Consider the following 60,948-nt stretch of genomic DNA (forward strand, 5'->3'; position numbering starts at 1 on the left):
GAACTTTATATAAAATATCAGTATGTCATTTTGATGTACAATCTTTTGTCTCAAAAATGTGTATGACTGTGCCTTTGACTTCTAACAGCTTTCAGAGAATCTGTTCCCCTGGCTATAATCCTCAGTTTAGCTCAAATAAAATTTCCTTTTTTTTCTTCTTAACTGGATAGTTAATTGAAGTTTTGTTGACAAACTACATGTCCAGGATTCTAAATAACTCTTTTTATATTATCCACAAACAAACATTGTTCAGCAATAATCTGAAATATTTCACTTTATGAAGTCAAATGATTGCTATTTTGTTTGTACAAAAACTATTTTTAAAAAAATCATTTGACAAAGTCAGATTTTCAAATGAGTTTACTGGTGGGATTTTTAAAGCAATTTTTGATGGATTGCTAATTTTCTCATAGTGCTTAGTTTCAAACACAACTAACAAAAACAGAAATAAAAATAACACAAGAAGTATTTGTGTATAAGCATTGCAGATGACAAAGTAACAAAAAGAGAAACAAATTACAATTCATTTGTAAGGCCATAAATTGAGATGTTGATATTATCATCTACAATTTATGTCTACCAAGGCATTTTCAGAACTTAAACTTGTTGAATAAATATTACAGAATATTTAAAGGGAAAAAGACAAGATTCTAAAATTAGTCTTCTCTGAATTAAAAATATTCTTAAGATGGATAAGAAAAATCTCAACCAGATACCTATAATAACAAGAATAACATTCATTCACTGGGAATTCCCTGGTGGTCCAGTGGTTAGGACTCCATGCTCTCACTACCAAGAGCAGGTTCAATCCCTGGTCAGACAACTAAGATCTCACAAGCTGTATGGTGCAGGGAAATTTAAAAAATAATAACATTCACCTTCTTTAGAACTTGCTTTTACTTTATGATACTAGGAGAATCATTTTAGATGAAATCATCTTGGAAACCACAATTTTAAATTAAAGCCTTTAAATTTTCAGAACTTATTAGAATATGACACTAATTCTTCTTCCAGTTGGTTATAGAAAAATAAAACCACAAAACTCTTCCTATTACCTAATCTAAGGTAACTGCTTAAGAAATAAGCAGTACAATATATAATATAAAATAGATTCTTTGGAAGGAATGACGCTAAAGCTGAAACTCCAGTACTTTGGCCACCTCATGTGAAGAGTTGACTCACTGGAAAAGACTCTGATGCTGGGAAGGATTGGGGGCAGGAGGAGAAGGGGACAGCAGAGGATGAGATGGCTGGATGGCATCACTGACTCGATGGACATGAATCTGAGTGAACTCCGGGAGTTGGTGATGGACAGGGAGGCCTGTTGTGCTGCGATTCATGGGGACACAAAGAGTCGGACATGACTGAGCAGCTGAACTGAAGGACCTACTTATAGCACAGGGAACTCTACTCAGTACTCTGTAATTACCTATACGAGAAAAGAATCTTAAAAAGAGTGGATATATGTATATGCATAACTGATTCACTTTGTTGTACACCTGAAACTAACACAACTTCGTAAATCAACTATACTCCAATAAAATTTAAAAAGAGAAATCAGTATAGGAAGCTTAAAGTAGTATCTACTTTCCTTATGTAAGTATGAATATATTTTAACACCATCTGATTGAGCATTTCAGTGTTTGAACTGCAGATATCCATGGAAAGGAGGCAATATTTCATCTGCTATGAGGGATATTAAAGGAGAAACACATTTTACCCCTAGAAGTGAGAAAAGAGTGTCAAACAGAAGTAACACATGAAAAAGACTAGTTCCTGAAATAAAGGCATGATATAAGGAGAAAAATAATGTTACTCATTTATTGATACCTCAAACTATTATCACCCATTGTCAGGAATAATGCAGTATCTCTTCATTCTTATGTGTCATAATCATCACATATAAAAATACAGACACTGCATGGTATTAAGCGTTTTTTTGGAACTGATCAAGAATCTATGTCACAGCATGCATAAGTTATTTCTATCAAAACTGTTAATTTATACTGGCACAAATTTTCATTAAGCATACTAATACTTTTTAAATGAAGCAATTTAAAAAAATCAAGTTTCAAGAAGGGAGAAACTTCTAGAATGGCTAAATGACAAGCTTGGCAAATCCTCTCCCCAAAAAGCAATTACAAAAGTGGAAAAAAATAGTCAAAAGACGACAAGTTAAAGACTCTGGACATTGACCAAAATTATACAACAAATTGAAAAGTGCTTATTCAAGAAAATCTACTTGAATCTCAATAAGAATGATGAGAGTCTGTAGTGTTTTAACCTGGAACTGTTCCTGCCCCTTCTAGGTCCGAGACACAGAAGTATCATTAGGAACAAAGAGTCCCCAAGGACAAGCAGCTAAACTGCAGGAGGAGAATGAGGAAAATTCCAGGCCCAAAGGCAATATCAAAACACATCAGTGATCTTAGTGATTTACAATTAGGAAGGGTCAACATCATAGCTAGCTCAATACTGATTGGGGCAAGCAATAAACCAGCATGTCTGTCATAAATTTAACAGAAAGATCCAGGGAATGACACAGACACATCATCCCCTGATAAAAACTTTAATTATCAAGAGATCTAGAAGTACTGTACACACGAGCAAATAGGCGTGCATCTTCAAGAGAAACTGGAGCTAGCTCTAGCAAGTTGAACATAAAACACTGTAACTGTAGAGAGTAAAAGCCAGGAGATACTTAGAAAATAGATGCACTTTTAATGTGTTCTCCCAAGTTACATAACAGATCCATCAGCAAAAGGTAGCTGCTGCCTTAGTGCCTCAAGGTGTCTAAGTATAATCTTTGACCAATCATTGACTGACAAATAATCTGTGCTGACCCAGGGACTACCCTAACAAGGTTAGACTTAAGTACATGGAAACAATGTTTATAAACACTGAGCAGAAATAAAAGCATCTAGACACTGAGGAAAACACTTTTCAGAATTACTCTGAGCAAGTCACAAAACAAACAAAATCATTCTGTAGAGGATAAGAGGATCAGAATACAGAGTTGCTACAATATATTATCTAAAATATCCTGTTTTCACATCTCCTCCAAAAAACAAGAAAAATTATGAGACATGCGAGAAAACAGAGAAGTATGACTTGTATACAGGAAAAAAATTATTCGATAGAAGCTGTTTATAAAGAGGTCCAAAGCATCATTATGAACAAAGCTAGTGGAGGTGATGGAATTCCAGATGAGCTATTTCACACTTTAAAAGATGATGCTGTGAAAGTGCTGCACTCAATATGCCAGCACATTTGGAAAACTCAGCAGTGGCCACAGGACTGGAAAAGGTCAGTTTTCACTCCAATCCCAAAGAAAGGCAATGCCAAAGAATGCTCGAACTACCACACAATTGCACTCATCTCACATGCTAGTAAAGTAATGCTCAAAATTCTCCAAGCCAGGCTTCAGCAATACGTGAACCATGAACTTTCAGATGTTCAAGCTGGTTTTAGAAAAGGCAGAGGAACCAGAGATCAAATTGCCAACATCTGCTGGATCATTGAAAAAGCAAGAGAGTTCCAGAAAAACATCTATTTCTGCTTTATTGACTATGCCAAAGCCTTTGACTGTGTGGATCACAACAAACTGTGGGAAATTCTGAAAGAGATGGGAATACCAGACCACCTGACCTGCCTTTTGAGAAATCTGTATGCAGGTCAGGAAGCAACAGTTAGAACTGGACATGGAACAACAGACTGGTTCCAAATAAGAAAAGGAGTACGTCAAGGCTGCATATTGTCACCCTGCATATTTAACTTACATGCAGAGTACATCATGAGAAACACTGGGCTGGAGGAAGCACAAGCTGGAATCAAGATTGCCGGGAGAAATACCAATAACCTCAGATTTGCAGATGACACCACCATTATGGCAGAAAGTGAAGAGGAACTAAAAAGACTCTTGATGAAAGTGAAAGAGGAGAGTGAAAAAGTTGGCTTAAAGCTCAACATTCAGAAAACGAACATCATGGCATCTGGCCCCATCAATTCATGGGAAATAGATGGGGAAACAGTGGAAACAGTGTCATACTTTATTTTTCTGGGCTCCAAAATCACTGCAGATGGTGATTACAGCCATGAAATTAAAAGACGCTTACTCCTTGGAAGAAAAGTGATGACCAACCTAGATAGCATATTCAAAAGCAGAGGCATTACTTTGCTAGCAAATGTCCATCTAGTCAAGGCTATGGTTTTTCCGGTGGTCATGTATGGATGTGAGAGTTGGACTGTGAAGAAAGCTGAGTGCCGAAGAATGGATGCTTTTGAACTGTGGTGTTGGAGAAGACTCTTGAGAGTCCCTTGGATTGCAAAGAGATCCAACCAATCCATCCTAAAGGAGACCAGTCCTGGGTGTTCTTTGGAAGGACTGATGCTGAAGCTGAAACTTCAATACTTTGGCCATCTCATGCAAAGAGCTGACTCATTGGAAAAGACTCTGATGCTGGGAGGGATTGGGGGCAAGAGGAGAAGTGGACGACAGAAGATGAGATGGCTGGATGGCATCACCGACTTGATGGAGGTGAGTTTGAGTGAACTCTGGGAGTTGGTGATGGACAGGGAGGCCTGACATGCTGCGATTCATGGGGTCACAAAGAGTCAGACATGACTGAGCAACTGAACTGAACTGAACTGATATTTGCACTTAGTAGACAAAGACTTCAAAACAGCTATTATAAATGAAAGAAACTATGTTTAGAGAATTAAAGGTAAGTTTGATGGCAACAATTTATTAAATAAAGAATATCCATGAGGAAAGATAGCTATTTTTTAAAGTATTAAATGAAAATTTTGGAGCTAAAATGTACAACTGAAATGAAAATTTCACTGTAGGATCTCAACAGCAGACTTGACCTGGTACAAAAATGAGTCAGTGAATTTGAAGATAGACCAAAGAAGAATGAAGAAAAATGAAGACAGCACCAGAGACCTATAGGACAACATCAAATGTACCAATATACATACAACAGGAGTCTCAGAAAGAGAAGAGAATGAATAAGGAAGAAAAAATATTTGGAAAATTATGTCCACTAACTTTCTAAATTGGATGAAAAACATTAACCTACTCATCCAAGAAGCTCAACAAACTCTGAGAAGGGAACACCCAAGCAGACCCACACCTTTTAAATACACCATAGTTAAATTGCTGAAAGAGAAAAACCAGGAAACTGTAAAGAAAAAAAAAACAACAGCACAGAAAAAATGAACCACAATGAAATTAAAGCTAACGTCATCAGAAACAATACAGGGCAGAAGGCAATGGAGTAATATTAAAAGTGATGAAAGAAAAACACTGTCAATCAATAACTATATCAAGTTTTGTGCTTCAAAACAAAGGCAAAACTGTAGTTTCAGGGAAAGTTGTATGGGAAGCCAGGATTTTCATGCCTGCCCTGAAGTAATGAGACTGCATCTCCTTATAATGCCAGCAGACACCTAGACACTCTGCCAAGGAACCTGGACTTCCACACCCAGCAGTAACAAAGATCTTACCCACGGGTGTCAGTGGAGGCCACATGGGAAGCAGCAATGAGACCCTGACCTCTTCCTAGCCAGGACAGTGTCTGCAGAGGCTTAGTGGTTAGTATTAACTCCCATCTCTACCCAGCAGTGATGAGGTACCCCCATCCAGAGTATCAACAGAGGCTATGGGGTAACTGGGACTTTGACCACAACCTGGTCGTAATGAAGTAATACTCCCTTTTTGCTATCTGCATAGTGTCTCACACCATAATACCAGAAAGTGAAGGGTGAAATGGAAAATCACTAGGAATACTAGCAAAGAGGAAAATCTTAAGTTGAATGAAGAAAAATAATCAACAGATGCCAACATCAAGATGATATAGATGTTAAAACTATCTGACAAAAATTTTAAAGCATCCACCATAAAAATGCTTCAATTATGAACACACTTGAAACAAGTGAAAAAAATAGAGAATCTAAGCATAGGCAAAGAAACAAAAGATATAGATAAAAACCAAAAAATTTTATAACTGAAAAATACAGATTGTGGAGAAATTGAACCTCTTCTGGGTATTTATCCACATTAAATGTGTAAATTGTACCTCACTAAAACTATGACCAAAAAAGAAAAATACAATAACTGACTTAAAAAAGAAAAAAAAAAAAACTCAAGGGGCTCCCACCATCGCTGCTGCGGAGCAGAGCTGAGCCCATCAGATCAAGGAGCATGGTAACCGGGCGGGCTGGGTCTATGGTCGCTCTGTGGGCTGCTCAGCCGGCTAGTGCTTTCTTATCAGGGCAAGCTGAGTACCATGGCAGGGAAATTTAGGCAGAGCTCACACTATTTGCAATGGATTTTGGATGAACAAGATCTGCTGAAGGAACATCAAAAGGATTTAAAGTTTCTCTCAGTAGAAGAGTTAAAAATTACAGATATTTTTTACAAATGTTATCCAAGCATTAGGTGAACATCTTAAATTAAGACAAGTTATTGCCACTGCTATGGTCTATTTCAAGAGATTCTATGTAAGGTATTCTCTGAAAACTATGGATCCTATATTAATGGTTCCTACCTATGTGCTTTTGGCATCCAAAGTAGAGGAATTTGGAGTAGACTCAAATACAAGATTGATTTCTGCTGCTACTTCTGTTTTGAAAACTAGATTTTCATATGCTTTTCCAAAGGAATTTCCTTATAAGATGAACCATATATTAGAATGTGAATTCTGTCTTTTAGAATTAATGGATTGTTGTTTGATAGTGTATCATCTTTATAGACCTTTGCTCCCGTATGTGCAGGACATGGGCAAGAAGACCAGAAAGATGCCAGACAGTGGTTTGCTAAGCTTTCTGTGGATATAGATAAGATTTTGGAAATAATCAGGGTTATTTTAAAACTGAGCAGTGGAAAAATTTTGATGAGAGAAAAGAGATGGCGACTATTCTTAGTAAGATACTGAAACCAAAAACTCCCCCAAACAGTGAAGGAGAACAGGGTCCAAATGGAAGTCAGAACTCTAGCTACAGCCAATCTTAAAACATTCTGAAGAATTTCATAGCGGACCAGGTGGAAATAAACCACTGGACAGATTTCAGTGTTTTCAATGGAACACAAATGAATAGCTTGTTTCTGTCAAGCATGTTGGGAAGTTATTTTATTTTGGCAAAATGTTTTTCTTACCTAATTTGATTCTAGTACATAATTGATTAAAATCTATTGTTTATGAAAGTTTGGAAAGGTTCTAAGGGGACCTACAGAGAGACATACATAGACTTTTGAAAATTAATAGCTTCTGATTAGTAAAATTTTTCTTAATTTGGGTAATAGAGATCATAGCTTTTTGTTAAGCCAGAAAATATGAAGCATAATTTGTTTAAATTTTGAAATGCTGGGCAAACATTTTTAAAAATTACACTTAATTCAGTTAATCAGGCATTTTGAAAGCTAACTGGAGAAAAACTGTAATATTGTTGAAATTTGATAACATTTTAATGTTATTTTTACTGTGGAGTTTTTTTATGTGATATACAAACCCTAGTTTATTTTTGTGTCTTCGTGTGGACATACAAGGCTTACCTGATAGTTCAGTTGGTAAAGAATCTGCCTGCAATGCAGGAGACACCAGTTTGATTCCTGGGTTGGGAACAGATTTACTACAAGAATCCTGAGCCAGGAACACAATCAGGTTTCAGGCCAGTTAGATACTGGCTGTTTTTAATTCTCATCTGAGTATAGGACTTCAGACTAAATGTTACATCAGTGGGACCTTGCTGTCTGTAGAAGTTATTAAATTACATGATTGTTTTCTTCAGACTTGAAGGAGAGTGACAAATAAAATTTGGAGTCATAGGATATTGATGTACAATTTTAAGGATTAAAATTTTTCATAAATCAACTGTGAAAATGGATTATTAAATTAAATGTTGACTTCCTAGTATAAAACTGCAAGAATAAAAAAAAAACCTGCAAGAATAACAGTAAATTCTCCAGCTTAAAAAAGAAAAAACAATGGATGGGGTAAAAAAAAAAAACAGAATAGAGAAGACAGAAGAATCAGTGAACCCAAAAATAGAACAATAGAAAATACCCAGTCTGAAAATAGGGTAAAAATAGATTAAAAACAATGAGTAGAGCCTCAGGAACTAGTAGAACTCCAACATTTGTGTCATCAAAGTCCTGGAAGGAGAGGTGAAAGAGGGAAGGTCTGAAAAACTAAACACAAAAATTATTGAAAGCACAGAGAGAAAAACAATACTTTATATACATGGGGAAACAATTTGAATGACAGTGAATTTCATCAGAAAACATGGAGACCAGAATGAATTGGCATAGCATATTTAAAGTGATGAAGTAAAAGAAATGTCAACCAACAAGTCTTTAACCAGCAAAAATATCCTTTAGGAATAAAAGGGAAATTGAGACATTCTCAAATGAAAAAAATCTAAGAAAATTTGTCACCAGCAGACCTGTTTTGAAAATATGGCTAAAGGTAATCCTTATAACACAAAAGTAATGATTAAATCATGTTTGAAGCAAAAATTATAACATCGTTTGATGTGGTTTTCTATATGTGTAGAGGAAACACTTAATATTGTAAAAGGAGTAGTATAAAGAAACAAACGGAGATAAAGACTTTACATTTTACTCTACTGGCAAAGTAGGGAAAAAGCATGGTACATACACACAATGGAATATTTTTAGCCATAAAAAGGAATAAAATACAAATAAATATTAAAACACGGATGAATGAACCTTGGAAACATGATAAGTGAAAGAAACTAGATACAAAAGGTCACATATCACATGTTTCCATTTACATGAACTGTCTAGAATATGCATCTCTATAGAAGCAGGAAATAAATTTGTGCTTGCTTAGGGCTGGAGTGGACTGAAGACTGGGCGCAACAGTTCAATTTGGGGTGTTGAAAATGTTTTAAAATTAGATTGTAGTGATGTTGCACAACTCTATGAATATACTAAAAACCATTGAATTGTACACTTCAAATGTATGGATTTTATGGCATATGAATTATATCTCAGAAAGGCTGTTTCTAAAAACATTGTGAACTTCAGTATAAAACATAACACTACACAACTTTTAGAATAAAACACAAGAAAAATCCTTTGGGAGCTAGGCTTGTGAAGACGTAACATCAAAAGCATAATCCAAAAAGAAAAATAATCAATAACTTGAACTTCAAAAATTAAAAACTTTTGCTCTGTGGAAGACTCCATTAAGAGCACAAAAAGAGAGATGGAGAAAATATTTGCGAACCATACAAATTACAAAGGATTTGTATCAAGAATGTCTAAAGAACTCTGAAAACTGAAAAGTTTAAAAAAAAATCTAATTAGAAAATGAGCAAAGGATGTGAAAAGACATTTCACCAGAGAGGATATACGAATGAGAAACAAGCACTGGACAAAATGCCCCACATCTTCAGCTATCAGGGAAATGCAAACCAAAGCCACAATGAGATATTAACACACAACTATTAGAATGGCTAAAAATTTTTTTAAATAGTGACAACACCAAATGCTGGCTTCCTTGCTAGCTCAGATGGTAAAGAGTCTGCTTGCAATGCAGGAGGCCCAGGTTTGATGCCTGGGTCTGGAAGATCCCCTGGAGAAGGAAATGGCAACCCACTCCAGTATTCGTGCTTGGAAAATTCCATGGACAGAGGGGCCTGACGGGCTTGGCGGGCTACAATCCATGGGGTCGCAAAGAGTCGGACACAACTGAGCAACTAACACTTTCACTTCCAGCACCAAATGCTAGAGAGGGTGCAGATAAACTGGGTCATTCATATATTGCTGGTGGGACTATGAAATGATACAGCCACTCTGGAAACACAGTTTGGCAGTTTCTTAAATAAGCTGAATATATACTACCATGCAATCCAACAATTGTATCCCTGGACATTTATCCTAGAGTCATAAAAACTTAAATCTACAGAAAAACCTGTATGCAATTGCTCACAGAAGCTTTATTGGTTATAGACAAAAATAGGAAACAACCTAAATGTCCCTCAATAGGTGAATGAATGTTGTTTTTGTTGTCCAGTTACTAGGTCATGTCTGACTCTTTGCTACCCCATGGACTGCAGCACACCAGGCTCCTCTGTCCTCACGATCTCCCTGAGTTTGCTCAGATTCATGTCCATTGAGTCAGTGATGCTATCTAACCATCTCATCCTCTGCCACCCACTTCTGCTTTTGCCTTCAATCTTTCCTAGCATCAGAGTTTTTTCCAATGAGTTGACCCTTCCCATCAGGTGGCCAAAGTACTAGATCTTCAATTTCAGCAACAGTCCTCCCAATGAATATTCAAGGTTAATTTCCTTTAGGATTGACTGGTTTGATCTCCTTGTTGTCCAAGGGACTCTATGAGTCTTCTCCATCACCACAGTTCGAAAGCATCAATTCTTCAGTGCTCAGCCTTCTTTAGGGTCCAACTCACACATCCATACATGACTACTGGGAAAACCATAGCCTTGACTAGATGGACCTTTGTCAACAAGTGGTGTCTCTAGTTTTTAATATGCTGTCTAGGTTTGTCATAGCTTTTCTTCCAAGGAGCAAGTGTCTTAATTTCATGGCTGCAGTCACCATCTGCAGTGATTTTGGAGCCCAAGAAAATAAAATCTGTCACTGCTTCCACTTTTCCCCCTTCTATTTTCCATGAAATGATGGGACCAGATGCCATGATCTTAGTTTTCTGAAAACTTTTTTTCTGAAAAAGTGAAGGGTTAACACACTGTAATACATCCAGACCAGAGACTATTACTCAACAACAAAAGAAAGGAAGTATTGATACCAGCAACAACTTGGATGGATCTCAAGGACATTACATTGAGTATATAATTCCATTTATAAGACATTCTCAAAATGAAAAAAAATTATAGAGATGGAAAACAGTTTAGTGGTTGCCAGGAGTTAACAGATACTAGGGAGAGAGGTGGGTGCAACTGGGAAAGTGTGACATGAGGCAGATAATTTCAACAAGAGGATATTTCTGTATCCTGATTGTAGCAGAGGTTATTGAATCTGCACATGTAATAAAATAGCATAGAACTATATACACACATCATACTGATGTCAATTTCCTCTGTTTGATATCATACTATAGTTACATAAGGTTTAACTACTGCAGGAAACTGGGTGAATGTGCACAAGACCTCTCTGTGCTATTTTTGCAAATTCTAGTAAATCTACAATTGTTTTAAAATTTAAAAAATTTAACAAAGACAAAATACATTTCTAGAGAAAGAGAGACTAAGAGAATTCTTTGCTGGGTGATCTGGCTTACAAGAAATCATAAAAGAAGTTTTAGAATTTTATTTTTATACTTTATTATTTTGAGGCCATGTTGTTGAGTACATATAGGCCCTGGATTATAATTTTCTGGTTAATTGTTCATGTTCTGTTATATAGATGTACCTTAATTAGACCCATTCTCCATTGATGGGCATTTAGGTTGTTTCTAATATTTCTCTAATACACACAATGCTGCTATGCATGTTTTGACTATATTTAAATACATAATAGTGCTAATATATCTGTGAGATAAATTCCTAGAATTGGAATTGCTGGGTCAAAGAGTTACATGTGCTTTAAAGTTGTTAAAGATGTTCTAAATGAAAAAGTTCTGGAGATGGATAGTGGTGATGGTTGTAGAACAATGTGAATGTACTTAATGCCACTGAAGTACATTTTAAAATAGTTAAAATGGTAAATTTTATGTATATTTTACCTCAATAAACAAAATAAAATGTTAACATTAAATATATATATCCTGGACTTCCCTGGTGGCTCAGTGATAAAAGAATCCGCCTGCCAATGCAGAAAACAAGGGTACTATCCCTGGCTGGGAAAGATCCCACATGCCGCAGAGCAACTAAGCCTGTTCACAACAACTACTGAAGAAGAACTAAAGAGTTCTTGATGAAAGTGAAAGAGGAGAGTGAAAAAGTTGGTTTAAAGCTCAACATTCAGAAAACGAAGATCATGGATGGCATCCGGTCTCATCACTTCATGGCAAATAGATGGGGAAACAGTGTCAGGCTTTATTCTTTTGGGCTCCACAATCACTGCAGATGGTGATTGCAGCCATGAAATTAAAAGACGCTTACTCCTTGGAAGAAAAGTTATGACCAACCTAGACATCGTATTAAAAAGCAGAGACATTACTTTGCCAACAAAGGTCTGTCTAGTCAAGGCGATGGTTTTTCCAGTGGTCATGTATGGATGTGAGAGTTGGACTATAAAGAAAGCTGAGTGCTGAAGAATTGATGCTTTTGAACTGTGGTGTTGGAGAAGACTCTTGAAGAGTCCCTTGGACTGCAAGGAGATCCAACCAGTCCATCCTAAAGGCGATCAGTCCTGGGTTTTCATTGGAAGGACTGATGTTGAGGCTGAAACTCCAATACTCTGGCCACCTGATGTGAAGAACTGACTCATTGGAAAAGACCCTGATACTGGGAAAGATAGAGGGCAGGAGAAGAAGGGGGCGACAGAGGATGAGATGGCTGGATGGCATCACTGACCCAATGGGCATGAGTTTGGGTGGACTCCGGGAGCTGGTGAAGGACAGGGAGATCTGGCGTGCTGCGGTTCATGGGGTCACAAAGAGTCGGACACGAGTGAGCGATTGAACTGAACTGCATATGTTAATTTTATGTACACAATGTACCAATATATTCTCTCATGACTGGATAATTTTGTTATGATTAGAAAGGACTTCACTCTAAGAAAATAATAAAAGAAAGATTCTTTCATTTTTTTCTTTTAGCATGCTCATAGTTTTATTTTTACATTTAAATCTTTAACCCATCTGGAATTCATTTTAGTGTAGGAAGTGAAGCAGAGTTTTCTTTTTATAGTTTCCTGCTGAGTGCCATGAAATATTTGCTTCTGATAAATTGGTATGATTTCCCTTTATAAACAATACAAATCACACAACCAGTGAAAGAATCTTTCACATAGTGAGGTATAGAGAAGTCATTCTAGTTTATACATAAGTTAACTTGAATTTTATGCTAACTAATACAGCTTGTTTGTGGACTATCAAACTTACATTGTACATCTGCTTCAATTATTAAAGAAAAGGGCACATTGACCAGAATAAAGAATATCCAGATAAGATAAAGACTAAATGCCTCCCTTCCTGGGATGCCAGTGCTGGTACTCCTTCAATGATAAGACTCCCTTCCCAGGTGCCAAGAACATACAGACTTGCTGGATACATGCTGATCTGTTTATTTTTTACAAACTTTGAAGAAAGTATCCCTGACTTGTTTGATGTTCTTTGTTCTGACAAGATATAAAACTGGGCTGAAAACCATGCTGCTCCAGAGCAGTTCCTCAGAGCTATCTGAGAGAGATTGTCTTCCAGGCTATCATCCTCAATTTGGCTCAAATAAAACTCTTTTCTATTCCTGTTATAGATTGTTTATTGATTATTTTCATCAACATAACTGACCTTTTTTGCTACAGCTGTAAGAAAATCAGAGACAAATTCAGAGCTACACATAGATGTGAATTTCATGCCTACGTCCCAGTCTTCTCTGATGTTAATATTTTGCTTGCTTTGTGTTTTCTGTGACCCTACCTTTACTTTTCAATTTAATGGGATGCATTTTTGTCAGGTTCCAAATATCCAGTGGAAAATAAAGTAGATGGTGAATGAACAACTGCACTATAACTCATCTGGGTTTCAGTCACTTCTTGCTCTTCTTGGGTAAAGGCAAAGGCAGAGATCTCTAAGTCAGACCTGTGGGAGGTTACAGCATAGAAGGTTGGATGGGAGGAAGAGAAAATAGAGATATGAGAGCCTCATATCTCCCAGAAGCCTGAAAACATCCACCCGTAGGCTAGGTAACAGGTTGCAATGCAAGTTAAAGCCAAGGAGACCCACGTTGCTTATAGCTCCAACCTATGTATTGATATGATTGATATAATTGATATGATTGTGTAAAGCTAGGGATGGAAATTTTTTTCTGGAATGAGTCAGATAGTAAATACTTTAGAATTTTCAGGCCATGTGGTTTCTTTGGCAACTACTCAACTCTGCCATTGTGGTGACGACAAATTGAAGTTATAATGAAATAATCACAGTTTGCACGCTAAGTCACTTCAGTTGTGTCTGACTCTTTGCTACCCTATGGGCTGTAGCCTGCCAGGCTCCTCTGTCCATGGGATTCTCCAGGCAAGTATACTGGATTGGGTTGCCATTTCCTCCTCCAGGGGACCTTCCCAACCTAGACGTAGAACCTGAGTCTCTTATGTCTCCTGCATTAGTAGGCAGGTTCTTACCAGTAGAGCCACCTGGGAAGCCCATGAATAGGAATAGAAAAGAGTAAAACTGAGCCAAACTGAGCACTGCAGCCCAGAAGACAGCCTCTTAGATAACTGCGAGGAACTGCTCTGGAGAAGCTTGATTTTCAGGGCAGTTTTATATCTTGTCAGAATAAAGAACATCAAACATGTCAGGGATACATTCCTTTAAAGTTTAAAAAAAAAACACAGATCAGCATGTACAGAGAAAGTCAGTAATGGCCTTGGCACCTGGGAAGGGAATCTTATCATTGAAGGAGTACCAGCATTCAGTTAAGTTCAGTCGCTCAGTCGTGTCCAACTCTTTGCGACCCCATGAATCGCAGCATGCCAGGCCTCCCTGTCCATCACCAACTTCCGGAGTTCACTCAAACTCATGTCCATTGAGACAGTGATGCCATCCAGCCATCTCATCCTCGGTTGTCCCCTTCTCCTCCTGCCTTCAATCCCTCCCAATCCCTCCAATGAGTCAACTCTTCGCATGAGGTGGCCAAAGTACTGGAGTTTCAGCTTCAGCATCATTCCCTCCAAGAAAATCCCAGGGCTGATCTCCTTCGGAATGGACTGGTTGGATCTCCTTGCAGTCCAAGGGACTCTCAAGAGTCTTCTCCAACACCACAGTTCAAAAGCATCAATTCTTCAGCGCTCAGCTTTCTTCACAGTCCAACTCTCACATCCACACATGACCACTGGAAAAACCATAGCCTTGACTAGACGGACCTTTGTTGGCAAAGTAATGTCTCTGTTTTTCAATATGCTATCTAGGTTAGTCATAACTTTTCTTCCAAGGAGTAAGCGTCTTTTAATTTCATGGCTGCAATCACAATCTGCAGTGATTTTGGAGCCCAGAAAAATAAAGTCTGACACTGTTTCCTCTGTTTCCCCATCTATCTCCCATGAAGTGATGGGACCAGATGCCATGATCTTCGTTTTCTGAATGTTGAGCTTTAAGCCAACTTTTTCACTCTCCTCTTTCACTTTCATCAAGAGGCTTTTTAGTTCCTCTTCACTTTCTGCCACAAGGGTGGTGTCATCTGCATATCTGAGGTGATTGATATTTCTCCTGGCAGTCTTGATTCCAGCTTGTGCTTCTTCCAGCCCAGGGTTTCTCATGATGTTTCTGCATATAAGTTAAATAAGCAGGGTGACAATATGCAGCCTTGACGTACTCCTTTTCTTATTTGGAACCAGTCTGTTGTTCCATGTCCAGTTCTAACTGTTGCTTCCTGACCTGCTTGGCATCCAGAAAAGGAGGTATTTAACATTTATCTTATTTGCATTTTCTTTATTTCTGGTCAATGTGCCCTTTTCTTTAATAATTAAAGCAGATGTACAATGTAAATTTGATAGGCCACAAACAGGCTCTTTTAGTTAGCATAAAATTCAAGTTAACTCATGTGTTAGCCAGAATGACTTCCCCATACCTCAATATGTGAAAATTTGTTTTATCAGAGCAAATGAATGAGTGCGACTATGTTTAAAATTTTATTACTGAACACTGAAATTTGAATTTCATATTATTTTCATATTGTAGAGTAAGGGAATTAGAGAAAGTGAGGTTCGGAGAAAGAACAAGATGGGCACTTTACAGGAACAGATCACCTTTAGTGAGGCAAGAAGGGGCAGCAGTCAGATTAGTGAGCTGCTGCACTAAGTAACCCAAGAAAAGAGTAAGTATATGTAGGCATGTATGTGTAAATCTACTGTCTTAAGGGGCCTGTTCTTCTCCAAGGTTGTTCGGATTAGTTATCTCTTAAACGGCTAGGGCAAGGAATTCTGGAGATCGACCAGAGGCTGGGACTAGCTGGGAGATGGGCATAATCAACCTTAATGTCCATTTTTTTCTTTGGGTGAGAGAGTTCTTTGTTTTGCATAGAATGGTGGGGAAGACCCAGAGGGGAGTTTTAACTCCAGGCTATCTTGAGCCATGTAACTTTCCTTCATTCCAGACCCTAAGGAATACATATAAAAAGAGGAAGATAGGTGGGAGTCATTAAAGTTCAGGGCTTCTTCGTGCTGATAAATGAGGGTCAGGGGTTTGTGGTCTGGGACGAAGGAAGTCTAAGGCCCATAGTGTTGATTTTCTATTCTAGCTATCAGGATCTCGAGCAAAAGAACAGTCTTGACTTGGTCTCAGGAAATGGCTCAGATTTGATCTTGGAGGAATCCCTGAAAAAGATTAAACAAACAAGGCCCAAGGGTGAGTAAGAGGGTGATTAAAATGAATGGTCTGAGAAGGGGTAAAAGTTATTAAAGGTTCCCTGTAGCCACAGGGTGAAGATATAAATCTTCAACGTGTTCAAATGTGGATCCTTGAGCACTTGAGACCCAGATATCTGCCAGAAGTTGTTCCAGGAATGATTGCAGCTGTGAAACCAACAGGCTCATCCATAGCCAGTTGGGGCCAGTGGAAGCCATGAGAACTTTAGAGTTGAAGGGCCTGTGTGAGAAACTTGATAAGTATTAGTCTGGCAAGCATTTTCATCATTGGACTGCATAACCTTTTTTAGCCAAGTGATGTGTACCCAAGGGGTGATTTCTTTTAATTTTGCAGCGGTATGGGTCAGCAGAATTACCGTGTAGGGACCTTGCCATTTTGGGGTTAGATCTGAGTGGAACTGAGTTGTCATATAGACTTTGTCTATTTGAAAGGATGGGTATGGAAGTTTGGAATGCGGTTGAGGGAGTAAGTCATCCATATGTTGCCAAAGGGCATGTCATATCTGGACAAGGAAAAGGAAGGTGGTATGGCAGTTTAGGACCGTCCTGGGAGAGGGGAAGACCTAAAGGTACTATGGGCCTCCCGTACATGGCCTCAAATGGACTGCTTTTAAGGTTTTTTTTTTTTTTTTTTTTTTTTTGGTAAGGCCCGGACCTTTAAGAGGGTTAAAGGGAGTTTTGTCCAGTCCTGATGAAGTTTGCTCGTTAATTTGGTGAGAGTTTCTTTTAGGACTCGGTTGGCTCTCTCAACCTTACTGGAAGACTGGAGATGATAAGGAATATGAAACCTCCAAGGAACTTGAAGCACTCATGCAGTATTTTGGGTGATTTGGGATGTGAACTCAGGCCCGTTGTCAGACGTGGGGCGGTGGGGGCCGGGGGGGGGGGGCGGGGAAGGCACTCCAAACCTGGGGAGGATTTCAGTAAGAATAAGGCAAGCCACAGTAGGGGCTCTTTTCGTTTGTTGGTAGTCAGAAAAGCTTCAATCCATTCAGAAAATATATCTATGAAGACTAGGAGAAATTTAACCCTTTTTACAGTGGCATGTGGGTGAAATCTGCCTGCCAGTCTTGTGCAGGAAGATGTCCATGAATTTGGTGGGTGGGGAAAGGAGGGGGCAAAGGTTAGAGTTAGGATTTGTCTGCTGACAAATGGCACAAGTTTGGGTCAGATTATTTAAATAAATTACATCATCCTTAGTCAGTTCAATAAAGTTCTGAAGGAAAGCCTTAAGTACCTTTGCAGAGGGGTGGAAAAGGGAATGTAAATATGAAAGTAATGTGTAGATGTTAGGCTCATCAATTTGGGCTATAGTAAAGACAGGACTAACAGAGGCAGCCTGCCACTTTGCTTCGTGATCTGCTATATTGTTATAAAAGGAAATAGGACCATGTCGCTGATGTCCCCAGCAATGTATTACAGCAGTTTGTTTTGGGAGCTGAGCCTCATGGAGGAGTTCAGAAATAAAAGAAGCATTGAGAATAGGTGTGCCCTCTGAGTCAGGAATCCCCTATCCCTCCAGATTATAATGTTAGAATGTAATATGTTATAGACATACTTGGAGTCAGTGTAAACGTTTGTCTTTTGGTCTTTGGCTAGGGTCAGAGCTTGTGTAAGAGCTATCATTTCAGCCTGTTGTGAGGATATATGAGCTGGGAGTGTGACTGATATGATGAGGCAAGGGGGGATAACTTTGTCAGGCTTTCCCTGGACTATAGTATATCCAGCCCCAAATGGGGCTTGTTTCTGGGCACTGCCATCTATGAACCAGGATGGGACTTTGGGGTCAGTAAGGTGCTGATCGGTTATACGTTCAAAGGGATTAAGTGTCGTATCTAAGGTCTGAACACTGTCATGAGATAGGTGTTCTGCTTCTGGATCTGGTGTAGGGAGTAAGCTAGTAGGATTAAGAGGTTTACAAGGCATAAAAGAAAGGGATGGGTCTAGGAGGTGTGCATGGAGGATCTGTAATTGAGCAGAGGGCAGAGAAAGGAAAGCCCGATGAGAGAGTAAATTTTTGAAGGAATGAGGTGAGCATACATTTAGAGGAGCGTTTCAGGTTAATTTTTGGGTTTCAGGTATTAAGAGGGTAGTTGCAGCTGAGGCCTGGAAACAAGGTGGCCATCCGAGTATGACAAGATCTAGTTGTTTAGATAAGTAAGCTAGAGGCCCCCATACATCCCCCCTAAGTCATGTCCTTGTCAAGAATGTAGAAAAAGGAAAAAAAAAGGTTTGGCATAATCATGTAAGTAAAGAGAAGGGGCCTGTAGTAAGTGTTTGATAAGAGTCTGTATTGGGGTGTGGAGAGAGGTGGGGGCCAATAAGGGTTCATCTAAGTTTCCTCGAGTAACTTGGTAGAGAGGTTTTGCATGGAGGGCAAATTTTGGGACACATATTTGGAAGAAGTTTAATAGACCTAATAGAGAAAGAAGTTCCCTCTTGGTTTGGGGCCTGGGGGTCTGTGTCAAGGCTCGAAGTCTCTGTGCTGGAATTATTTTGGATGTGGGAGTGAGAAGCAATCCCATGTAACTGACAGTGGTGAAAGCAATTTGTGCTTTGTAGAGCCCAACTCTGTAGCCCCAGTTGCCTAAGGCATTTAATAGTTGCAGTGTGGACTAGGCAGTTATGGCAAAAGGAACTACATAACAATAAAACGTCTACATATTGGAGTAAGGTAGTAGAGCCTAGGTCTAAAGTTTGTAGGTCCCTTTGAAGGGCTTGACCGAAAAATGAGGGCTATCTCTAAACCCTTCAGAAAAGGCAATGGCACCCCACTCCAGTACTCCTGCCTGGAAAATCCCATGGATGGAGGAGCCTGGTAGGCTGCAGTCCATGGGGTCGCTAGAGTCGGGCACAACTGAGCAACTTCACTTTCACTTTTCACTTTCATGCATTGAAGAAGGAAATGGCAACCCACTCCAGTGTTCTTGCCTGGAAAATCCCAGGGACAGAGGAGCCTAGTGGGCTGCCGTCTATGGGGTTGCACAGAGTTGGACACAACTGAAGCGACTTAGCAGCAGCAGCAGCTAAACCCTTGCAGTAAAACGGTCCAAGTTGATTGTTGAGATTGATATGTGTCTGGGTTCATCCAGGTGAAGGCAAATAGGGGCTGTGAAGAGTGGTGTAGAGGTATAGTAAAGAAAGCATCTTTGAGGTCCAATACCGTGAAGTAGAGTGTGTCAGGGGGAGCATGCGAGAAAAGGGTATAGGGATTAGTGACCACGGGCTGTACAGGTATTACGGCCTCATTGACCTTGCAAAGATCTTGGACTAGATGCCAGGAGTGGGGTCCCTTTTTGACTGCCAGTATAGGAGTATTATGAGGAGAACAGATAGGCCACAAAAACCGGCTTTGAGCAGGTGGGAGATTATTGGTTTAAGTCCTTGTCGGGATTCTGTGGTCAGGGTATATTGAGTTTGGGTTATTACTTGAAAGGGGTTCTTAAGAAAAACCTGTATGGGGGACTGGTGTCAGGCTACTGATGGGGCTTCAGTGTCCCAGACCTGAGGATCTATCGGGGGAAGATTAGTGGGCAGGTTTTGGGAGTGAGGGTTGGCCAAGGGTTTGGGTGCCATTTGGATGCAAAGAATTGATAGGGGATCTAAGAATGGGAGGTTTATAGAAGTCTGTGACTTAGCCAGAAGATCACGTCCCATCAATGCCATTGGGCATTGAGGAACTACTATAAAAGAATGTGTTAGTGTTGCCTTACCAAAGAAACAAAGGAGAGGAGGGGTTATTTTGGGATAAAAGGGGGTGCCTGAGACCCCTTCGATGGCCACTTCTGAATGTTGGAGAGGGACCTTAAAGGAGGTTACAAGTGAAAAGGCCGCTCTAGTGTCTATGAGGAACGAGACTTTGGGTATAGCCACCATGCCAATTACCCGAAGCTCCAAGTCCATCTGTACGGGGCAGACTTGGAGTCTGGAGCTTGGGCTCCGTCACTGGAATAATTCAAGCACAACTGGATCATCTCCCACCTCATCCAAGGAACCATGGTCTGGGGTGTCAAGGCCCCCCGAGTCTGGTTTCTGGCCCATTGCTGTTGGGCCTGGGGTGGACCCCGAGACTTGGTGGGTAGTGTCTGAGGGCAATCCACTTTCCAGTGGCCCCATTGTTTGCAGGTGGGGCAAGGTTTGGTGGGTGGCCAGGGGTTTGTGCAGGATTTAGCCCAGTGTCGCATTTGGTTACATCTGAAGCAGGGTCCTGAAGGGTAAGGTCCCATATGGGTGGGCCTAGGTTGATGGGCTAAAGGGGTTGAATTTTTTTTCTTGAATAGCTGCAGTGAATAAAGCATATTTGGCCATTCTTTCCATTTCTTTTTCTTTATTTTTCTTTCTTTGCTTCTTCCTCCCTATTGTTGAAAACTTTAAAGGCTATTTCTAGGAGATCTCGCTGAGGGGTTTTGAGGCCCTTCTCTAACTGGCGTAATTTTTGGTGGATATCGGGGGCTGACAGGCTTATGAACTAGACGTGTAGGTACAGAAGTCTGGCAGGGGTGGAAATATCTAAATTAGTATATTTCTGGATTGCCTCAGTAAGCCGTGAAAGAAAAAGAGCAGGATTTTCATCTTTTTCTTGAGTCATTTCCCTAATCTTATCGTAGTTAACATGAATGTGAGAGCTTTAACATGAATGTGAGTAATCATATGATGCAGGTACCGGATGCTGGCATTACCTGCTTGATATGTCCACCATGGCTCAGTTAAAGGGACTGCACCATCAGCCACCAGATTAGTCCTATCTTGGTTGTGGAGCTGATCATCATGAGTCTGAGCTGCCTGCCATTCCGTTCCTTTTCATCAGGGGTTAAAGTGGCATTTAGGATGTAGTAAAGATCATTCTAGGTTAAATGATATGCTTGTGTAAGGCGGAGGAATTCTTTTCTATATGTAGTAGAATTTTCTGAAAAGGATCCCCATTTTTCTTCAGTTTGGCTCATATCAGAAATTGAAAAAGGCACATAAACCCGTGTAGGGCTCTCCAGTCCCGCTACCTCTCTGAAAGGAAACATATGTTTGCTTCCGGTCGTGGCCAATGTGGGGGGCGGGGCAAGGTGGAATTCTCTTTTGGGGTTTCAGAGTCATCGCTTAATGTTTTGGAGGAGGAAGGGCTAGAGGATGGGATCTCATCTCTGGAAGTTTCTTCTCTGGGGCGGAAGGGAGGAGGCTCATCTGCCGGGTCAAAATCGGGGCCTGAGGGTTTAGGGGGCCTTTTAGGGGCTTTAGATTTGGATTCTTTTGTAATGGAGGGGGAAAGAGAGCAGAGGAGGATTTGATAGGTAGAACAGTCCTTGCAGAGAGAAGGATGGCTTCTAAGATCCCAGAAGGCTTGAATATAGGGGACCTCAGATCATTTGCCACTCTGTTTGAGGAAGTTAGTGAGATCTGATAAAATACTCAAATCAAAAGTCCTGAACTCAGGCCAACGGTTTTGGTTATCTAGTTTGTATTAGGGCCAAACTTGAGTACAAAGTGACTCGAGTTTATGAACCTTGAGATCGGTCAAGAGTAGAGGTTTGAGGTTTCGTTTTATGCAGGCCAAGGGAGAGTCCCATGGGATGGATTGGCTTGACCCCATAGCAAATGGCTAGCGACTGTCCGGTTGAGAGAAAAGATGTCACCTAATCTTTTGACTAGGCAAAGAGAGAGAGACTCTGAAGGAAGGAGGGGCATCCCCCAAGTACCTCCTCAGAGGGCCTTTTGGCCGGAGGGTTCCCCTGTAACCGGGAAAGGACAATAGTCTATGGCACCCTAGAGGCTACCTGGGCTACTGGGTTAGGCGAGAATTCGTGGTGGATGGAGGGAAGTCGAATGGCAGAAGGCCTCTATCCTGGAGTTGGTTGGTCTCAAGAAAAAGAAAGTGTAGAGAAAAGAGGAAGAGAGAGAGAGAGAGAGAGAGACCAGTATTCCTCGGGTACATGGAAAACCAATAAAGCCCTTACACATGACTTGTACCGCTCACGAAGGCACAGGACATCCTCTAGAGGAGGTCTTCAAAGCCCGAGCAGAACAGTGAGCTTGGCAGGCTTCCATGCTCTGAAGAGCTGGCCATGGAGAACGAGAAGTAACCTCAACCTCCCGGGTTTCAGCACCAAAAAATGTAGGGTAAGGGAATTAGAGAAAGTGAAGTTTGGAGAAAGAACGAGACCAGCACTTTACAGGAACAGATCACCTTCAATGAGGCAAGAAGGGGCAGCAGTCAGATTAGTGAGCTGCTGCACTAACTAACCCAAGAAAAGAGTAAGTATATATAGGCATGTATGTGGAAATCTACTGTCGTTCAAGCTGGTTTTAGAAAAGGCAGAGGAACCAGAGATCAAATTGCCAGCATCCACTGGATCATGGAAAAAGCAAGAGAGTTCCAGAAAAACATCTATTTCTGCTTTATTGACTAGGCCAAAGTCTTCGACTGTGTGGATCACAATAAACTGTGGAAAATTCTGAAAGAGATGGGAATACCAGACCACCTGACCTGCCTCTTTAGAAATCTGTATGCAGGTCAGGAAGCAACAGTCAGAACTGGACATGGAACAACAGGCTGGTTCCAAATAAGAAAAGGAGTACGTCAAGGCTGTATATTGTCACCCTGCTTATTTAGGGTATCTTATATGCAGAGTACATCATGAGAAACGCTGGACTGGAAGAAACACAAGCTGGAATCAAGATTGCCGGGAGAAATATCAATCACCTCAGATATGCAGATGACACCACCCTTGTGGCAGAAAGTGAAGAGGAACTAAAAAGCCTCTTGATGAAAGCGAGAGAGGAGAGTGAAAAAGTTGGCTTAAAGCTCAACATTCAGAAAACGAAGATCATGGCATCTGGTCCCATCACTTCATGGGAAATAGATGGGGAAACAGTGGAAACAGTGTCAGACTTTATTTTTCTAGGCTCCAAAATCACTGCAGATGATGATTGCAGCCATGAAATTAAAAGCTGCTTACTCCTTGGAAGAAAAGTTATGACCAACCTAGATAGCATATTCAAAAGCAGAGACATTACTTTGCCAACTAAGGTCCGTCTAGTCAAGGCTATGGTTTTTCCAGTGGTCATGTATGGATGTGAGAGTTGGACTGTGAAGAAGGCTGAGCGCCAAAGAATTGATGCTTTTGAACTGTGGTGTTGGAGAAGACTCTTGAGAGTCCCTTGGACTACAAGGAGATCCAACCAGTCCATTCTGAAGGAGATCAGCCCTGGGATTTCCTTGGAGGGAATGATGGTAAAGCTGAAACTCCAGTACTTTGGCCACCTCATGCGAAGAGTTGACTCATTGGAAAAGACTCTGATGCTGGGAGGGATTGGGGGCAGGAGGAGAAGGGGACGACCGAGGATGAGATGGCTGGATGGCACCACTGACTCGATGGACGTGAGTCTGAGTGAACTCCAGGAGATGGTGATGGACAGGGAGGCCTGGCGTGCTACGATTCATGGGGTCGCAAAGAGTCGGACATGACTGAGCGACTGAACTGAACTGAACTGAACTGAATAGGGGGCCTGTTCTTCTCCAAAGTTGTTCGGATTAGTTCTCTCTCTCTCTGTCTTTTTTTTTTTTTTTGCAATGACTGACAGCATTTATTTAACGATCTTTTTACCTAGATATGTCTGTGAGGCTCCCGAAAGGAGACAATAAAGTCAATATATTTGCACAGTGCATTTCTCAAGGCTCTTGCCTTATTGGGCCCCTTCAGGGCCCAGGTTCCCAAAGCTAGGGAAGTGGGGAGGTTTAATTAGCTAGAATGGGGGCGGAGGCAGGAAACCCTGGCTGGAAGTAACTCCACCAGCTTTGGTTGTCTCTTAAACAGCTTGGGCAAGGAATTCTGGAGATCTGCCAGAGGCTGGGACCTGCTGGGAGCTGGACATAATCAACATTAATGTCCTTTTTTTTTTTTTTTTTCAGGTGAGAGTTCTTTGTTTTACATAGAATGGTGGGGAGGACCCAGAGGGGAGTTTTAACTCCAGGCTATTTTGAGCCGTGTAACTCCTTCACATATGTCACAAAATACTCTTTCTACTTTTTTTCAAGCCTCCAAAAGATGGAAATAGTACTCTTATCTTGCAGACAGTAGTAAAACAAGGGTCAGCAAACAGTGGGCCACAGTGTGCTGACTTTGATGTAAAACTTGGATGAGGAAGTTTGTTATTGGAAGTAGATATACAATTGTCACTTAACACTTGCTTTACAATGCAATGATTTCCCTTAGATCAACAAATTAAGTTCTAGAAATTTGTCACAAGAAAACAAACATGGTTGCACACAAAATTTTGAAAACAAAAACTGTTATCTCATTCTGGATTATAACAATGAAAAAACTGGACACATCCAAACATCGAGGAACAGAAGACTGGTTCAAAAATCTGAGGTCATCCAAAAGATGGAATGCTATGCAGCCATATCAACAATTATTGGATGGTCTGAAATGAGAGAAAGCAAATGCTGTCAAATATTAACATTTGGTGAATCTAAGTAAAGGCTATATGGACATTCAGTGCCAACTTTCGTGTAGGTTTGACATTTTAAAATGAAGTTGAAAACGTTTTGAAACAGAAAAAAAGTTTTAAAAAAGAAATCTTACATGGACTCCATAATAAAAAAATTTTTTGTGAAATGTAAGCTAATAAACCATCTCCAGCTCATCAGAACTCTGTGCTCTCCATGTTAAAGATAATAAATGTAACACCCTTTTCTTCACAGGAAAATTGTATAGATTAACTTGATAATATTTGTCTACCTACCTACTGTCTCTTTTGATCAAACTAGATATAATTGCAACTATATTTAACATGAGATGATTTACCAAAAATAATTTTTTAAACTCACAAAGTTTTCCTTGCAATCGTCTTGTTCTAAGGGTAAAGAAAAGTTTGACTTGCTCAGGTTTTGAGCATTTGAAACAAAGCTTGGTTTTAGACTGCAAACCCACAAATTATCTGGGAAAACTTCCCTGATACGCTGGGTGCTCTAGGGCCTGCAGCCAGAAGTATCATTTGGGGGATCCAGCACTGGAGTTCTTCTTCAGGCCTGGACTTACTGAGTTAGAGGCTATTATTTGAAAATCTAACATAGGAAATAAATCCATTCGGTAATTTGAGCACATAAAAATAAATACAAAGTTTACACATTTAAATAAAAACATAGGAACTCTTTCTAATGACAAGATAACCTATCTTGGGCAGAGGACTTCAGCAACCCTCCATTTGACGCCCCAATTAAATGACGTGATCAGCCATGAAATTAAAAGATGCTTGCTTACTCCTTGGAGGGAAAGTTATGACCAACCTAGATAGCACATTCAAAAGCAGAGACATTACTCTGCCAACAAAGGTCCGTCTAGTCAAGGCTATGGTTTTTCCAGCGGTCATGTATGGATGTGAGAGTTGGACTGTGAGGAAAGCTGAGTGCAGAAGAATTGATGCTTTTGAACTGTGGTGTTGGAGAAGACTCTTGAGAGTCCCTTGGACTGCAAGGAGATTCAACTAGTCCATTAAAGGAGATCAGCCCTGGGTGTTCTTTGAAAGGACTGATGCTAAAGCTGAAACTCCAATACTTTGGCCACCTCCTGAGAAGAGTTGACTCATTGGAAAAGACTCTGATGCTGGGAGGGATTGAAGGCAGGAGAAGAAGGGGACGACAGAGGATGAGATGTCTGGATGGCATCACCGACTCGATGGACATGAGTTTGAGTGAACTCCGGGAGTTGGTGATGGACAGGGAGACCTGGCGTACTGCAGTTCATGGGGTCACAGAGTCGGACACAACTGAGTGACTGAACTGAACTGAACTGATTAGACATAGTGCGTTATCAACCTCTGCTTGAACTCCAGTCATGGACTGCGGGCTACAGAGCTGGAGTCGTCAAAGGTGCATATCAGAAAATTTGTCTCCTTTTCAAAACTTATGTTTAATGCTGACATTTATTTCCATTATTGAAAGTCAAACCCAAGCTTCCCTTGTGAAAACTCAAAATCCAGGGCGATGCAAGGATATACTTTCCTTTTTACAGACCACATTCATAATATTTTCTTGCCCGGCTGCTTCTGAAGCTCTGACTTTTAAACACCAAAAGCTGTACTCGCTCTGTGTGTACCGCCACCTCCGGCACCCGCCAAATCCCATTAAACCCCACCCCCAGCAACAGTGCACTATCCCCATAGGCTTGTTGCGCAGTCCAGGTTCCCACGCTCTTCAGCCTTTCTTAATCAGCGGATTTCTTAAAGCCCCGCCCTTTCCTTCTCTCCGGCGTTTTTTTCCGTTCAGGACTGCCTCACCCACCCTGGTTATTTGGTTGGCCAGCGCCCCGGCCGTACGTCATTTACCCGCGCCACCCGGAAGCCACGGTTCTTACTAACACTTCTTTTTGCCGGCGGCTTTCAGGTAACGGCCGCGCTTGGGTGTCCCTGTGTGATGGGGTCCCAGAGCTGGGAGGGGCGGAAGGCTGAACCCTCGGCATAAGCCGGACGACTCAACTCCCAACACTGAAAAGGTGCAGTTGCACTATGCTTGAGACCAAACTGAGACCAGTGGTCTTCAACGTGGTCTTTCTCCCTCCCCATTCCTCAGGAGCCCATCATGGCGACGCCCCCTAAACGGCGGGCGGTGGAGGCCACGGCGGAGAAAGTGCTGCGCTACGAGGCTTTCATCTCTGACGTGCTGCAGCGGGACTTGCAGTAAGTGACAGAACGGGGGGCGGAGCTATTGGAGCGGTCCACGTGGTGAGCGGGGCGTTCGAAGTCAGGGCCTGGCCTTCTGATTGGTGGGTGAGGCGTTCAGAGCCCGGCCCCGTGCGCCATTCGAGGAGGAAGGAGGGGCGATATCCGGGGTGCAGCGTCGGGTGAGGAGGGAGACTTGGTGATTTAATGGTGCCTGTGTACGCGCATGCACGGCTTCCGATGACCTTAAAGGGTTAAGAATTAGAGTTCTGAAGCTGGAGTTTTCAGGTTCGAATCCTGGCTTGACCATTTTGCTTTCCGTGTGAATACATACTTCGCCTCCACTTGCTGTGCCTCAGTTTCCTCATCTGTGAAATGGGGAAGTTAATGCAGCCTTCCCCACGGCAGTGGGTTTGTGTTTTCAGTGTATTCAGTCCTTGTAAAGGGTTTAACTTGGATACTAGAGGCTCAATGAGTATAAAAAATTATTATTACTATCATTATTAATCAGAGCAGGAAGGAGAGTGTTCAGGTCTAGGATTATGAGCTCCTAAAAGAGATGGAGGATTTTTTTCTAGGGTGAGAATGTCATAGTCTGATTGGAGGGAGGCATTGGGAGTAGAGTGTAATAATACTTGTAAATAAGAGCTAACTCATATAGAGAAATTTGTTTGGAGGGCACTATTCTAAATGCCTTATAGTAAATACTCATTTAATCCTCCTAATGACTCTATGAAGTAATACTCCTCATTCCTATTTTTAAAATGGGGAAATTGAGTTCCAAAGAGATTACTCACTTGCCAAAGTCACACAGCTAGTAAAATGGAAAGCCTGGATTCAAACCGAAGCAATCTGACCCAGAGGCCAAACCTTGACTTCTGCACTAAAATTCCTGTTTAGACTCTGGTGACAGGAGAGTCTCAGGGGTTCATGGTGTGAGATATTCCAAGAGGGACAGGGTTTCCTCTTGGTCACCATTTTACTCTTGTCCTGTCATGTCCCATCAGAAAGGTCCTGGACCATCGCGACAAGGTATATGAGCAGCTGGCCAAATACCTTCAACTGAGAAATGTCATTGAGCGACTCCAGGTAAAGATGCCAGGGTTAGGTAGTCTTTTTGTGGGCAAAGGAGGGGGAAGAGAGGAGATACCCAAGACCAAAACCTGTCACCTGACCTAAAAGTTGACCACTGATCCCTACCTCTTTTTCCCTGGCCCCACAGGAAGCTAATCACTCGGAGTTATATATGCAAGTGGATTTGGGCTGTAACTTCTTCGTTGACACAGTGGTGTGAGTATCTACCTGCCCCTCTGAGCCCACAGGGTTCAGCTTCCCTTTTCCTTCATTCAGCAAATACTTTTGTTAGTATTTGCTATGAACCAGACACTGCTCGGTGCTGAAGATGTGACAGTAAATAAAATAGGACAAATTATCTGCCCACCCTGACCTTCAGTTTGGGGAAGGTGGAGGATGGGGAGTAAAATAAATATTAAACTGTGTAGTATGCTAAACAGTGACAAGGACTTCTCCACTTCTGATCACCACTGTTTCCTTAGCCCAGACACTTCACGGATCTATGTGGCCCTTGGATATGGTTTTTTCCTGGAGTTGACACTGGCAGAAGCTCTCAAGTTCATTGATCGTAAGAGCAATCTCCTCACAGAGTAAGTCCATTGCATGAGGATACTGTCTAAAACAACACCATTTGTAACATCCTTCTTCCCCCTTTCACCCTGGCTACCTGGGATGGTACCTAGGAACCACTTTCCCCTCTCTCTAGGGGAGAGAACAGTGGGGATGCAAAGCTTAGCCCCAGGTGTAGCACATAATAAGTACTCAATAAATGGTCTCTGTATTGTTCACTCACACAAAAACTTATTGGGCATTTGCTGTATGCCAGGCTCTGTGCTTGGTGTTGGGGAGGCAGTATGAACAAGACAGAAGAATTCCTTGAAAGCTTACATTCTACAAGGGCTATAACTATTACACATCAGCACAGTTTTGACCAGATCCTGGAGGTCTCAGCCTGTAAATCAGTAACAGTAAAACAAGTTACCTCTGACTTCACCTTCTGCTAATTTTCCTGCTCATTCACTGTGCTCTCATCACATTAACCTTCACAGGCTTCTTTAAATGCCCACAAAGTGATCCCACCTCAGCACAACTGCAGTAACTGTTCTCTGTCTGCCTACAGCACTTTCCCCCCGATATATGCATGGCTTCCTTTTTCCTTATTCACTTGAAGTCTTGCTTAAATGTCACTTCCTATAACCTAACTTGAAAATTGCAACCCTTGCGCTCCTGATTCCCCTCCCTTGTTCTACTTTTTCTTTTTTTCTGTAGCACTTATGACCTCCTAATGTTTACTGTGTGATTTACTTTTTTATAATGTTCATTGCCTGCTCCCATTAGGATATAAGCTTTGCAAAGGGAGAGATTTTGTCTACGTCTCAAGTCACTAGAATAGCACAAAGCATATAGGAGTCATCCTGTGTTTGTTGAATGAATTTCAAAGCATATGCTGGAAATAGATTTAAGTGGGGATTGAAGGATTAGTAGATCTCTGTTGGTGGTAATGGAGGTAATGTGGGGATAAAGGATGAACTCTGACTGAGTATAAGGTTCTATGCAGGGAAGGGGAATTGTGATTGTGGAGAGACTTCTGAAATGAGGCCTTCCAGAGGAAGCAGCATTTGAGTTACTTGGTTGAGTGAACAAGCCATAGGGCTCTCTAGGGAAGAGCATTCCTGGCAAGGGGACCAGTGTGCCTGCCATGATAGAGGAACTGCTGAGAATGGTGAGCATTCAGTCACTCAGATGGAGTGAGTTGAGGGGATGCTGAGCAAATACACTTAGATTAACAACATCTCACAAGTGTGAATACTACTGATGTAAAATTCTACCTTCTAGGTTATATTTCACTTTATGTCTCATTCATTTCTTCCACAGTTGCCTACCTTAGGTTTCAGTAATTCTTCTCTTTTCAGACCTTTTCGAGGTTTCACTGTTCATAAACTCAAATGAGCCTCAGACCTGTGGAGATTTCTAAATCTTAGTGATCAGATCAGTTGGTGAATAGTTTGATTGAGGGGCCTGCTTTAATAGGCCAGTATAATTCTGAACCAGCAGCCATTTACACCGAGTCTGTTTTTTGTTTTTTGTTTTTAATGACAAAGCCTTCCTTATTATGTCACCGGATTCCTAAGCCTTTCAAATAGATTTTAATTTTTTGAGACTTGATGTCTTTCCCCAGAATGAGGTATTTGTCATTGTCTGCCCCATTTGGTCTTTCTGATTTATTGATCTGGTCTATTAGTGTGATGAGAAATGTGAATTCCTTACTGTGCTAAGTCGCTTCAGTTGTGTCCAACTCTGCAACCCCATAGACTGTAGCCGGCCAGGCTCCTCTGTCCATGGGATTCTCCAGGCAAGAATACCAGAGTGGGTTGCCGTGCCCTCCTCCAGGTGATCTTCCTGACCCAGGGATCGAACCCACATCTCTTACATCTCCTACATTGGCAGGCAGGTTCTTTACCACTAGCGCTACCTGGGAAGCCCATGAATCTGTTATTACTTCATTATAATTAGTAGGACTCCCTAGTAATTGAATCTTTCTAGGAGATGAAGATTTGAGTCTGTGTAGTTCATTCTCTTCTTTAAAATGTGTGGTTATTTGAGAAACACTTTAAATAACTTTCCTTCAGCTTATTTTATGTAACCAAAATGGCCTATCAATACTTCCTGTTTTTAGTCTATGTCTCTGTTTGGGGATCAGGTCTCTATATATATTCTTTCTGATAACAAAGAAAGGAGTACACATCCACACCCATAAGTAGACATGGTTACAGAAAAAACAGAATAACCATTTGACTAACACAGCCTTACATATTAAATCAGTAGCAATAAATTAAACATATCCCTTTTGTTACAACTAGCATTTGGTGAACTTTATACTTTTCTCCTTTTTTTAAAGTGCTGAAACCTTTCATAGACTAAGCTTATACACTGAGTGTATACTATGTGCCACATACTTTTTGGTTCCCGAGAATACGGGGGCGGGGGGGCAAAGCTGACCAAATCTCTGCCCACACAGCTTACATTCTATTCAGACAAACAATAAACAAGTAAAGGATATAGTATGTCACAGGTGGACAGTGGTGCAGAGAACAGTAAGGACTGGAGACTAGAAACACTGCCTGGGATGGAGCAGTTGCAATTTTATAAATAGAATGCTTGATTGGAAGTGGGGTGTGAGAAAAAGGAGTCCAGGTCTTTGGCTGAGCAAAGGATGGAATTGCCCTTTTATGAGATGGAGAAGATAAGGGGAGAGCAGATTTGGAGGGGAAAATCAGTTCAGTCTGGGACCTGTTAAGTGTGAGGTGATCATTAAACATTGAAGTAAGTTTTCTGAAGATGTAGTAAAAAACTCCCAAGGCTGGAATTCGGGAGAGAGGGCTAGACTAAAAATACAACTTTGAAAAAAAAAAAAAGAAAATACAACTTTGAGAGATAGTGATATATAAATTGGTTCATAGTATTTTTTCCCAATTTAATATCCTTTGTTGTTGCCTTCTACTTTTCTTAACAGTATTTCATTTCCCTGAAACTAACTCTTACATTGACAGATAGCTCAACACAGTAAAATCCATATTCCTCTCATAATATCAAGATTACATGATCTGTCCCCTACCTACTTCTTGGATCCTAACTTGTGCCACTTTTCTTCCACCATTCACTTAGTTTCTAACACTCTGGCCTCCTGACTACTCCTTAAAAAACTCTTTCCTGCCTTTTGGACTTTTTGTGGAAAAGACTATATCCTACTGTTTTACTCATTCTTCAAAGGCCTTCCTTGATCCTTTGGGTGAATTAGGATTCTTTGGGTGAGACTGGTGCCAGTTGGCATAGAGAGAAAAAAGTGACTGGTTCATGGAAATGGCAACCTGCTCCAGGATTCTTGCCTGGAGAATTCCATGGATGGAAGAGCCTGGTGAGCCCCAGTCCACGGGGTTGCAAAGAGTCCGACATGACTGAGCAACTAACACTTCCACTTTTTTTCTTTCATGTAACTCAACAGCCCAGAGCCAGCATAGTTTCAGGCAACTCTTGCTTCCCAGTCACTTAGGCCTTGGTGTCTTTACCTTGAGTTCTCTTTCTCACACCCAACACCCTCCTTTGGTAAATCCTGTTGACTTTACCTTCAAAATGTATCCCAAATCTAGTCATTTCTCATCACCTCAACTGCTGCCACTGTGGTCTGAGTCTGCTTCTCTCACCTGGACTGCCTCCTCACTGGACTTCCTCTTCCACACTAGCTGTCCTTATCCCCAGTCAGTTCTCCACATAGCAGCCAGATGGATCCTCTTAAACCCTAGTCATTTCACATCCCTTCTCTGATCACAATCCTCCTCTGGCTCCCATCTCACTTAGAATAAAAGCCAGAGTCCTTACCATGGCCTGGTAGGTCTTACATGATCTTTCTCCCCTGCTTACCTCTGTGACCTCACCTTCTACAAACCCCCTTCACTGATCCTTCTCCAGTCCTGCTGGCCTCTCTGCTGTACCTCAGACATGCCAGGTGCACTCCCACCTCAGAGCCTCTGCGTTTGCTGCCCCTTGTGTCTGGAACACTCATCCTCCATCCTCCAATTCGCTTCTTCATTTTAAGTCTTTACTCAAACGCGCTTCTCGGTGAAGCCATCCCTAAGCACTCTAATTAGAATTACAACCCCCACTCCTGCACTCGTTATTCTCTCTTAACATTTAATTTTTTCCTTGTACTTATAACCATCTGACATACTGCATATTTTATTCCCATCATTTGTTCCCCATAATGAGAATTTGAGTTCCACAAGGCCAAGATTTTTGTTTGCTCTGTTTGCTGCTATCTCCCAGTACCTAAAACGACCTGGTGTAGAGTAGGCACTCAATAAATGTCTCTGAATCAGTGCAGTCCAGATGGCAGCCAGGCATCTCTGCATAGGAGCAGCTCAGGTAGTAGGATGTCCTACCACCTACCGTGTGGAAGTCATACATAATGTAGGTAGTTCTTGAAGTGATGAAGAAGCATAATCCTCCTGCCCACTTCACCTTTCTTGTTTGTTTTCTCCAGGCTCAGCGACAACCTCACCAAGGACTCCATGAATATCAAGGCCCATATCCACATGTTGCTAGAGGTGAGAGTAGCTCACTCCATTCCCAGACTCTATCTCCAAATGTTTAGGGTGGTGACCTGAGAAGGAGAGAGAGCCAGAGATGGGAAGGACCATATTTTCCTCTAAACTGGAGTCAAACTGGAGCCAGGCTGGCTCGGAGGGAAGAGAGTTCTGAGCAAGCCTGGGATGGGGCCTGGACCCAGTCTCTGTTCAGTCTCTTATATTCTCTTTTTCAGGGGCTTAGAGAGCTACAAGGTCTGCAGAATTTCCCAGAGACTCAGCACTGACTTCTTCCTACCTCCCCTGACATTAAAGAGCCTGAATGTCTTTGAGTCACACGGCCCTTCTTTCCCCCCTTAACCCCTACTGTTTGCTAAAGTGCCCTGTTTCTAAAGCACAAAGTACTAGGAGGCCCAGAAATCCGGTCTGTGTGGGACCATTAATGCACCACTGAAGTCCTGCTATTTGACTTCTGTGCCCGCTCTACTGTTGCCTTGGCAACCTGGGCCCCCACTTGACACATTTCTTTTCGTGTACACTACTATGAATTACCAGAGAATGGGCCGATTCATGGTGGAGGTTTGCTCCCCAAAGCAATTCAGCCTTTCACTCCTGGCGGGAAGGTTTACCTTTCTCCCACACCCCAGTCGTTCCTCAGGTACCTTAAATTACACTCACGCCCATCTAGGCTCAACCTTGGCCTTGCCCCAGCCGCTAAGTAGTTCCAGCTTCCAGCAATGGGTCTAGGGCTGATCCCGCCCTCCCTGGTCTGGTCTCTATTCTAGGTTGAGTGCAGCTTCTGCCAATCCATGCAAAGCCAGGTTCCGCCTGTTTGTAACTGGTTGCAGCTCGACCCCTCCCCCGTAGGTATTTAGTTTCCGCCACTCAGCACACACTTTTGTATGTCTGGCAGCTGCTCCGTTCTAAATTCGTCTTTTCCAGCCAATCACTACACAGTTACCCTGCCCGCCTACGCAGTACCCAGACCCCCCTCCCTGCGGGCTGGTATGCCTGTGTACTTCTATACAAGTCTTGCTTCCGCTGAGCTGCGTGGAGTTCGGCACCGCCCCGTTGGGGTTTTGGCAGCCGTCTAGGAGTCGCTCGGTAGCCAATCAGCAGAAAGCAGGACCTAATCACTCGTATCCTCAGAGGCTGGCTGTCTTCCATCAATCCCATATAGGCCAATCCATGCGAGGCAGGCGCCCCCAAAACCTTGTCAATCGCCCCCGGCCTATCAGTCTGTCTTGAGCCAATCAGTGTGAAGCACCTCAGGGCCGAGCTCTCCTCTTCGGAACCCAGGCGGCCATCAGCGTTCCATCAGTTCCCCTCGGGCCAATCACAGCATAGGTCTGTGGAGCAGTGTCCGCCTCCCCAGCCCTGGAAGCCGCGCGGTCGATCCATGGTACTTTGGCCAATTAGCGAGCGGCAGAACGCTCGGCTCCTCCTTCACGGGCCCACGTGAGCGGTGAAGAAACGCAGGGGCGGCTTCTAGGTGCTGCCGCCGCCGCCGCCGCCGCCACCACCGCCACCACCACCTCTGCCGCCGCCGCCGCCGCCGCCGCCGCCTCCGCCTCGGAAGCCCGGGCCTGGGGGGCGGTGGGGCAGCGCATGGAGCCCCCGCCCCCCGGAGCTGCCAACACCGCCGCTCCTCTACGCACAGGTGAGTCCGGGGCCTGGAGGTTGGAGGGCCCGGTCCATGACCCCAAGTATCCTTCCCGCCCCCGCGGGGTGGGGGGGGGGGCGGGAGATGTGGCTTGGCCCAAGCCCTGCTGGTGTTCGGCTCCCCACCGCCGCCACTACGGCTGGTGGACTTGCCTGTGGCATAGTCCCCTCCCATCGCCCCTTGTAGTGGATCTGACCGTGGCCTAACCCCCCTTTCTGTTTTATAATGGATCAGTCTTCGTGCTTGTGTTTCTCCCCACCCCACCTTACAGTAGACTGGTCTGTGGTCTTGCCCCCCACCCCACGCTTATAGGGAACCAGTTTCCGGCAGTGTCCGACTCCTTGACCGTAGGTGCATCTGAGTGTTTGTATTTCTCCTGTCCTCAACTTTCAGGGGCCCTTTCTGTGGCCTTGTTTTTCCACCCTTACTGTTCCTGTAGTTAGTCAATCCGTAGCGTTGTACACCCCCCCCCCACCAAACAATGAGTTAATCTGTGAACTTGTATTCGTGCCTCCAGTGCATCAGTTCATGGATTTATCACACACACACCACTTTACAGTGGATCCGTCTACATGCGTGTTTTTCACGTGCCCCTGCTTATTAGTCCGTTGCCCTATTCTCCCTTTTTTGTAGACTGTCACTCCATTCCTTGGGCTTCTCCCTTCCTTAAGAGTGGATCAGTTTAATGCGTTTTTATCTCCCCATTTTCAGTAGCCCAGTCCATGGCCTTGTCCTCCTCTCCTTTTAATCAGGCTGTGGGATGGCTCTCCACTATTGTGCAGGAGTCAATGTGCTTTCTGATCTCCTTGCTCCTAGTAAACAAGGTGAGCCTTTACACACATACACACCTTTACTGTGGATCTGTCCATTGGCCTTCCTGCCACCCATGTGCTTGCGTTCACACCCTTCCCTTCTGGTATAACATCCTATGAGTCCAGTGCCTTGTAATCCCTCCAGGAGGGTCAACATGTGTGCTTTTATTTTCCCCCTTCTTTCATGGTGGTGGATCAGTCCATGGCCTTCCCTGCCACCCTCCCTCCTTAATCGTGGATCAGCCTGTGTGCTTGTTGAACTTAAGTCTTTTTTACCCTAGAACACACTTTCTCATACACACTTTTAACCACTGAGACATCCTACCTCACTCCAGTAAATGAATACATTAGTGATAGTGATATTGCCAATAGAAGCTAACATTTATTGAGCACCTACTTGTACCAGGCAAAATGCTTTATGTTAATGAGCTCATTTAATGCAACCTTTAAGATAGGTATTGAGGGAAGTTCAGCATAGGGATACCTTACTCAAAGGTGATCCAGTAGGTATCAGATTAGATTGCTCCTCAGAACATAGGATAATTTTTGATGCTTTCCTCTCTCGCTTCATCTCACCCCACTTGAGGCCTCATTCTTTAAAAAACCAAATTAGTTCCTATCTCCACGCTTTGGTTTTTGCTGTTCCCTCAGCTGTCTCCATTCCACACCTTGTCTCAGGACATATCCACACCCGATTCCAGCAGCTATGTGACCTTTGTGATTTAACCACTCTCTCTCTTCTCCTGTTTCCTCATTGGTAAAGTGGGGGCATCAGAACTAGAATCCCCTCCAGGGTAAATAAGGAATGTGCATGTGGAGTTGCTCTGTCATGTCCTATTCTCTTGCGACCCCATGGACTGTAGCCTGCCAGGCTCCGCTGTCCATGGAATTTTCCAGGCAAGAATACTGGAGTGGGTTGCCTTGTGAATTAATAAAACAAATAACTTCTCTGACCTTACCTCCTGCTGCTGCTGCTGCTAAGTCGCCTCAGTTGTGTCTGACTGTGCGGCCCCAGAGATAGCAGCTCACCAGGCTCCCCCGTCCCTGGGATTCTCCAGGCAAGAACACTGGAGTGGGTTGCCATTTCCTTTTCCAATGCATGAAAGTGAAAAGTAAAAGTGAAGTTGCTCAGTCGTGTCCGACTCCTAGCAACTCCATGAACTACAGCCTACCAGGCTCCTCCATCCATGGGATTTTCCAGGCAAGAGTACTGGAGTGGGGTGCCACTGCCTTCTCCAGACCTTACCTCCTACCCACCCCTAACTCTCTTCCAGCCACAATGACCTCACTCATCCTCAGAAACACCAGGAGAAATCCAGCCTTGGGGTCTTTGCCTTGGCTATTTTTTCTGCCTGGAACAGTCTACCCCCATCTCTGCATGGTTCCTTTCAGGACTCTGTTCAAATGTCACCTGTCCCTGACCATCTGAACCTGCACACCTAGCAGGACTCAGGCCCTTTTTCTGCTTTATTTGTGTTTTTGCCCTTTATCACTGTCAGGCACTCTGTTTACCAGTTTATCATATTTATTGTCTTTCCCCGTTAAAATGGGAATCCCATGAGGAACTCTTTCTGTCTGCTTATTCACTGCTAGGTCTCCAACACCTAAAATTACTTACCTAGTACTTGATAAGAATTTATTGCACAAATGAATGAAGAAAATAACAATTTCAGACAAATCAGAGTTGGGGACAGATGGAGATGAAGAGGGCGTAAGAGAGTTAGTTAAGAGGCTAGTCAGTCAGGACTGTTTATTCAACAAACACTTACTGAGCACCAGGCATTCTTCTAGGTGCTGGGGATATGAAAGGGAACAAAACAGGCGGAAATCCCTGCCTTTGTGGAACAGACATTTGCTAAGAGTGCAGACTATATAAATAAGTCAGTCTAATTAGTATGTTAGACAAGTGCTAAGGAGCGAAAGTGAAGAAGGGAAGGTTGGAATAGAGTATCAGGGTAGTTAGAATCTTAGGCACAGGGCAGGCCTCATTTAGAAGGTGACACTTGAATTAAGGCTTAAAGGAGTTCAGGAAGGGACCCATGATGTGTAAGGGAAGAGTGTACCAGGCAGAAGGAACAGCCAATGCAAAGGCTCTGAGGAGGGATTGTGCCTGGCGTGTTCAAGGGCCATGAAGGAGGCCAGCGTGGCTGGAGCAAAAGTCCTTTACATATCAGTTCAGTTCAGTTGCTCAGTCGTGTCCGACTCTTAGTGACCCCATGAACTGCAGCACGCCAGGCCTCCCTGTCCATCACCAACTTCAAAGAGTTTACCCAAACTCATGTCCATTGAGTCAGTGATGCTATCCAACCATCTCATCCTCTGTCATCCCCTTCCCCCCCTGCCCTCAATCTTTCCCAGCATCAGGGTTTTTTCAAATGAGTCAGCTCTTCCCATCAGGTGGCCAGAGTATTGGAGTTTCAGCTTCAACATCAGTCCTTCCAGTGAACACTCAGGACTGATCTCCTTTAGGATGGACTGGTTGGATCTCCTTGCAGTCAAGGGACTCTGAAGAGTCTTCTCCAACACCACAGTTCAAAAGCATCAATTCTTCGGCACTCAGCTTTCTTTATAGTCCAACTCTCACATCCATACATGACTACTGGAAAAACCATAGCCTTGACTAGATGGACCTTTGGTGATAAAATAATGTCTCTGCTTTTTAATAATGCTGTCTAGGTTGGTCATAACTTTCTTTCCAGGCAAGAATACTGGAGTGGGTTGCCTTGTGAATTAATAAAACAAATAACTTCTCTGACCTTACCTTTAATTTCATGGCTGCAATCACCATCTGCAGTGATTTTAGAGCCCCCCAAAATAAAGTCAGCCACTGTTTCCACTGTTTCCCCATCTATTTCCCATGAAGTGATGGGACCGGATGCCATGAGCTTAGTTTTCTGAATGTTGAGCTTTAAGCCAGCTTTTTCACTCTCCTCTTTCACTTTCATCAAGAACTCTTTAGTTCTTCTTCACTTTCTGTCATAAGGGTGGTGTCATCTGCATATCTAAGGTTATTGATGTACTCTGCATATAAGTTAAATAAGCAGGGTGACAGTATACAGCCTTGGCGTACTCCTTTCCTTATTTGGAACCAGCCTGTTCCATGTCCAGTTCTAACTGTTGCTTCCTGACCTGCATACAGGTTTCTCAAGAGGCAGGTCAGAGGTCTGGTATTACCATCTCTTTCAGAATTTTCCCTAGTTTATTGTGAGCCACACAGTCGAAGGCTTTGGCATAGTCAATAAAGCAGAAATAGATGTTTTTCTGGAACTCTCTTGCTTTTTCGATGATCCAGCGGATGTTGGCATATACTGACATTTAATCCTCCCAGAAACCTTTCAGAGTAGGTGTATCTTGAAGATACTTAACTTTGAGAGTGGCATATCCCCCATTTTATAGGTACAGGAACAGACCCAGAGAGGTTGAGTAACTTGCTCATGGTCACAGAGCTAGAACAGGATAGAGGAGTATGAGGCTGGCAAGCCAGAGAGAAGAAAGATCTGCTGGGGTAGACAGGTTATTCATCACACAGAGGAAGAATTAATTCTGCCTGGGAGATCTCAGAACTTAATGATGTGTGTAATAAAGGGTTCATCGTATGTTGAAAAGAGGGAAGGACACTCCTGGCAGGGAGAACAGCACATGCATATCCTTAGAGATGGGAACTGGATGAACTCAGGGTGCCCACGATGTAACATGCCAAGCTTCAGTCCACCTCAGAGCCTTTGTACATTCTGTTCCCTGTGCTTGAAAGACCCTTCCCACAGATGTCAGCATGGCTTGCTACCTCCCCTCCTTCAGATTTCTACTCATATGTCACTTCCTCAGGGAAGCCCTCCCTGAACACCCTGTGTAAAATAGCATTCCTGTCCCCCTCAAGGATCTTACCCTTCAGTTTTGCTCTATGGAGAGCAGGTGGAACAAAGTGGCTAGGATCACTGCCTAGAGCCAAACTGCCAGAGTTTGATCCCTGTCTCTTTGTGATCTTAGGCAAGTTGTATTACTTCTCTGTGCCTCCATTTCCTCACCTGGAACATGGGAGGGTAATAAGAGTGACCACCCATGATGTTGGTTTGAGGATTGAATGAGTCAAATGACTAAAATGGTAAGGGCTATGTGGCTGGTTCCTGTTTTTTAAATTGGTAATATTATTCCTGGCATACATGTAGGTGTCTCACAGGCCTCTGAGACTGACCATTTCTAAATCTGACCCCATGTTCTCCCTTCAAAACATGCTCTCCCGCAGGGCCCCTATTGCAGGTGATCAGGCCACAAACCTAGAGTCACCTCTCACCCCACACCACCCCTAGTGCTATCTGTCAACAAATTCCATTCGTTCTGTCTTCAGGTTTTATCCAGAACTCGGCCGCTTCTCACCAGTTCCACTGCTAACACCACCATCTCTTACGTGGACTATTGCAGTAGCCTCTTCAGCCCCTACAGCTGGTTCTCCTCACAACAGCCTGAGGGTCTGTTAAAATCCAAGTCCCAGCCTGTCACTTCTCTGCTCACAGCCATCTCATGGCTCCTATCTTATTCAGTCAAGTCAAAGCCCTTCCTGGCCTAAAAGAGCCTCACACAGTCTGGCCTCCATTGCCCCTCTGCTCTCAGGTCCTAGTGCTGATACTTTCCCTTCACTGTTTTCTCTCTGACCGTGCCAGATTTCTTTGCCTTCCTCTGACCTGCCAGGCTCTCCAGCGTCAGGGTCCTTCACCAGAGCTATTTCCTCTGCCTGGATGACTGCTTTCCAGGTTGTCACAAAACTGACATCTTCACCTCTCTTAGGTCTTTGCTCAAATATCACCTCCACAGTGAATACCTTTTCAGAAAGTAACTTCTCCCTGCTTCTTTGTTTTTTTCCAGACCTCTTATCACCATCTGAAGAATTCTTGTTTATCTTGCTTCTTGTCTGTCTTCCCCACTAAAATGGGAGTTATGCCAGAGCAGGGATTTTTGTTGTATCCACTGCTGTCTCCCCAGCACCTGGCCCACAGCAAGCCCTCTATAAATGCTTGCTAAATGAATGAAATAAAGAGAAGTAAATGCATCTGAGAGAGGCATATGACTAGAACTCTTGTTAGGGATTATGTGGGAGATGTGATAATAAACAAAATACAAAACCTCGTGTGCTGCTGAGGCTTGAAGCCAACTGTCAGGTTTCACCTTAAGTGATAGATTCTGTGGCTGCTGAAAGGGGAACTGGTAAAATTGCCTGTTGTCACCACCAGGAGTCACAGTGGACTCTCTGCCTCTGAAACAAACAGGCCTTCCAAATAAACCAAGCAAGGTTTCTGATGACGGGACTGTAATCTGGATACTTTGTGGCCTTATGACTTACATAATTGCCTGAAACTGTGTCTGCCAAATGAACTTCGAAACAGCTCAGACATAAGAGGATCAGACTGTATTTCATTACAGATTAAAGACTCAAGCTATAAATTATAGAAAGATGTTCTTTCTTAACCCAGCAGTCCCAGCTGGGTGATTGATAAAAACTCTTTCCTTAAGGAATAGGAAGTTCATGTTTATTTCCAACTCACACTCAGCAAAAGGAGCAGTTAATAGGTTGGGGGGGAAGAAGGCCAGGGAAGGTCCTATTCTGTGCATGACATGCTGAGGGAATAGTCAGTATGAGAGGCAGTTTAGTCTAATGGTTAAAAAGCTCAGACAACTGGAACTTGGCTGGCTGGGTCCAAATCTTGACTCTGCCACTTAGAGCTGTGTGGTATGTAAATGTCATTTAGACATTTTGTGCCTCAGCTTCCTCCTTTATAAATTAGAGATAATAAGAGTACCTATTTTCCAACGTTGTGATGAGAGAGAAATGAGTCAATAGCTGTAAAAATAGCAATCGAGGTCTACATGCCCTTATCTAAAACCCTTGGGGCCAGATGTGTTTCACAATTTTGAATTTTTCAGATTTTAGAAAAGTAACAAGGTACACATACGAGATGTTACATAATACTCTTAGTGGGCTCTGTAATCAGCTACATTCAGATTTCTGCAGCAAGATGTATGAACAATCACACCAAGTGAAGATCCATAAAGACCACAAAAGGCCTTACTTTGTTTCAAATCAGGTTTTAGAGTAGCAGAAAAGGAGTAAGGAACAAATTAGAAATGGATATTCTGTATAGCAGAATTAGAATTAGAAATGGTAAGAGCTTATCATACCCCAGGCATAGTATATTTACTGTACAATAACCCTGTGAGCTAGGTGGTATTATCATCTATTTTAGAGATGGAAAAAATGAGGCCCAAAGAGGTTAAAGAACACACCCAGGGTCACACTGCTAATAAGTAGCAGAATGAGGATTCCAGCCCTGGCAGTCTGGCTCTGGAGCCCGGGTCATCGTCCAATAGGCCATATTGCCTCTAATTGGTACAATGCCTGGCACATATTTAGCACTCAGTAGATGTTCATTACTGCTGTTGTCAAGAAGGAGAATCAGAAGGAAAGGAACAGGTCAGAGGAGCATGGGGTAGACAGACAGAAGAGAGCAGACATTTCAGTGTCAGGAATTTTCATAAAGTCAAGGCTCCTTGGGGCTGAGACTTGAACAAAGGAGAAGACTTGAAAGCAGAGGAAGGGAACCCAGCATGGAGTAAACAGCCTTTATGAGGTGCTGACAGAGGGAACCTCCTGGGAAACTTGGTATTTGATGTGGTAGAAGGTGCAAATGAAAATATTCAGGTGAGGGGCATTGCTCTGGTTTTCTATTCATGCTGTAACAAATTATCACAAACTTTTAACTCCTTTCAGTTCAGTTCAGTCACTCAGTTGTGTCCAACTCTTTGCAACCGCATAGACTGCAGCACACCAGGCCTCCCTATCCATCACCAACTCCCGGAGTTTACTCAAACTCATGTCCATTGATTGAGTCGGTGATGCCATCCAACCATCTCATCCTCTGTCATCCCCTTCTCCCACCTTCAATCTTTCCCAGCATCAGGGTCTTTTCAAATAAGTCAGTCTTCCCATCAGGTGGCCAAAGAATTGGAGTTTCAGCTTCAGCATCAGTCCTTCCAATGAATATTCAGGACTTATTCCTTTAGGATGGACTGATCTCCTTGCTGTCCAGGGGACTCTCAAGAGTCTTCTCCAATACCACAGTTCAAAAGCATCAATTCTTTGGCGCTCAGCTTTCTTTATAGTCCAACTCTTATCCACACATGACTACTGGAAAAACCATAGCTTTGACTAGATGGGCCTTTGTTGGCAAAGTAATGTCTCTGCTTTTTAATATGCTGTCTAGGTTGGTCATAACTTTTCTTCCAAGGAGGAAGCATTTTTTAATTTCATGGCTGCAGTTACCATCTTCAGTGACTTCAAAATAAAGTCTGTCACTGTTTCCACTGTTTCCCCATCTGTTTGCCATGAAGTGATGGGACCAGATGCCATGATCTTCATTTTCTGAGTGTTGAGTTTTAAGACAGCTTTTTCACTCTCCTCTTTCACTTTCATCAAAAGGCTCTTTAGTTCTTCTTCACTTTCTGCCATAAGGGTGGTGTCATCTGCATATCTGAGGTTATTGATATTTCTCTCAGCAGTCTTGATTCCAGCTTGTGTTTAACTGCTTAAAACAATACAAATTATTCTCTTAAGAGTTCTGGAGGTCAGAAGGTCAGCACAGGTCTCACCAGGCTAAAATCCAGGTGTTAGCAGGGCTACTTTCCTTTCTGGAAGCTTCATGTGATGAGATTGAGCTCACCCAAACATCTCTCTAGCTTAAGGTCCATAACCTTAAATCCATCTGCAAAGTTCCTTTTGCCATGTAACATATTCACAGTTTCCAGAAATTAGAACGTGGACATATTTGGGTAGGGGACATTATTCTGCCTAGCACAGTCTGCCCTTTGGCCCCCAGAGGTTCACATTTGTCCCACAGGCAGAACGCATTCACACTGTCGTATCATTTCCAAAATTCTCATCCCACCCTTCCATAATCCAAAGCCAGGCTGAGGGTACTCAGGGAATGATGGTGGTAGCTGAGGACAGAGGTGGAGGCAAGGTGGAAAGAAAGGAATCTTTCTCCTACTGACCTCTTCCCCTTTATATACTCACAGCCTCTTAGTTCTGAGCTGTCTGCCCTCCAGGTATCCCTGGGATGGCGTGAGTACTTCCCCAGCGATGGACCCTTCTGTGACGCTGTGGCAGTTTCTGCTGCAGCTGCTAAGAGAGCAAGGCAATGGCCACATCATCTCCTGGACCTCACGGGATGGCGGTGAGTTCAAGCTGGTGGACGCTGAGGAGGTGGCCCGGCTGTGGGGGCTGCGCAAGAATAAGACCAACATGAACTATGACAAGCTCAGCCGGGCTTTGCGGTACTATTATGACAAGGTAAGGTGTCTGAGACCAGGGCTGGGACCCCACTCCCCCGCCCCCCACACCAGCAAACATTTATACCAGTTATTTCATTTTCTTGTCTTAATTTGATCTAGCTCTAGTTTTGAAAACAGTATTAAAATTTACCATTTTTTACCCCATCCTCTGGTACTTTCAGACCAATGTTGGGGCCCCCAAGCATTTATTCCAGTTATTTTATTTTCTTGTATTTTAGCTTTGGCTAAAACCTTCAAAGCAACATTAATACTGACCCCCTACTCACTCCATTCTTTCTGAGATCCCCAGAGTCCTTCTGTCCCAACCACACCCCACACAACATTTCATTTTCTTGCCTTATTCCTTATTCCTCTGACCAAAACTTTTGAAAACACTATTAATAATGAGTCTTCCTCATCCTGGAACAGTCCTGGGTTCCCCCAGGTATTTCATGGTCTGCTCTTATCCCAGAATAAGAATTCTAGAATAGCCTTATTCTTAGAATCAAAGTCTCCATGATAGCATTATCCTAACCTTTGCTTATCTCATCCTCCAAGACCCTCAACATTTTTATCAATTCTTTTCATATTTGATTTCGTTAGCTAAGACCTCCAAAACAACGTGTATAATGCCCGCTCCACACCCCATCCTCTTGTATTCCCAGAGCAACACTAGTCCTCTCCAATATTTATATCAGTTGTTTTATTTTATCATCTTATTCCTGTAGCTAAAATTATAAATTTTGCTTATCTTTTCCTCTCAGACTGCCAAACCAGTGCTAGATATCCCCCCTCACATTTATACCAGTTATTTCATTTTCTTATTTCTTTACCTGAAACTTCCAAAACAATGTTTTTCTTCTTCCAGTTTTACTGCAGTATGATTGACACACATTACTGTATAAGTTTAAGGTGTACAGCATAAAGAGTTGACTTGTATACATCAAGAAATAATTATCACAATAAGTTAAATAAACATCCACCAGCTCATACAGATACAAAATAAAAAGGAAAAAAATTCTTTACACTCTTAACTTTCATATTTAACATACAGCAGTGTGAATCATTTATCATGTTGTACATTATATCCCTAGTACTTACTTTTCTTATAACTGGAAGTTTGTGCCTTTTGACTGCCTTCATCCAATTCCCTTTCCTCTCACCCCACACTGAAACTTCTCAGACAATATTAATGAGTCTCCCTTTTCATTCCTTTTCTGAGAAACACAAACCCACCCTGTGACATTCGTGGCCAACATGAAGATGTCTTCAGGGTGCCCTAATGCCCCCCAGATGCCTCTTGTCCCTCAGAACAGCGCTAGACCGGTGCTGTTGCCCACCCTTAACTCGCTTACAGCATTTATTTCATTTTTAAAAATATATTTATATTTTTTATATTTTTATATTTTAATCCTTTAGCTCAAACCTCCAGAACACGATTCATAATGAGTCTGCCTCACTCTATGCACTGAAACCACTAGAACATCCCTGAGATCCTCCAGGGCTATCCTGAAATACCCCAAACGTGCTCTGTGACCCACCCAAGCCAGCCTTAAGATTCCCACAGTATTTATACCAGTATTTTAAATTCTTGTTAGTTGCTATCAGTCACTTCATTTTCCAATTGTTTCAGCTTAAACCTCTCCAGTGGTATTAAGAATAAGGCTCCTCATCCTCTCCACCCTGATGACTTTGCCCTGTTTCACGGCTGTGTCAAGAGCTTTAAATCATCCTCTAATAATTCATATTTATTAACAATTCATCACCATATTCTTCCATATTCATTTAGTCTCTTCCAACATTTATATCAGTGACTTCATTTCCCTGTCTTACTGCATTAGCTAGACTCCAAAACTGTGTCCTGGCAGCCACCCCCAGGGCCTGGCCCTGTTAGCCCACAGACACCCCTGGTTCCAGGAGCCAAGAGGAAAGCCTGTTCCTAGATCTGCTTCCCTAGTTGGGTCCCAGTGTGGAGAGGAGCCAGTGGGTGTGGCCATGTGTATCTAAGGTAGGGTGGGGGAACCTAACAGAAGATGAGAGTATGACAGAGGGAGACTTGGACGGGGATGGATGGGACTGAGGTGTGGCAGGGAGAAGGGCAGTAGACTAAAGGAAAGATTATGCAGTGGGGAGACAGAGAAGGGGAAGAAGCTGGAGGAGAAGACAGGGAAATCGGGTTGGGGAAGAGTAGTAGAAAGTAGGGGAGAAGGGAGGAGGCCTCAGATGAAGAGGTGAGTGAGATGTGAAAGAAGCTGGGAAGAGGACCCTATGGGGACACAGACACTGAGCAAGGACAGTGTATATGTAAAAGGAGAGGCATGAAGGGAAAAAAACACCAGGAGACACTCCTCACCGTCCACTCTCTCTAGCCCTTTCTTCTAAGACACTCTATCCTGTCTCTTCCCCCTTACCAGAATATCATCCGCAAAGTGAGCGGCCAGAAGTTTGTCTACAAGTTTGTGTCCTACCCTGAGGTCGCAGGGTGCTCCACTGAGGACTGCCCGCCTCAGCCTGAGGTGTCTGTCACCTCCACTCTGGCAAATGCAGGCGCCACAGCTGTACACGCCATCCCCGGGGACACTGCCTCTGGGAAGCCAGGCACACTCAAGGGTGCAGGAATGGCAGGCCCAGGTGGCTTGGCGCGCAGCAGCCGAAATGATTACATGCGCTCAGGCCTCTATTCCACCTTCACCATCCAGTCCCTGCAGCCACAACCGCCCTCTCACCCTCGACCTTCCACAGTGCTCCCCAACACCGGCCCTGCAGGAGTAGCAGTGCCTCCCTCGGGGAGCAGGAGCACCAGTCCAAACCCCTTGGAGGCCTGCCTGGAAGCTGAGGAGGCTGGCCTGCCTCTGCAGGTAAGGACTGGAATATGGAATTTCAGCAAGAGGAGGGATGTACAGTTCCCAAATGAAGAGAGGGACTGGGAAGAGGAGGGACATAATGTCCTGTTAAAGATGATATAATGGAAGGAGAGACACAGAAGTCCCCTTGGAGAAAGAGATGGGGAGGAAAACTATTCAAACCCTGGGAAGGAAGAAGGAAATTGAGTGCACTACAATTAGCAGTACACCCAATATGTAGTAGGTGCCCTTGAATGTATTTGCTTAATGCACTGGCTCTCACACTTTTAGCACTCATCAGAAAGCACTTAGAGGGCTTTTAAAGACAGACGTGCTGAGGGACACCCCGAGAGTTTTTCTTTATGTGAGTCTGAGGATGGGCCCAAGAGTCTACATTTTTAACAAATTTCCAGATGAGGTGTATGCTGCTGGTCCATAAAGCAAATTTTTGAGAACCACTGCTTTTATACATGGGGGCAGTATTTCCTGGAGTCCCACCCCTGAAGGCAACCCAGATAAGAGGACCAGAAGCCCCATTTTCTTGGCAAAGTACCACATCTTGTTAAAGGACCTGCCCCTATTCTCAGGTCCCACTTTCCATGGGAAATAACTGGCTTCACTACCCCAGGAATCCTTAGGCATCCCTTCTGCACTCGTTCCTCTCCCAGGTCATCCTGACCCCACCCGAGGCCCCAAACCTTAAATCCGAAGAGCCAAACATGGAGCCTGGGTTGGGCCGGCCACTGCCCCCAGAAGTCAAAGTGGAAGAGCCCAAGGAAGAGTTAGAAGCTGCAGCCAGTGGGGAGGCGGGGTTTGTGCTGGAAGCCGTCAAGGCCGAGCCCTTTGAGCCCAAAGTCGACCCAGAAGTCCCTCCAGCAGAGGGCGTGCCAGCCCGGCTGTCCGCTGTCGTAATGGAAACTGCGGCGCAGGTGGGCGGCCTCACGGCTTCCACAACACCCAGCGCGGAGATTGCCCAGCCTCAGAAGGGCCGGAAGCCCCGGGACCTGGAGCTTCCACTCAGCCCGAGCCTGCTGGGTGGACCAGGACCCGAACGGACTCCGGGATCGGGAACTGGTTCAGGTCTACAGGCGCCAGGTCCAGCGCTGACGCCTTCCCTGCTACCTACGCACACATTGGTGAGCACTTTTGAAGGGGCGGGGCTGGCACCTGGAACAAATGGGATTGGGGCGGGGTGGCGCGGGGTAGGGGAGGGAGACTTACCGCGAAGGCCAATGCGATTACCTCGGAAAGAGTGAGAGGGTGGAGCCTTCGAGTGGGATTGGCTGCGTGGAGGGACAGGCGTGATTGCTACTGGATGGAGGAGTCTGCAATGCCAAGGATCAGGTGTCCAAAGAAGGGCGGTTCTGGGGAGTTTTGTGGGCAGGGACCAAGAGGCTTTCTGCAGGAACTGTTTCTGGGTTGAGGCATGGCTTGAGGAACCTGAGTGGGGTTTTTGGGGTCTGAGATTTTCTCAGCGGGTTTCCTGTGAGGTTATGCAGGTCTGCGGAGAAGGCACTGGCACCCCACTCCAGCACTCTTGCCTGAAAAATCCCATGGACGGAGGAGCCTGGAAGGCTGCAGTCCATGGGGTTGCTGAGGGTCGGACACGACTGAATGACTTCACTTTCACTTTTCACTTTCATGCATTGGAGAAGGAAATGGCAACCCACTCCAGTGTTCTTGCCTGGAGAATCCCAGGGACGGGGGAGCCTGGTAGGCTGCCGTCTATGGGGTCGCACAGAGTCGGACACGACTGAAGTGACTTAGCAGTAGCAGCATGCAGGTCAGGGATAAGAGTTGGAAGTTGATCCTGAGCTACTGGGATTGTGAGGTTTGAAAACAGCGGGTGGGCTCTTGGAGGTGGTCTTGCCTGGGGTGGGCCCTCTGGAGTTAGAGTTGTCTGTGTGAAGTCAGAGCTGTCACAGACATGGCCTCAGTAGTTATGGTCTAGGCCTGTGCACTTTTGAGGAGTGATCTTGGAAGTATGAGTGGGAAATCAGGTGGGGCCAGAACCAAGTTCCTTTGGTTTTCCCACAGCTGCCCTCTTGCTCACTTGTGCTCTGACCACCCCTTCCCCACAGACCCCGGTGCTGCTGACGCCCAGCTCGCTGCCCCCCAGCATTCACTTCTGGAGCACCCTGAGTCCCATTGCACCCCGTAGCCCGGCCAAGCTCTCCTTCCAGGTAGGATCAGCTCCCTGATCTCAGAAAGTGTGAGTGACCCTAGCACGGTCCCCATCCATGACCTCTCCCTATTTCTGTCCTCAGTTTCCGTCCAGTGGCAGCGCGCAGGTGCACATCCCTTCCATCAGCGTGGATGGCCTCTCAACCCCCGTGGTGCTCTCCCCAGGGCCCCAGAAGCCATGACTATCACCACCACCACCACAACCACCACCACCCCTTTCTGGGGTTACTCCTTCCATGCCCTGAACTTCTCTCCAGCCAGCTGTCTCAAGGAGAAACATAGTTCAGCTGACAGACTCGTGCTCCAGTTGTGGTTGGGTAGGGATTCTTAGGAAGAAGAATCTCTCAATAACCCTTCCACAAAAAAAAACATACAACTTCTCTCTTCTTGATCAGTCCCCCAGTGGCCGCTCTTATACGTCTCCTACTGCAGTGGTGGGGACGGTTTATTTATTTATTTTTTGAAGGCCACTGGGAGGAGCCTGGCCCAACTCTTTTGGAGGGGGTGGCAAGGGCATCTCCCCCGTGTTCCACATTTTTTCCCCAAGATGAGACAATCGGGGTCTGGCTTGAGACAGGCCTTTCTTTATTTATTTCTCAGCCTGCCCTTGGGGAGCTGAGGGAGCCCTGTCTTCACTTTGGGGTATGGGTAGAAGAGCTAGCTTGTTGTAGTTTATTATTCCTGGCCTTCCCCAAGGGTCCAGGAAGAATTTGTGCCATTTAATGGTTTGGGAGTCTTGGCCAAGGAAGACTCACACCCTTGGAGATGGGAATTTCCACCTCCCCAGCCTTTCTCTCAGACAGGTTGTCCTTTCTCAACCACCTTTTCGGCCAGGGAGGAATGCCCCTTTTGTTCTTCTCCCCCCTGAGAAGCCATTCCTGTGTCTGCCAAACTCCTGGGGTCCTGCCTGTTACCTCCCAATGGAGGGATTTTTGGGGAGTGGTCCCCGTCTGGGGGGCCCCTCCAGCCAGTACTCCAGGTCTCCCTGTCCCCCACCCCCTGCCATTTTGATAGTATAATCTATTTTTAAACAGGGCTTTTCAATAAGGGAGAGGGAGGTATCTCTTCCTATATCTGAGATGGGGTGGGTGGGAAGGAAGGGATTTGGGGGATCTCCCTGCCACCCCCAAGTGTTTATTTTTGATACCAAATGTGTATTTTCAACTCCCTCCCAGTCCCCCAATTTTCCTGCGGGCGGGTACAAAGGACCCTTTATGTGTCCCTGGAGTTGGGAGGGAGGAACAAGGGACATAAAGCCTGCTCAATCTGAATTCCAGGCTGGAGGAGGGTGGGTTCAGAGGACTCCTGGGTTCACCTCCCATCAGCACCGTCCCAGCCTGGGCCTAGGGACCTGGGTCTTGGTGATTTGGGGGACGGTGCTACACCTGTCTCCACTGTTTGTTTTACTTCCTCCCAAATGGATTTTTTTTCTAAGAGTCCCAGAGAATGGGGAATTGTTCCTGTAAATATATATTTTTAAAGGTGATGCTGAAGGCTGGTAGCATTTTTTTCCCTGAAGCCGTTGGGAATAACTGTGTGCAAAGGCACAACTTTGTGTGAAAGGCTATAAGGGTGTGAGATTGATCATGGGAGAGAGAGCATGATGGTGTGTGTCAGAAAGAGTAAAGACTACAGATTGGTAACCAGGTGTGTGAAAAAGAGAAAACTCTGGCAAGCTGTGATTGCACATGTACATTTGTGAAGTCATGTATTGAGAGAGTAGAAGTTGTAACCACAAACTTGACGTTGTGTCTATGTGAGAAATTGTGGCTGGGTGGTAAAAAAACACAAAGACTGAATGAGTGGTTAAGATACTATGCCAGAAACTGGTGCTTTGTGTGAAACAATGTTTACGAGAAGGAAGTGGGGACTGCTCATCAGTCACTGTTGGACAAGCTGATGGTGAGCAAGAGAGAGTAACCAAAACAACATGTGAGAGCCTGTATAGGCCTGAAAGTGCAGTGGAGATTGTCAGGGACAGTGCATAGGTGAGAAACTTCATTGTAAGTAGGCAGGTGACTCAGTGTTTAGGAGATGGGTTGTGTGTGAAACCGTTCATGCAAGGCTGTTGGATCAACTAAAGTAATGAGAGCGTGTGTGTGAGAGGTTGAATGTATGAGAGAAAATAGCTGTGAGGCCAGATGGGTGCCTGAGATTTAAGATACCAGAATGCGTGATTGTATGTATGAAAACTTTCTGTGAGATTAAACACTAGCAAAGACTGCATGAGAAACAGAAAAAGTGGCTGCAGCTGAGAGAGTGTGAGAGGCTGTAATGTGTGTGTACGTGTGCGTGTGCGTGTGTGTGTGTGTGTGTGTGTGTTCCTGAGCCTAGTGGCATATGGGTGCAGTTACTACTCCAATCTAGCCAACAGGTTCAGGGACCATGGAGGTATAAGAGAAGATGATGGTGAGACAGAGTGAGTGGAAGTGTGCTAGAGACCACTTCACTGTGAGTGAGAAGCGAGGAGTAAAAGAAGGAAGTCAGCGCCACATGAGAGAAAACTGATGACTGAGCAGTGTGTGAGAGTGGAACATTTCATATAGTAAACCAGAGATTACATGCTGGTGAAAAACAAAATGAAGCTGAGCAAATGAGACACTGAGAGACTATGCGGTCAGTTTGTGCAAGAAATCGGGGAGGCTCTACTTGTGTTTGAATGTACAGGATACTCTGGCTGGATGGTGTAAACAACTAAGATGAGCTGTGAGAAACTGTGTGTGAGACTTGCAGAGAGCCTAGTAACAGTTGTGAATTAGTGACTACAGGATGTCAAAGGGTGAATGAGGGCAAGTGACTGTGACACTGAACCTGTGACAGAATGTCTGACAGGCTGAGGGTCTGTGAAAAACTCTAAAAGAGACTTTAAAGACTGTAGAACAAAGACTGGGCATGTTGAAAGCTGGTTGCAAAGAAATGTGAGACTAGGTGACTAAGACAGTGTCTGAGACACTGATTGTGCATGAGTGAAATTCAGCCTAGTCAGGGACTCTAGGTGTGTGAAATGGGCACGAGTATGGAGAGGTGAGAGAGAGAGTGATCATGTGTGTTCAAGGAACTTCCAGAGGGACTAGCGGTGGCTATAAATCACCAAACACTTGTGTATATGAGAAAATGATGGCCCGAATGAGCAGTTGAAACATCAAAACACATGACTGTGGGTATGTACAAAGCTGACCGGTGAGAGTCATTGCGGCCTTGGCTGAAGGAGACAGGCTAGATGACGTGACTGTGTGGGAAACTGTTCTTGAAAGAAGACCACAGTCAGGCTGATGTCAGTGACAGCAACCAACTCCCTGAAAGAGTGGCTGAGAGAAGCTGTGTGTTCGAGTATGTATGTGATCTTGTTTGTATGTGGCTATGGTAGAGGCTGTAAATTCTGAAGTGTGTATATAAATATGTAAAAAAGAAAAGAGATCTCAAGAGGGAATGACTGAAACTGAATTAGTGGGTGAGAGCTGGTGGATGGATTGTGCCAGTCTTAGGGGAAAGCTCTCTTCTGGCTGTCTTCTTCCTCCTCGGGCCCCTGGGTTGGCTTCTCCCAGTTCTCCAAAAGGTGAAATGCTGGACTTTCCCAGGGCTTAGCCTGGGCTTCCCTTCCCTCTTTTCACAAGCCAGGCCCTCTCCAGATTGTCTGATCCAGTTCCAGCACTTGAAACACTGCTTCTCCCCGCCATGATGATCACATTTTTACCTCCAATCCAGATTATTCCTCTAAGCACTTTTCAGAATCTTGAAAGCACTGTTTATTGCATTTACTTACTCATTCGGAAGATGTTGATTGAGCACCTACTGTTTGCTGGTGCCCATCCAGGCCCTGCAGATACAGCGGTTAATAAAGCAGACACAAATCTCGCCTTTGTGGAGCTGGCATTGTAGTGGGGACAACAGACAAGAAACAAATGCATCGTGGTGATGTTGCAATGATTACATGAGATAAGACTCTCAGTCTTTGTTTAAATAAGAAATCTGCAGTCATTTTATTGCCTAAATGTGTGGGAGAAGATGAAAGTAGCGACAATCCTCTTCCCAGGGGAACCAATAAGTAGGTACAGAGTTTAGGAATAAATGAAGTATCGATTATAACGTCATTACCAGGGCAACAGATGATTAGATAAAGCAAGCAACCAGAATTACAGGTTTCTTGAGTTTGTTTTCATAGGATAACAGCACTGAAGTCCTGGAAACTTAACAAGACCGCTTTGTTCAAAGACAGGCTTATATTATCAGAAAACAGCACATCTGTAACGGATATGAATTGTCAACACGCCTTATCACCCGTAAAGTAAGACGAATATTCTTGAGAAAGCTCTGTTTTAACACACCTGACCGAATCAAATCATTCAACCTTGTTTTAATTTGCAGAATAGTGCTCCTGCATGGATGCAGAGGAAATGAGACATTGCCTTCCTAGCTTTCTTAGACTCCTTTTTGTTAATTAAAAAGATTTCTGTTTTTAAAGCAGGCTCTGGAGTTTCACTCATTAGGCTTATTTAAAAAAAAAAAGGCTCTGTGGAGCTTAGGCTGAATTGGAATTAATTATTAACAGTAAAATAAGGACTACAACAAACAGTTTTCCTACATGAGACCCACAGAGAAAAGGGTCAGGAACTAGAATGATGGTTCTTAAAGTGTGGTCCCCGAACAGCAGCATCCGTGTCAGCTGGGGCTTATTAGAAATTCACCTTCTTGAGCCCCACCTCAAACCTATAGGATCAGAAACGGGTGGGCCCTGGCAGTCTGGATTTAATGAACCTTCCAGATGATTCTCATGCGTACTTAGATTTGAGAGCCTCTGGGCTAGCGAGTGACAGATACTCTTCTGTGAGGGAGGTGACCTTGTCTCCCTCTCTTAGAACAAAAGTCCTTTGAGGGCTAGCATTTGGGGCAGCTTATTGTCTGCTCCATCCAATGCCCAGAACAGCACTTGGCACCCAGTAGTTGCTCAATAAATGTTTAATCAATGTATTTAACAAACAGCACCTGCTGTATGCCAGGCACTAGGCTAAGGACTTTTAAATACCTTAACTCCAGACCTGCTCAAAATGCCCTATGATGTAGGCTGTGTATGGGTTGGGGAGGGGGGCAGTTATTACCTATCCAAGATAGTTAATGGAATATGGCCAAGCCAACCACCCCCTCCTTGGGACCTGAAGGTACCCCCAGCTGCCCATGAGGCAGTGGATAGCGCCAGTTCAGTCCTGAATTCTCCGTGCACTCTTGCCACTTCCCCTTCTCACTTCCTTTGTGCTGACCTCCCTTCCACATTGCTGACCACGAAGAACTTCACTTTCAGGAAAGAGGAGGGTGGTGGTGAAGGCAGGATGGAGGATGAAGCAATTACCTCGATGCCCGCTCCGCCCAATGAGGCAGGACACGCTGAGCACACCGTGCTCTCTTCACTAATGTTCAGCACCCCCATGGGGTTGGCCCTGTCATTGTGGTAGAGGGCATGCTTTTTATAGGTGGGGAAACAGGCTCAGAGAGGTTCAAGTGACTTGCTCAAGGTCACACAGTAAGGAAGTTCTATCTTGCTTCCAACTGCCAGGCTGCATTTCCCCCTCAGAACTTGTCCAAGGTGCATTGATTGAGTGCCCATGGGCTGCTGGGCGGGGCCTGGGGTGCTGGGGATATGGTAACAAACACAACAGGACCTCACAAGAGTGAAGCAGGAAGTAGGGAGGGGAGAAGAGAGAGGAGGAAGCTCAGGGACAGAGGTGGCCAGGAGAGTTTGGAGCTGAAGAGACCAGCACAATACCCTGCCCTCCCCCAACTCCTCCCCTCCCACACTGCCCTTCTCCCTCCTAGTTCCTCCTGCCCCTGGTTCCTCTTTTCCACTAACTCTGGGAGCAGGTCAGCCCACATAAAGCCAGGCCTCCTCCCTGGCGGGGCTGCAGGGGTACAGTGCTCAACATGCCCGCCCAAGTGCAGGCCCTACTGCTGCTGCTGCTGCTGCCACTGCTGCTGCTCACCCCAGCCACAGGTAAGTGGGTGGCGGTCCAGCTGGCCCCCAGGGGTGCCTGGGCCCTTCACAACCCTGACCATGCTCCCCCACCCTGTTACAGGCTCAGACTCTGTACTCTGCTTCGCCCAGTATGAGGAATCTACGGGCAAGTGCAAGGACCTCCTTGGGGGAGGGGTCAGCATGAAAAACTGCTGTCTCAATGCTAACTATGCCTTCCAGAAGCCTGGCAGCAAGCTCTGTATGGCGTGCAGGTCAGGGGGAGCCTGGGGTTTGTGGGAGGCAAAAAGGACTGTATGCGGGGTAACACAGAACTTGGGCTCTTGCCTTCTCTCAGATTCTCCAGCATGGCTCCAAGGCCCTGATCACAGCTGTAGCTCCAGGTCTCTCAGCCTCGGCTCTGTTGACACTTAGGGGCCAGAAAATTATTTGTTGTGGGGGGCTGACCTGTGTAGGGCAGAATGTGTTATCGCATCACTGGCCTTGCACTAGTTATCAGTAGCAATCTGCAGCAACTCAAGTGTCTCCAGACAGGTGAAAGACCCCTCCCTGGTTGAGAACCAAGATGGCTTACACATATTGAGCACTTCTTGTATACCAGAAGCATTGTGGGTGGGTTGCTGCTCGGCTATTTCTGAGGGTAGCTCAAGCCCTCATAAATGGTGATGACAGCTCATAAGGCATGTTCATACTGTATAGACACATTGCAGGAAGGGAAGTGTTTCGGCAATTCTGAGGGCAACTCCAGGCTCAAAATTAAAATGACACTTCACATTCATCGACTACTTCCAGCATCCCAATTCACTGCAGATGTTGGGAGTAGTAGAGGATTTTTGAGAGTAGCTCTAGTTTCTTAATCATAATGCCTGCTGACATATATTGAGCCCTTTCTATATGTCAGACATATTTTCTAACTGCTTACTATATATCCCAGATACACCACCAGATACACTGTGTATATACCAGATACACACAGCTACAGGGATGTGTAGCTTGGGGATTTTTGAAGGCGGCTCTAGGCCCCTAGTTGTCAACAGATCTCATCTGTTTAGCGTTATGCCATGGTGGGGGTGGGGTTCCTGAGCTCATTGGGATGATGGCTGCTATTTATTAAGCACTTCCTGTTTGCCTGCTACCATGCATAGTTGTGGCCTGGTGGGCTTTTGACAGCAGTTCTGGGCCCCTAGTCCTTATCCTGTTTACTGCATGCCTGGCACTGTCCTTGGGAGACTTCAAAGGGTAACTCCAGATTCCTGATCATGAAGGTAAATGATAAGTGTTCACTGTGTGTTCTCCTCTTCCTGTTCAATCCCCCAACATCACTAAGAGGTAAGTACTCCCATCATTCCATTCTGCATACATTTATCCTGCATTCCCGCCTATGCCTACACACAGTCTGGTCCCATATACTATCCTTGCCAGAATGGGACGTGTGCTTCTCCCTACAGGCTCCCACAGTGGTCACCGTGGTCCGCATGGACCCCCTGCTCAGTGACCTGCACTGAGGGCTCCCAGCTGCGGCACCGGCACTGCATAGGCTGGGATGACCAATGCCTCCCCGAGAAGGTGGAGCCTGGCACCCTCCAGTGGCAGCTACAGGCCTGTGAGGACCAGCCATGCTGTCCTGGTGAGGAGGATCAGCAAGGCGGGCGAGCACTGTCAGTTATCTGGCACTGGGAACAATCAAGGCAAAAGCCCTGAGGTGGGACTGTGCTTGATGTTTGTGAGGTGTCAAGGAGGAGGCCAGTGTGGTTGGAGTAGAGTGATGAGAGGTGAGGTCAGAGGGGGACTGACCCCTGTAGGTCATGGTGAGGATGTCAGCTTCTATTCTGAGTGATGTAGTGATGGCAGAAAAATGTGATCTGATTTGGCTTGTGACAGATCCCTTTTGCTGTTAGGAAGACAAACTGTATGCACTGAGTAGCAAAGCAAAGAGACCAATGTGAAGGCTACTGCAATAGTCCAGATGAGCAATGATGGTAGGCCAAGTATGGCAGAAACTGTGGGGATAGGATAAGCTGATGTGGGGTACATGAGGAAGCCTGGACCCCTGAATAATACTACCACCTCCATCTTGTTCCTTCTTTTCTCTTCCACAGAGATGGGTGGCTGGTCCGATTGGGGACCCTGGACAGCTTGCTCTGTCACCTGCTCTGGAGGGACCCAGATTCGTCGTCGAGCATGTAATCGCCCCACACCCAAGTGTGGGGGCCATTGCACAGGAGAGGCACAAGAGTCAAAGGCCTGTGAAACCAAACAAGTCTGCCCCAGTGAGTGAGGGCAACCACTGGGCAATGATGCGGGCACCCAGGGTGGGTCTGGGGGTTACAGCAGGGAACTTCCATGTTGTGAAAACTTCAATATGCATGACCACACTTGGTATCTCCCCACCCCCACCCCATCACAGCACACGGGGCCTGGGCTGCTTGGGGCCCCTGGGGCCCCTGCTCAGGCACCTGCCAAGGTGGACCCAATGCAGCTGTGGAGAGACGAAGCCGCACATGCTCTGCACCTGAGCCCTCCACACAGCCTCCTGGGAATCCCTGCCCAGGGTCAGCCTATGAGCAGCGGGTCTGCACCAGCCTGCCACCTTGCCCAGGTACTGGGGTATGAGACCTCTGCTCTTAACTTACGTGGAGATTGCTCTGACATTTCAAGAGACAGAGATCTGAGACCATGTGACCATGGAGCTTTTCGTTTGGGAGCAGTCTGCCTCATGGGTCTAGGGGCTGAGTCAGGGAGATTGAGGTGGCCTTTCTCCTCACTTCTATCCTCCCAACAGTGGCTGGTGGCTGGGGGCCATGGGGTGCTGTGAGCCCCTGCCCTGTGACCTGCGGCCTGGGTCAGATCCAGGAACAACGGACATGTGATCACCCTGTACCCCAGCATGGGGGCCCCTTCTGTGTCGGTGATGCCACCCGGACGCACGTCTGCAACACGGCTGTGCACTGCCCTGGTCAGCACCCCAAGATGCCCGATTTCCATGCCTAAGGCGCCCGGCCATCTCTGCTGCCCAATTCCTGCTGTTAATGACTTGTTCCTGCCTCTAATCCCTCCATTCCTGGTCCCAGTGCCTTGATTCCATGTCTGATCCCCCTTTCCCACATCCAATCCTTCCCACTGTCTTCCTCAGCCCCCATTCCTTCCTCTGAACCTCCTCACTGACTCCCTTCTTTGGTGCAAGACCAGCTGCCCCTGTCTCTGCAGTGAATGGACAGTGGGGGCTCTGGGGAGAGTGGAGCAACTGCATCCGCCCAAACATTAAACACATCAGCTGCCAGGAGATCCCAGGCCAGCAGACACGCTCCAGGATCTGCAAGGGCCGCAAATTTGACGGACAACGATGTGTTGGGAAACAGCAGGATATCCGGCACTGCTACAACATCCAGCGCTGCCCCTGTGAGTGCCCCCAGGGACCATGCTGCGAGGGTGGGGCAGCCCGTGCAGGGACAGGGGCTTTCTGACTCTCTGCTGCAGACCCCATGTCCCTGAAGCCTCTCTCTCACAACCCCCGCACCAAGACCTCTAAATCTGACTCAGGAACCTCTCCCCTCTTTGCAGGGAAAGGCTCCTGGTCAGAGTGGAGTACCTGGGGATTGTGCATACCCCCATGTGGACCCAACCCCATCCGCACCCGCCAGCGCCTCTGCCAGGCCACGCTCCCCAAGTTCTCGTGAGTGAGGGGGCAATGTGCCTTGGAGGGGGTTATGATAGTGATATATCAGGAGATAGGGCAGGAGGGTTGGTCACCACCAAACAGGGCTTCTGTCACTGGGTCCAAGGTGCCTGCCTGGCTGAGTGCCATCTTCCAGTTGTAGGAAGAGGGGAGAAACTAAAGAAGAAGCTGAGAAAGAGGATGTTGAGGGGAGAATCAGTAACATCTGTGCCCTTCAGTCACTACTTCAGTCACTCAGCCATTCTCCCATTCACTCTGTCCTTCTTGTGTCCGTATGCTTTGCTTCCTCAGTTACCCAAGCTTTGATTTGCCCATTCAGTCACTCATGCCTCCATTCACCCTCTCATTCCCTCTGTCACCTGTGCCCCAAGATGCTCTAAGGCCTTTTTGGCAACAGTTGCAAACACACAGAACCCAGATCCCATGGGTTCCCCTAAGGGATCCAGGCCCACTCCACCCTGACAGAAGACATCTGAGGAATGGTTGGCATGTTGGGTCTGGGTCCAGGAAGCTGATTGGGCCTCCCCTGGCAGGAAGGGGTTGGGAAACACTTTCCCACCATCAAAACTGTGTGAGCAGAGTCCTGGACACAGGTAATCAGCTGCCTGAAATGTTTCCAGATGGCCAGGGTGGCCCAGGTGTTGGAGAGGGTTAAAACACTTATCCTTTCCTTATTTCCACGAACATCAAACTACTAGGTTAAGTGGCCTCTTCCCAACTCGTGGAAGGCCTGCCACCTGGTCACCAGGTGTGGGGTTTAGAGTGGGTCTGGAAGAAGAGTTACGGGTGTTGAATGGAGGCACAAAGGACTTGATAGAGGGAGGGAATGAATGGAGAAAGGACTGATTGAGAGAATCGGGATGGGAGTGAATGGAGGAGGGTTTGCCTAATGGAAGAAATAACCCAGGCAAAGACCATTTTGGACGTGGGGCTTAGTCTAAATAAAGTGGAAGAAAGAACTAGAGATTGACCTGGGGGCAGAGATTTGGGCCCAACAACAAGGCTTTGAATGCCAAAGCAAGGCATTTGGATTCTTTCCAGTAGGCAATGGGGAAAGAAATAAAAGGTTTTAAAGGTAAGAGATGGTAGTTCATATCAATAATTACCAATATTTATTGAGCACTTACTGTGTACCAGACATGACTCTGAGCACTTTACTTGAATCAACTCATTTATCCTCAGCCCAGTGAGGAGAGTATTATTATCCCCATTTTTCAGATGAGGAAAACTGAGGCACAGAGGAGATAAGTTGCCCAGTATCTCCCAGTTAAAAATATACGTATAAATGTATCCACTCAGTAAGAGTTTGTTGAACCCATTCTTGCCTTCCCTGAGCTTTTCCTCTTCATCCCCACCCCCACTAACGCACCAGGCCCACCATTACCACAGTCGAAGGTCAGGGTGAGAAGAATGTGACCTTCTGGGGGAAACCGTCGGTACTGTGCGATGTGCTGCAGGGGCAGAAGGTGATGGTGGAGGAGAAACGGCCATGTCTACACGTGCCTCCCTGCAAAGAACCCTGAGGATGAGAATTCTTACATCTCTCTGTTCCACTCTGACCCCCTGACCTCTCAGACTTCAATAAACCAGCCTCTTTCCCAGGAGTGGGGCCATAGCATCTTCTAGGCCAAAGAGCGCAGCACAGGCAAAGTCTCAGTGGCCTGTGGTGGAAAACAGTATTTTCCACTGTGGCCATGGTGTGACAGAAGTGAAGGTGCGTATCCGAATACCCATCCCTGCTGTAGCCTTGATGTCTGTCCCCTTGTCTGTCAGTGCCCCGGGGCACCCAGCACGTCCCTCTGCAGAGCTCTGATTTACGAGCTTTCTGATTGGCTATATGCCTTGCCAGGCACTTTCTGATTGGCTGGCGTGCTTGTTTTCCTTCTCCCTACTAAAGGCTCCCTCAGCTGGCAAATTCCGCGTCAATCCGGCAAAGAGGCGTGGCTGGGGTTGGAGCCCCACAAAGCGAACATCTGCACCCACCCACTCCCAACAGCCCAGCTCCAACACCACAATTAGCGGTGACAAATAGCTCCGCGAGGCGGAGGTGGGGGGGTGGGGGACCGAGGAAGTGCCTATGAGGGGCTCTGAACTGGGACAGTAGCAAAGAGAAGGTATAGTCAGCATCTGCCAGGAGGAGCCCCCAAGAC

At 44.7% G+C, this 60,948-nt stretch overlaps 3 protein-coding genes, 1 long non-coding RNA gene and 1 pseudogene across 4 annotated transcripts; 4 read left to right on the plus strand and 1 right to left on the minus strand.

Moving 5' to 3' along the window:
- The first annotated feature begins 6,260 nt into the window (after positions 1-6,260).
- On the plus strand, positions 6,261-7,015 carry LOC138931055 (cyclin-C pseudogene; annotated as a pseudogene).
- Positions 7,016-26,768: 19,753 nt separating this feature from the next.
- UXT (ubiquitously expressed prefoldin like chaperone) lies at positions 26,769-33,671 on the plus strand. The gene is made up of 7 exons (XM_070291743.1): positions 26,769-26,909; positions 27,096-27,202; positions 28,192-28,273; positions 28,407-28,474; positions 28,741-28,848; positions 33,297-33,360; positions 33,576-33,671. The coding sequence occupies exons 2-7, from the start codon at positions 27,105-27,107 to the stop codon at positions 33,624-33,626; spliced, it is 471 nt and encodes a 156-aa protein (XP_070147844.1). The 5' UTR covers positions 26,769-26,909; positions 27,096-27,104; the 3' UTR covers positions 33,627-33,671.
- Positions 32,931-34,110, minus strand: LOC138931057 (uncharacterized). Its single transcript, XR_011446348.1, has 2 exons — positions 34,002-34,110; positions 32,931-33,416 (listed from the first exon to the last, which is right to left on the minus strand). It is a non-coding gene; the product is annotated as an uncharacterized lncRNA (long non-coding RNA).
- ELK1 (ETS transcription factor ELK1) lies at positions 33,980-50,646 on the plus strand. The gene is made up of 6 exons (XM_070291733.1): positions 33,980-34,999; positions 43,909-44,152; positions 46,548-46,991; positions 47,645-48,112; positions 49,058-49,159; positions 49,244-50,646. The coding sequence occupies exons 2-6, from the start codon at positions 43,943-43,945 to the stop codon at positions 49,340-49,342; spliced, it is 1,323 nt and encodes a 440-aa protein (XP_070147834.1). The 5' UTR covers positions 33,980-34,999; positions 43,909-43,942; the 3' UTR covers positions 49,343-50,646.
- Positions 50,647-54,466: 3,820 nt separating this feature from the next.
- CFP (complement factor properdin) lies at positions 54,467-60,402 on the plus strand. Its single transcript, XM_070291732.1, has 9 exons — positions 54,467-55,143; positions 55,226-55,376; positions 56,571-56,749; positions 57,222-57,392; positions 57,530-57,721; positions 57,905-58,078; positions 58,330-58,521; positions 58,684-58,795; positions 60,171-60,402. Exons 1-9 carry the CDS (start codon positions 55,074-55,076, stop codon positions 60,319-60,321), a joined length of 1,392 nt encoding a protein of 463 aa, XP_070147833.1. The 5' UTR covers positions 54,467-55,073; the 3' UTR covers positions 60,322-60,402.
- The last annotated feature ends 546 nt before the right edge of the window (positions 60,403-60,948 follow it).

Source organism: Ovis canadensis, chromosome X (assembly GCF_042477335.2).
Source record: "Ovis canadensis isolate MfBH-ARS-UI-01 breed Bighorn chromosome X, ARS-UI_OviCan_v2, whole genome shotgun sequence".
Classification (NCBI taxonomy): Eukaryota; Metazoa; Chordata; class Mammalia; order Artiodactyla; family Bovidae; genus Ovis; species Ovis canadensis.

What these genes read in the sequence shown, in the direction of transcription:
- ELK1 (XM_070291733.1), top strand. Translation starts at nt 43,943, where the DNA reads ATGGACCCTTCTGTGACGCTGTGGCAGTTTCTGCTGCAGCTGCTAAGA. An exon ending in TGCTACCTACGCACACATTG is followed by an intron (nt 48,113 to 49,057) that starts GTGAGCACTTTT and finishes CCTTCCCCACAG; the next exon opens with ACCCCGGTGCTGCTGACGCC. An exon ending in CGGCCAAGCTCTCCTTCCAG is followed by an intron (nt 49,160 to 49,243) that starts GTAGGATCAGCT and finishes TTCTGTCCTCAG; the next exon opens with TTTCCGTCCAGTGGCAGCGC.
- UXT (XM_070291743.1), top strand. Translation starts at nt 27,105, where the DNA reads ATGGCGACGCCCCCTAAACGGCGGGCGGTGGAGGCCACGGCGGAGAAA. An exon ending in GTGCTGCAGCGGGACTTGCA is followed by an intron (nt 27,203 to 28,191) that starts GTAAGTGACAGA and finishes ATGTCCCATCAG; the next exon opens with AAAGGTCCTGGACCATCGCG. An exon ending in AAGAGCAATCTCCTCACAGA is followed by an intron (nt 28,849 to 33,296) that starts GTAAGTCCATTG and finishes TGTTTTCTCCAG; the next exon opens with GCTCAGCGACAACCTCACCA.
- CFP (XM_070291732.1), top strand. Translation starts at nt 55,074, where the DNA reads ATGCCCGCCCAAGTGCAGGCCCTACTGCTGCTGCTGCTGCTGCCACTG. An exon ending in GCTGCTCACCCCAGCCACAG is followed by an intron (nt 55,144 to 55,225) that starts GTAAGTGGGTGG and finishes ACCCTGTTACAG; the next exon opens with GCTCAGACTCTGTACTCTGC. An exon ending in AAGCTCTGTATGGCGTGCAG is followed by an intron (nt 55,377 to 56,570) that starts GTCAGGGGGAGC and finishes TTCTCCCTACAG; the next exon opens with GCTCCCACAGTGGTCACCGT.